This window comes from Gracilinanus agilis, chromosome 3 (genome assembly GCF_016433145.1).
Source record: "Gracilinanus agilis isolate LMUSP501 chromosome 3, AgileGrace, whole genome shotgun sequence".
Taxonomy (NCBI): Eukaryota; Metazoa; Chordata; class Mammalia; order Didelphimorphia; family Didelphidae; genus Gracilinanus; species Gracilinanus agilis.
The window spans coordinates 86,377,056-86,448,927 of NC_058132.1; the positions used below are offsets into that span (position 1 = coordinate 86,377,056).

General features: G+C 41.8%; 3 protein-coding genes across 3 annotated transcripts; 1 reads left to right on the plus strand and 2 right to left on the minus strand.

Moving 5' to 3' along the window:
- Positions 1-4,850: 4,850 nt before the first annotated feature.
- On the plus strand, positions 4,851-7,274 carry CAVIN3 (caveolae associated protein 3). Its single transcript, XM_044665841.1, has 2 exons — positions 4,851-5,617; positions 6,587-7,274. Exons 1-2 carry the CDS (start codon positions 5,246-5,248, stop codon positions 7,004-7,006), a joined length of 792 nt encoding a protein of 263 aa, XP_044521776.1. The 5' UTR covers positions 4,851-5,245; the 3' UTR covers positions 7,007-7,274.
- Positions 7,275-35,607: 28,333 nt separating this feature from the next.
- CCKBR (cholecystokinin B receptor) lies at positions 35,608-50,264 on the minus strand. The gene is made up of 5 exons (XM_044665842.1): positions 50,114-50,264; positions 37,850-38,101; positions 37,396-37,645; positions 36,597-36,784; positions 35,608-36,173 (listed from the first exon to the last, which is right to left on the minus strand). The coding sequence occupies exons 1-5, from the start codon at positions 50,262-50,264 to the stop codon at positions 35,608-35,610; spliced, it is 1,407 nt and encodes a 468-aa protein (XP_044521777.1).
- Positions 50,265-62,256: 11,992 nt separating this feature from the next.
- On the minus strand, positions 62,257-69,297 carry CNGA4 (cyclic nucleotide gated channel subunit alpha 4). The gene is made up of 6 exons (XM_044665843.1): positions 69,236-69,297; positions 68,892-68,993; positions 68,607-68,713; positions 67,343-67,988; positions 63,609-63,958; positions 62,257-62,675 (listed from the first exon to the last, which is right to left on the minus strand). The coding sequence occupies exons 1-6, from the start codon at positions 69,295-69,297 to the stop codon at positions 62,257-62,259; spliced, it is 1,686 nt and encodes a 561-aa protein (XP_044521778.1).
- Positions 69,298-71,872: the final 2,575 nt, after the last annotated feature.

Here is a 71,872-nt window from a genome sequence, read left to right on the forward strand (position 1 = left end):
ATAATCAAAATAATTTTTATTAATAATCAGCAAAACCATGCAGCACCAGAAGTCACATTAATGTACTTTATTCATCATTGGTTAGCACATAATAACGTTATTAAAAATAGTTCAGAGACTTATTGTACTTTAAAAGTGTTGTTCTTACATAAAATGCATATATTTACTTGTATTCAGTGTTAAACATATTGTATGGCTCTCACAAAATTACATTTTAAAAAATGTGGCATTTATGGCTCTCGAGGTTGCAGACCCCTGCTATAAACAATAAGGTTTCTAAACAGTAGAGGGACATAGTTATCTTGTCCCTTTGGCAACTGTGTGGAAGATGGATTTAAGCGCCTTAAGGTTTACAAAAACATATTCCTCACCTTCTAGAGCAATATCATTTTCATTCTGCACATAAGGAAACCAAGTTTCAGAGATGTTAACTATCATGACACTAAGGGTTGACTATTGAAAGGCACTGGAATACAAAGGATGAAGACAACAAGCTCAGACAAACTCTACTGTAGGAAATTGAAAAAAGGGCCCAGTTTCTTCATCTGTAAAAGGAAAGTGTTTATTCATTATATGATCTCTAAACTCCCTGTCAGCTCTAAATCTAGGATACTAAATTTGCTGAATCTTTGTCAGTGATGTTTGAATAACTTATGAAGAATACAAAAGATGCCTCAGGACAAAGGTAGGCAAACTTTATTCAGATTTGTCAAAAAAAGGGAGAATCCTAAACTATAAGCTAGCAACTTCATTTTCTGGCAAATTTCTAGAATCTATTATTAAAGGAATAGTTTATAAACCCTCAGAAAGGGAAGTGGTGACCACCAAAGCCAGCATGGGTTCATCCAGAACAGCTCATGCCAGACTAATCTCATTTCCTTTTTTTTTTTGACAGAGTTACTAGTCTGGTAGATGAGGAGAATATAATTAAGTATAGTATAACCGGATTTTAGAAAGGCATCTGACAAAGCTTCTCATGACATCCTTCTGAAAGGAAACTGAGATGAAGGCTAAATAATAGCACAATTATAAAGTTTTGGAAGCAGCTGAAGAACCAGACCCAAAGAATAATGATTAACGATCGATAGAAATTTCTAGAATTCTTCAGGGTTGTGATTAGTCTTGTCTTGTTCAACATTTTATTGACTTGGAAGAATCTATAGATGGTATACTTTATTAAATTTTTAATTGTCATGGTTAGCATAGCTAAATATATGTGCACATGCATGTACACACGTATAAAGTTGGGGTCAAAGAGGCAATATGTGTGTGTAACCAACACAAAAAGAGGAAATGTAGGTTAGTGAGAAAAATGCTGGATTTGGAGTTAGAATTTAGCTTTAAATCTCAGCTGACACTCCCTGTGTGATCTTTGGTGAGATCCTAAGACTCTATGGGCCTGTTTCCTCATCTATAATATGATGTTCTTCTATTAGATCAGGGGTTCTTAACCTAAGACCTATGAACTTATTAAAAAAACAATATTTGGAGGGGGAAGCTATGTAGCTCAGTGGATTGAGAGCCAGGCCTGGAGACAGGAGGTTCTGGGTTCAAGTCTGACCTTAGAAACTTCCTAGCTTTGTGACCCTGGGCAAGTCACTTAACCGTCATTGTTTAGCCCATTACCTCTCTTCTGCCTTGGAACCAATACACAGTATTGATTCTAAGATGGTTTGAAACATATATTGGGGTTTAATATAATTGTTTTCCTTTGTAATGCTGTGTTTTTAGTTTATGCACTTAAAACCATTGTTTGGAGAAGAGGTCCACAGGCTTTACCAGACAACCAAAGGAGTCTCTCCTCTCTCTCTCTCTCTCTCTCTCTCTCTCTCTCTCTCTCTCTCTCTCTCTCTCTCTCTCACACACACACACACACACACACACACACACACACACAAATAAAATTAAGAACTCCTGAATCATTCTTTTCAGTTCTAAATGGATGACCTTAAGATTCTGACAGGGTAGAATGAAAGACTAAAACCAATAAGATGTAATTTAAAAGATAATTATAAGGTTTCAACATGGGTTATTAAAAACAAATTACCTGCACAAGTATTAGATAGAGGAAGTGTGACTGGACAACAATTCATGTGAAAAACACATATGGGCTTTAGTGGACAGCCAGCTCAATACGAGTCAACAATGTGGTGCAACAGTCAATAAAGTTAATTCAATTCAACTCAACAAACATTTATTCTACAATCTGAGGCTCCAGAAATAGAAGCGGCATTCAGACTGAGGGAAATGATAGACATAGACTCTTTTGTACTCAGCTCTGGTTAGCTCATATTTGGAATATGGTGTTCAGTTCTGAGTGCTGTTTTAGGAAGCAGAAATAAGTTTTTAAAGATTCAGAGGAGGGGTCTTAGACTGGTGATTGGACTCAAAAGCTGCATATCAATTGAGGAAACTGAGGATGCTTAGTGTGGAGAAGATTTTTAGGAATGGGGAGAACATGAACCTAAACTTTAATTATTCAGTTATATAGTTGAAATTAGTGTTTTGCTTTTTTCCAGAGGAAAAAAACAATGGGTTTTTAAAGTTAGAGGTGCATATTTTAGTTAGATATAAGGGAAATCTTCCTAAAAATTGTTTTTTTAAATTTAATTAATTTATTTAGAATATTTTTCCATGGTTACACAATCATGATTTTCCCCACCCCTCTTCCCTCCCTGAGCTGATAAGCAATTCCACTGGGTTATACATGTATCATTGTTCAAAACTTATTTCCATATTATTCATATTGCAATAGAGCCATCTTTTAATGCCAAAATCCCAGTCATTTCCCCATTGAACCACATGATCAATCATATGTTTTTCTTCTGTGCCTAACAATTGTTCTAAAGTGCTGCCTCAGTCGTCCAATACTTAAAATCTCCAAGAGACTGGATGGCGACTTACCAGAGATTTTGGAGAGCAGGGTTATTGCTCAGGTACTGGTTGGACTAAATAACTAATGAGGTAGCTAGGTGCTGTAGTGGATAGAATGCTAGTTTTGGAGTCAGGAAGACATGAGTTCAAATTATGTCTCATTCAATATTTCCTCGCTGTATGATTGGGCAAGTAGTAACCTTTGTCTGCTTCAAGTTCCTCAACTGTTAAATGGGAATAATGCCATCTACCTCCAAGAATTGTTGCGAAGATTAAATGAAATAATTCTTGTAAAGTGTCTAGCACACAGTAGGTGCTTAATAAATATTTTTTCTTTTTCAACTGAGATTTTATGGTTTCACAAAATGAGAGGTTAGAATTCTAGGGAGAAGTCTACTAGAAATAGATTTGATTTGAACCTAAATTCAGTAATAAAAGCCAAGAGAGTTGATAAAACCCCAGAAAAATCATGTAGAAAGAAGAGGGCAAAGGACAGAACACTGAGGGGTGACCAACTTTAGGGAAGATTAGAAGCCTGAAGATTAGAAGCACAAAGATGGTAGCAGGAATACTGAGCACAGGGAGCAGCTAATGAACCAGTAAATTTGGTGAGAAGTGAAGAGGAATAAGTTCCCTGGGCCCCAGCATCCAACTGGGAAGGTGGTCTTTGGAGACCAAACATCACTATAGCTCAAAGGATCTGGTCTTCTGGGCAAAGAGATGTAATGGGACCCAGAAAAATTCAACTCAGTGACACTGTTCCATGTACAAGAGACTTCATCTCTGCTCCAAGGCATTTCCTCTTATTGTCCCTTGAGCCAGAATGACCCTTCCTTCTCTTCTCTGACTACTGACCTTCCTGGCTTCAAGTCTCAACTAAAATCTCACCTTCTAGATAGCCTTCCCAACCCTTCTTAAATTCAGTGCCTTCTGACTTGTTTATCCTGTATATAGTTTGCTTTCTATATATTTGTTGGCATGTCGCCAGTCCTATTAGATTGTAAGCTCCTAGAGAGCAGTGACTATATCTTGTCTCTTTTTGTATCCTCAGAGCTTAGCACAGTATCTGACATATACTTAGCAGATACTTAATATAATATTGATTGATCCACCAATCATCCATTTTCTTCAGTGAGGTGGCCTGGTTACAAGCTTGGAGTTTGTAGCCCATTAAAGCATTTTAAGGTGTGCTAGAGATGAGAAATCTAGGCAACGCAGCTGTGAGGATGTAGCATCGAGACTGGCTTGTTTCCGTGTCATAAATAATTCCTTTGGCTACAACTGTGCTGAAGATAAGCATCTCGGAAAGCCAATTCCAAGCAGAACTGAAGAGACTTCAAAAGAAAGATTTAGCAGGGGCACAAATACATCTCCTGAAAGTAACAAATGACAACGAATAGGATGGGATAAGAAATTAGTCTGTTAACCAGGGAACTCTCAGGAGGTCCAAATGGGAAACATGGACAGGGAGATCTGAGTAACAAATACACAGCAACCCAACATTAGGAGAAATGGGTAAACAGCTCAGCAGCAACACCAATACAGTTTGAGCTAGTCGGAAAATGCCCCAGAATGGGCTGGGCTTCACTCCTTAAACAGTTATGAAGCTCCAGAGTGATCTGCTTCTCCAGGGAGCCAGAGGATTCCACCACCCTGGGCCTGCAGGGTGCCAAGGAATCTAAAAGCGGGACGTGAGGAAGAAGAATCGGAATATCCACGCGGGACACCCCATTGGCTAGTCTCCGGAAAGACTGATTTGCGGGTAGCTAGTACAAAGGCACAGAGATGACAACAAGAGTACTGAGTACTGGGAGCAATTAATAAGCCATTCCATTTGGCCGGAATGTCAAGTATATGAAGAGGAAAAGTGTAAAAACAAGTTCCTTTTCCTCCGAATTCCGACTACGAAGGTGGTCCTTGGGGATGGGCCCCAAACATAGCTATGGTCGGAAAGTCTGGTCTCCCGGGGCTAGTCCCTCGCTCCTTGGGCAGGCAAAATCAGAGGGAGACGTTGATGTCCGGCACCCAAGCACGGAGCGTGGGCGCAAAGTGCTGCCCAGGGCGTGGCCGCTGGAGGAGGGGGCACCTCTGGGAGATACCCGGCCCCCTCTGCGGGAGGAGCCCCGCAGGAAGAGGGAGGGAGGAAAGGAGGGTTAGTCAGGGAGTGGCGGCTAGAGAGGGGGGCAGCCTCTAGAGACCCCAGCCCCGCCCGTCTGAGTCACCGACCCCAGCCCTCCAGCTGCGCTCCCCGCCCCCGGCGGGAGGAGCCCGGGCAAGACGAGACCTCCGAACCCAGACTGAGCACAGGCGGAGGGAGAGACCGAACGGAACTAGATCGGAGCGGGCTCGGGTGCGGATAGCTCGCAGGGCCATGGGGGAGGGTATGCCGGCGGCTGAAGCCGGGGAGCGCGGCCCGGTGCACGCGGTGACGGTAGTGACGCTGCTAGAGAAGCTGTCCACCATGCTAGAGGCGGTGCGGGAGCGCCAGGGAGGCCTGGCCCGGCGGCAAGGCGGCTTGACGGGTACCGTGCGCCGCATCCAGAGCGGCCTGGGTGCCCTCAGCCGCAGCCATGGCGAGACCAGCAACACGCTGTCCCAGCTGCTGGCCAAGGCCGAACGCGTCAGCACGCACGCGCACGCCGCCCGCGAACGCGCCGTTCGCCGAGCACTCCAGGTGCAGCGGCTCGAGGCCAACCACGCACTCCTGGTCTCCCGCGGCCAGCTGCACGTCCAACTCTTCAAGGTTAGTGAGGGACCACACTCGGGCCCCAAAATCTGGTCCCTCGGGACCTCCCTAGGCCCCCTAAGACCCCGCCCTACATTCCTGGCCCAGCCTTGGGGCCCCTATTGGGTAGCCTCAAGCCGCACCCTTGCTTACGTCATCCCCTCGGGGCCACAGCCACCAGCCCGTGACTGTGTAGCTGCTCCCGCCCCCACTGCCCGCCCAGACCCCCTACTGTGCTCCACGTAGTCATAGCTTTTACCGGACGCAGATTGAGATCTGAGTGACTTTAGGGAGTCTCAGAGTCCAATGCCCTTGTTTTACAGATGAGGAAATAGCCCCCCAAAGAGGAAGGAACTTGGACAAAGACATTGGCATTGGGGGGACTGGCTTAGTGCTTTTCCTTCAACACGAAGGATTCTTCCCTTGGGGTCCACAGACTCAGACCGTGGATAGATTTAAGAAGGGCAGTGAACCTGCAGGGGGGAAAATGACGTCTTTATTTGGTTTCCTTTATAATCCGTGGTATTATATGAGTTGAAAGACATTATTCTGAGACTAGGTCCATGGGCTTCCCCAGAATGCAAAGGGATCCATGCTACACAGAGATTAAGGGCCCTGCCGGACTCTGATGGTCACTTTTGCAGCCCATGGCATCCTTGTATGGGACAAAAGCCTCCCATCCCTGGGAGGAGAAAGTGACAGGAAGGATTATTCTTTCCTCTCTCAATCTAATAGAATGACTCGGGTCCATGAACTTAATGTTTTCTAGGCAATAAGTGAATGGAATTCATAAGGCCTAGATTCCTGCTTTTAGCTTCATTCACCTTTTTCTGGGGCTCTCCCACCACAGGCATTCCCTCCATTTCTCAGGGTGTAGAAGCAAGGGGGTAGCTCAGGTTATGCCCAGAGTATTTCCTCTGGACAGTCTTGCTTCTGGAATAGCAAAACATTGTTACTGGAGAGATGTTTATTGTTCTTCATTTTCAGGAGGAGGCAGAAATCCCAGCCAGAGCCTTTCAGAAGGAGCCAGAATCGACAGGACTCGGAGAGAAGGAACTAGGACCAGAGGCGCTAGAGGAGCTAGAAGCCAGGGAGAGCTCAGAGGATGACAATGAGCCGGTGGAATCTCGGGCTAAGCGACTCCAGCGCTCTGGCCTACAGAAGGTGCAGAGCCTTCGTAGGGCATTATCCACCCGAAAGAGCAAAGGCCCTGCCCCACCTCCACCCACTCCCACCAAGCCGCCCCGACTGGGTCCTAGCCATGGCATTGAAAATCAACCTGAGGCAGTTGTAGTGGCTGAAGCAGAGCCAGAGTTGGAGCCAGAGCCAGCAGGGATCCCTGTGGAAGACCCAGAGAGCCTTGAGGCTAGGGAATCTCCAATGCTTCAGGTAGAGGGTGCTGCCTAGTGCTCCATCCTCCCTGCTGCTTCTCTGTGCCTTTGTTTTTAATGGCACTATCAGTTGCCAAGCAATAGCTCCCATTTCCTTTTAGAGCACCAATGCTCAAGGAAAGATCCCTGCCTTTATAGCTCACCTCAGTCTCTCCCCTGCTCCCAAACTCAGGCTTCCACTCCAAAGCACCTGCCTGGTCCCTGGCCACCCCATTCTAAACTCAAAGATCAAACCATTTCCCTCACAAGTGTGCTCAAGATTAATAAACTAATTTCACTAACAAGTTTAATGTAATTGAGAAGTAATACTTCATAGAGCAAGGGACCACGTGGAATAGATCAGAACAGTTCATGATATTCTCTCCTGAAGGTCTCTATAGGTTTTTCTCTCTCCCAGGTCCCTGATCAGGGACTCCAAACCAGCAGGGTAAAATCATGATCCTCTACAATAATGAGAAGAAAGGTGAGTTTAGGGGAAATAACCAAGTAAGATATAGGATAGGACCCTGACTGAAGGAGTAGGGACTGAAAAAGTCATCTGGGACATGCACTCCCCCAATTTGCAGATGAGGAAATGGGCCTAAAGAGATTTTAAGTGACTTCCCAGGGTTTTAGAGACAGAAAGTAGCAGATCTAGGACTTGAATTCAGGTCCTCAGACTCCCAAGTCCAGAAATCTTTCCATTATACTATGCAGGAAAATACCATAAGGAAAATGGAAATATTAGGAAAAATTTTAAGGAAAAAAAAATACTTGCAATTTGTGGTACCAACATACCATCTGGGAAGATACTGGGAAGAAGAGGAAGGCTGTCAAGAAGATTCAGTATATATGAGAATAACCATGAAAAATAAGTTATGGAAAATTTGACAAATTATTTATTTAATAAGTATCTATTAACTGATTAGGCACTAGAGAGGGACAAAAAAAAAATAACCCCTTCCCTTATAGAATTTTTATTCTAGTGAGGAGATAAGACACAAACACATAATTATAGTACAGGATATTACATGGTAAATGGATTAGAGAACATCATGTGAGGTCCAAAGGGGGTAGGTCATTAACAGATGGGGGAATTAGAGATGACTTCATGAAAGAGATGGCATTTGAATTGAGATTGTATAGTAATTCAACAAGTTAAGAAGGGAAGGGTGGGCATTCTAAGCTCAGGAAATTGCAGGAACAAAGACTAGAAATAAGCAGAGACCTTCAACCTGAAAGAGAAGAGAAACATAACCTAAAAGAACCCTGATCTCTGTTCTGATTACCTACTTATCTTGGTGTCCCACATTTATTGCATCCTTAAAAGGGGTTAGTTCATTGCTGTGCAAAAGGAAAGAATAGAAGATGTCCCTGGAGAACAGGGAAGAGAAAAAAAAAAAAAGCTATATGGAACCACAGGGAAAGATGATGGAAATGATTCAAGAGGACAAAGAAGTTTGATGAGACCAGTTATGGCAGGAAAGGAGATGAAAGCCAGTTCCTAGATTTGAAGATATCTCCTTTACTGCTTGCCACTACACCAACCTGTCTTTAGAAAACAAGTTCCAACAAGGCAGGTAGGTGGCTGGTGGATTGAGAGATAGACCTATAGATAGGACGCTCTAGGTTCAAATCGGCCTCAGATACTTCCTAAATGGGCGACTCAAGGCAAGTTACTTAACCCCCATTGTCTCTAGCACTTACCACTCTTCAGCCTTAGAAACCAATGTACAATATTGATTCTAAGATGGAAAGTAAGGGTTTTAAAAGAAAAAGAAAAGTCTCAAACCAGCAACAATGGTGAGATTTCCGGATTTCGATGAGGAAGAGTTTAGGGGGTCCTCAGGTAATTTTAAATGAGAGAAACTAAGGTCAGAATACCTAGGATTTGTGATTCTGACATTGCTCTTCTGGTAGCTTATCCATAAAATTGGGTATGGAGGCGGAGTGTGAGAGTACCAAGCATCATAGTATTTTTCCCCACCTCTAATTATCTCCCATTAGATCTCCAATCCCTAAAGACCTCTCTTCAAATAACATCCCTGAGATTCCTAATCACAACTGGAGGTTTAATATACAGATTTTGTTTCCAAACTATTCTAACTCAACTGAAATCTATTGTCTTCTAGCCCCATCTGAGAAACCCTTACAAACCACAAAATTCCAATGATTAATAGGACACTTAGAAGTCAGCTAGACCAGTGTGTTCAAACCCATACCATGCTGTGGATCAGGAAAAAAAAAAGCTTAAGTTTTCTATCAGAGAACTCATCTGCTATAACTCAATTGCCTTCTCTGGTAATAGAACAAGTAAGAAAAGTAGGATTGCATGGTGGAAACATGTTGGATCTAGGATCAGAAGATGCGAGTTTAAATCCCAGCTCCGCTATTTCCTTGTGGGATGGATAAGGATATTCTGTTGCTGGATTTTACTCTGGGCAGACCATATCTGGAATAGTCTGCTCAGTTCTGGCCACTACATTTTAGGAAAGACTTGACAAGCTGCAGTACCCAGGACAGTGAGGAGATGGGACACCATTCCATCCAATGAGTGGCTGAAAGAAGTCAATAAGGATTATTAGTTGTTTATTAATGCCAGGCATTGTATTGAGCACTAGGAATATAAATACAAGCAAAAAAAAATCTGCCCTCAGAATTTAACATTCTAAAAGTGGAAGATGTGGGGAGGGAGGGAAAGGAGAGGAGAGAGAGGCACTGTAAAGAATGTCCCAGAGAGCTTTACAGCCTGGAGAAAAATGAAGGCACTGCTTGTCTGGGCTTCTTCCTTAAGTAAGTTCTGGGAGGAACCAGCCAATTAGAGAAAGAGGCCACAGGTGTGGACAGTACTTTCAAGATGTGAAGTCCTGGAGTGAAGAAAGCTTCTAGGAGTGAAGAGATAGGGATGATCAGACTGGAGAAAAGATTGGGGATGGAGAGAAGACAAGAAACCTATCTTCATACATTTGAAATAGGATTTAAGCTTTTTTTTGGTTGGCCTCAGAAGGCAGAAATAGGGGGAAGGGGTGAAATTCACAAATAGATTTTTTAGCTCAAAATAAAGAAAACTTCCGGACCCATAGAGCTATAGAGATAGTGGATGGAGGAGGGGTGTACGGGAGAGAACAGCCTTGTTTTGGGGAAAACAGAACTGAGTTCAAATATTGGTTCTGTTTTTTATTATTCTCTGTGACCTTGGGCAAGTCTTTGATCCTCTCTGGGCCTCACTTTTTCCATTTATAAAATGGAACTGGATTAGATGGCTCCTCAGATCCATTCTAGTTCTAAATCTATGACCCTCTAATCTTTTCCATACCCCAAAGAGAAGGAAGCACAGAGAATTTGAACCCAAGGGGTCTCCTTAACTTGAATGTTCCACAAAAGTCAGCCTAAAATTCTTCAATAAGGACTATTACCATCAAGTGTCAGAGTCCTGAGTTGACTGTATCCCAAGATCTTAGAAAGAAAGATCTGTAAATGAAAGGCATAGTTGTCACAGCAAGCACACATTTATTGCCAGCATACATTACCCTAATTCAGCCTACTCAGCAGAACCTTCCTTCCTATATGGGGAAAAAAGGAAATAGCCCTGATTTCAGTTGTTTCCAGTACTTAACCACTTAGTCTCTGTCCTTTAGGTTTTTTGGTAAAGAACTATTCCAATATAATGGAGCTTCTCTTGTGTTGGACTTGCTCTTAGGTTTGGGTTCTATCTTCTTTTTTTCTTTTTAAAATATTTTTTCTATATTTCCATATTTCATTTTCTTTCCCTTCCCTCTTTCTTTCCCCCTCCTGGATCCAATAAGCATTTCCACTGGGTTATACAAATGTTATCGCTTATACCTATTTCCATGTTATTCATTTTTGTAATAGAGCAATCTTTTAAAACCAAACCCCCCAATTCTATATCTATATAAACAAATGATAACTCATTGTTTTTCTTCTGTTACTACTCCCACAGTTCTTTCTTTTGATGTGGATAGCATTCTTTCTCATAAATCCCTTGGGATTGTTTTGTAGTAGCAAAGTCTATTACATTGTATTGTTCCACAATGCTTCACTTTCTGTGGATTCTCTGAGTTCTGCTCATTTCACTCTGCATCAGTTCATTGAGGTTCTTCCAGTTCATATAGAAATCCTCCACTTCATCATTCCTTACAGCACAGTAGTATTTTATCACCATCATATACCAGATTTTATTCAGCTACTCCTCAATAGAGGAACACCCACTCATTTTCCATTTTTTTGCTACCACAAAGAATGTGGCTATGAATATTTGTACAAACATTTTTCATTATTATCTCTTTAGAATACAAACCTAGTAGTGGTATTGCTGGATCAAAGGGTATGCATTTTTTTAAAGCCCTTTGGGCATAGTCCAAATTGCCTTCCAGAATGGTTGGATCAATTTACAGTTCCAACAAAGGTGTATTAGTGTCCCAATTTTTCCACATTCCTTACAACATTTATCACTTTCTTTTGCTGCCATATTGACCAGCCTGATAGGTGTGAAGTGGTACCTCAGCATTGTTTTGATTTACATTTCTCTAATCAGGAGGGATTTAGAACACTTTTTCATGTGATTATTAATAGTTTTGATTTCTTCATCTAAAAACTGCCTATTCATATCCCTTGACCATTTGTCATTTGAGAATGGTTTGATTTCTTATACATTTGACTTAATGTAACATGGAAAATGACAGGGTGGAATTCCTGCAACATACAGGGTCAAGTCTTACCCAGAGTTATTTATAAATATGTGGGCTCTATTTTTCACAGCAGGACTCAACTTTTTTGGTGTTCTGGACCACTTGGGCAGTCTGGTGAAGCTTATGGACTGCTTCTCAGAATAATGCTTTGAGATGCATAAAATAGATATGTGTCTTCTGTCACAGAATGAGCAATATGAAAATATGTATTGCATGAAAGCACTGACATAACCTAATCAGACTATTTGTCATCTGGAAAGGGAGGGTGGCAGGAGAAAAGGAGAAAATCTGAATCCCAAAATATCAGAAAGCAATTATCAAAAATTGTTTCTACATGTAACTGAAAAAATAATTAAAGAATAAATGCATACAATAAAATGTGGAGTGCTAAGAAGGACACTGATTATAATTATAGCTAAAATATTTTTAAAAGCAATGTTTTGTTTTTAAACAGGGTGGAGCTAGGTATAAGACAGGCTCTTAACATAAAATTGTAGGGGCTAGATTTATCCTGAGGGTTGGGTTCTATTTTAGGAAGGGTGTGCATGCAGCTTATGAGCTTGCCCTACCTCAAAACCATCCCAGAAAGCATAACTGGGTAGATAAGAAGATTTTCCTGGTTTACCATTAATTCAAAAGTTTTCTCAAACAGTCTTTTTCCAAGGCTGCCTCTCCTTGTTCCATGAAAAGAGTTTAGGTTTCAAGTTCTAGACAAATCATTAAGACTCTTGAGTTTGTGAATTACTACTAATCAATAGCTTCAGTCAAAAGTGTAATTCACAGAGTATCTCTAGACTTCTGAACACAGAGCATCTCCTGCATTTTAGGGACATCTATCCACCTAATAAACACGTTGAATTCTAGGCTCGAGATTTTCTCTTCCTTTTTACACTGTTAGTTGTTTTTTCAGTTCTCTATGACTTTGTAACCCTACTTGGGATTTTCTTGGCACAGAAACTAGAGTGGTTTGCCATTTCCTTCTCCCTATCATTTTATAGATGAGGAACTGAAGCAAACAAAATTTAAGTGGCTTACCCAGTGTCACACAGCTAGTAAATATCTAAGGCCAGATTTGAATTCAGGGAGATGTCTTTCTGATTCCAAGTCTAGTGCTCCCCCCATTGTACCACTCAGCTGCCTCTTGGACTGTTAATTCCACATCAGAAGTTTCAGATCCTCTCAGCTTGCTTTTTGCTGAGAAGCATCTAGGTAGTGAGATGGTTGGACATAGGGTCAGAAAGACCTGAGTTCAAATATGACTTCAAATGCTCACTAGCTCTGTGACCTTGGGTAGGTCATTTAACTTCTAGAGGAGATGAATGAGGATAATAATAGTATCTATCTTCCTGGGTATGGTGAGGATCAAATCAAATAATATTTATAAGGGCTTAGCACAGTGCCTGGCACATAATAGTCACTATAGAAATGCTAGCTATTATAATTAAGTAATAATAATAATTTATCCTTATTTCTGAACATTCTTTCCCAAAGCTTATTTCTTCCATTCTCATTCAGAGCTTTTCTCAGATTCTTCTTTCTGGAGTCTACCCAGAGTGGGACTGGGGGAAGATCACACCACCCCCAAACACCTGCTTCAAACAACTGCCTCTCCCCAAAACAAGTCTCCCAAAAAAGAAATAGAAAAGAAGGGAAGGGCAGAAGAATCCAACACTCTCTATACCATATTATATGCGTAGGCATGGTGATGAGCACTTCTGCGATATTTGTAGGCTTGCTCTAACGCACATATGATATCTGTGCTACCTTACATGAGTCATGGATGTCCCCACATGGCTAATACCAAATGGAGATCAAACTTTTCTGTGTAAGAATCTGGGAACTGTGAGGAAACTCTGAGGATATTGGCTCCCATTAGAATTTTAATTAAAAATCTTAACTCATTAAGTTAACTCATTAAATTAAATAACTCAGTAAGGCAATTGAACTCTTAACATTCGGGACTTCATTCAGTCTTTACAACAAACTTGTAAAGTAGGTACTGTAGGTACAATTATTCCTATTTTACAGATGGGGAAACTGAGGCTTATAGCAGTTAAGTCAATTACGATCACACAGAGCTAGTCAAAGAAGGAAGGAAACAAACATTTAAGCCTCTGTTATACACTCTACAAATATTTTCTCATTTGATCCTGTGAGGTAGGTACTATTATCATCCCCATTTTATAATTGAAGAAGCCATCAACAGAAAAAGATGAAATTCCTTGCCCAGAGTTCTGCAACTAGAAAGTATCTGAGGCTAGATTTGAAACCAGGTCTTCGTGCCAAGCCTAGTACCATTCAGCTACCCAAGGCAGGAGTCAAAACTTCTGTCTCTCTGGACTGTGAGTTATATACTGTATAAATTCCCATATATTGGGGAAAATTCCCATAGCTGGGATACAGGTCAGAAATACCATCTAGTTTGCTGCTTTTTGCGTTTTTTTTTTTGTCCTTGGGAATCCCAAGGAATGTCTTCTATTTTGATGGAATTTGGCTAGCTGCTGGCCCATGTGGCTTCATATGCTTTGAGATGTCCATATTGGAGCTCAGGGATGCATCTGCTACCTGCCACTCTAAGCCACACTTCCTCTGTTGATTACAGGAGAACCAAAGGAGAGACGGAGTGAAAATTTTCATGTATTTTTTGTGGACCCATTGCAGGTAATAAGTAGTTGTCATTTTTTATTTCTAAGGACATGGTAAATGACCCTATAATGCAGTGCTTCTTCACCCTATTTTGTATTATACACCCCTTAGGCTGGCTTCAAAAGCCTAGGGACCTTGTCTCATAATAACATTTTTAAATGCATAAAATAAAAGGCATAGAAAAACCCACTATTTGACAAAAACTGCTGGGAAAATTTGAAAACAATATGGGAGAAATTGGGTCTAGATCAGTGGATCCCAAACTTTTTTGGCCTACTGCCCCCTTTCCAGGAAAAATATTACTTAGCGCCCCTGGAAATTAATTTAAAAAAATTTTAATAGCAATTAATAGGAAAGATAAATGCACCTGTGGCCATCACTGCTCCTCTGGATTGCTGCAGCACCCACAAGGAGGCGGTGGTGCCCATTTTGGGAATCACTAGTCTAGATCAACATCTCATACCCTACACCAAGATAAACTTAGAATGAGTGAATGACTTGAATATAAAGAAGGAAACTATAAGTAAATTAGGTGAGCACAGAATAGTATACTTGTCAGATCTCTGGGAAAGGAAAGATTTTAAAACTAAGCAAGAGTTAGAAAAAATAAAAAAAAAACATAAAAATAAATAATTTTGACTACATTAAACCAAAAAGGTTTTGTACAGACAAAACCAATGTTACCAAAATTAGAAGGGAAGCAACAAATTGGGAAAAATCTTTATAATAAAAAACTCAGACAAAGGTCTAACTACTCAAATATACAAGGAGCTAAATCAATTGTACAAAAAATCAAGACAATAGATAAATGGGCAAGGGACACGAATAGGAAATTTTCAGATAAAGAAATCAAAACTATCAATAAGTACATGACAAAGTGTTCTAAATCTCTAATAATTGGAGAAATGCAAATCAAAACAACTCTGAGGTATCACCTCACACCTAGAAGTTTGGCTAAAATAAAAGAAGGGGAGAGTAATGAATGCTGGAGGGGGTGTGGCAAAATTGGGACATTAATGCATTGCTAGTGGAGTTGTGAATTGATCCAACCATTCTAGAGGGCAATTTGGAAATATGGCCAAAGGGTGTTAAAAGACTGCCTGCCCTTTGATCCAGACATAGCACTGCTTGGTTTATACCTCAAAGAGATAATAAGGAAAAAAGACTTGTACAAAAATATTTATAGCTGCACTCTTTGTGGTGGCAAAAAATTGGAAAATGAGAGAATGTCCTTCAATTGGGGAATGGCTGAACAAATTGTGGTATCTGTTGGTGATGAGATACTATTGTACTCAAAGGAATAAAGAACTGGAGGAATTCCATGTGAACTGGAAAGACCTCCAGGAATTGATGCAGAGTGAAAGGAGCAGAGCCAGGAGAACATTGTACATAGAGGCTGATACACTGTGGTGCAATCAAACATAACAGACTTCTCTACTAGCAGCAATGCAAGAATCCAGAGCAAGGCCGAGGGATTTATGAGAAAGAAAACTAGCCACATTCAGAGGAAGAACTGTGGGAGGAGAAACACAGAAGAAAAACAATTGCTTGAACACATGGGCTGATGGGGATATTATTGGGGATGTAGACACTAAACAATAACTCTAGTCCAACTATCAATAATATGGAATTAGATCTTGATCAATGATACATGTAAAACCCAGTGGAATTGTGTGTCAGCTAAGCGGGGTTAGTAGGGTTTGGGGGAGAGGGAAAAAACATGAAACATGTAACTATGGGAAAATATGCAAAATAAAAATAAAAAAAAGGCATAGAGCTACAAAGAAACTCAGTTATATTGAGATATAGTTATCCAAAATGCTAAAAAAAAGTTTGTGGATGCCAAATGAAGAACCCCTGCCTTTGTGGATCATGGGGGGGTGTGAAGTACACTAAGAAACCTCTTCTTCAGGAAAAGGAATGGTCTTGGGAGAAAGGAGAAGGTTGTTATCATTCTTCCAGTTTGGGCAGGTGCTCAGAGGGCTTACATGCCCAGCTTCTTAGTGGTAGAGTTGAAATTCAAACTCGGATCCTGCGACTCAAAATTCACTCTGCACTGAGTTACTGTGCCTTCCTGTTAATATTATTCTGTTTTGCTTCATGCAGTCTTAGGAGGAAAGTCCAGGGCTTAAGCTCTTCATTCACTCAGACCTTTGGTACCCAAGGTCCTGGGTACCAGTCTGAGTGGAAACTAAGGTCACGTTCCATGGTTGGCATACTTTCTGAGAGGATGCAATTCCCCTCTCCATCCTGGAATGAGTCAGGAGAAACCTTGCTCTGAGTATGGGTTTAATCATGCCTGAAGCTGCCTCAGCCTCAAATATTTATCAGCTCCAACACCCATTCTGACCTCATAGTTCCTTCTAGATTCTTAGAAACTGATCTATGGAGATGGAAAGGGTGAATACAACTGTTGTTACAATTAAAATGATCTCAGGAGACTGATTTTACAGTAAAAATACAAGTTTACTGTTTATATCGGGTTTATTGGTTTGGCCAGCATCATAACTGATAAAGTGATACAGGTCTCAATGGCTCCCTCTAGGACCAGAGATGACCTGAGCTTCATTAGGTGGTCTAATCAATAGATTTTTAGGAGTTTATTATTCAGCTCTTTCCTTGACCATCTCAAGCATCTTTAATTGGTGATGGCTAATTAAGAGGTGGCCCATCAATCTATCCTATCCACCCCTCCCAATCCTCAAAGGTGGTCAGGTTATGTCCGGAGAAAAAGGACCCTTGTCACCTTCATTTATTAACCAAATTCTGTCAAAAAGGAAGGCATTCTTTGGGATTCCCAAGGACAAAGAAATTGCAAAAAGCCACAGGCTAGATGGTATTTCTGACCCATATCGCAGACATGGGAATTCCCCCCAATATATAGGAGTTAATACAGTGTATAAAAATAAATTCTTACATCATCTAACATTATAAGACCAGCGATGTCTCAACTAGACTGATGGTTAGCCAACAGAATCTCTTGTCAGTTGACATGAAAATTCCCTTCCCTTAGTATCACCCAGGCATAGCTCAGTCCCATTTTATTCAGTCTTACTCTTGTCCAGTTTATATCTGTTTAGACTCTGCCTTTCTGTTGTATTCTCCTGATCTCCTTTATATCATTAGCAAGTTTCCCCTTCATCTTACAAACTCTTCCCTTCACTTTTTTACTCAGAGAAACCTGGTTCCTTCCTTTATCACCCCCTCTGATACTCAATGATCCTTCCACTGGGTTCTCCAACCCACTGAATATAGAGAAAGAGAAGATACCTTCTTTTCCTCTCATTATCACTTTCCAGATATTCCTTTTACAACCACTACTAAGCAATCCCTCCCTTGAAATTCATTCTGTCACTTCTAGCAGCCATTTGGATCCTTGTAGCTTTAAATTACCAACTTGTTCCTTTCCCAGTGAGTTCATAGCTGATTCATAGAGCTTCCTTCCACCAAAATTCCTGACCTTCTCCTTGGGGCCTTCAAATACACACTGATGCCTCCTTGAACGCTCTAGACTCAACCTCCTTAACTCCCAGGCCCATCTTAGCTACTCCTATGGATGGTGATACCTTATATCTCCTCACCATACCTAAATTGACTACTTTTAAAATTCTGAACTCTAAAATTACTCTCTGGGGATGAGGGGAGGGTGGGATGGAGATAATGTGGATCTTAAAATGTTAGAAAACGAATACCAAAAATAGTTTTTACATCTAAGTAGGAAAAAATAAAACATTACCAAAACCTTTAAAAAAGTTTTAAATCTATATACAAAATGAAAATAAAATTACTGTCTCTGCTGTCCTTTCATTTATCTCTCTGCTGAATTCTTCTTAAACCTAATCATTGTCACTGCAACTTCCATTCTCTCCATTCTTGCCTTTTTTTCCCCAGTTCATCATCAGGATTTGGCTTTACTTTTTTCCCTCCACAGTCTTAGGATTATAGAATTTAAAACTGTCAGGAACTTCAGAATTTATTTTGTTAAACTGATTCATTTTATTATTGAGTTAGCTCAGTCTCACAGAGATGGTCGCTTGCTTAAGGTCACACAGGTAGTAAATAGCAGAGTCAGCCAAAACTCAGATCCACAGATAACAGATTAGATACTAGATTTTTTTCAACTTTTGAATCCTTTCCCTCCTTATCTTATCACTGCCTAACCAGAATTCCAGGTTACTCATAATAATAAAATTAAAAATAATGTAATATAACATGAAAATAATAAAAAGAAGGCAGATGCTTTCTCTATTCCTACTTTTGTGTTGTCAGATACACCTAAAGAATTTCACAGAATTGTGCTTACAGGAGGCAGCTAGGTGGCACAATGGATTGAGCACCAGGCCTGGGTTTAAATCTAGACTCAGACACTTCCTTGCTATGTGACCCTGGGCAAGTCACTTAATAATGTTTGCCTAGCCCGGGCTCTTCTGTCTTGCTACCAAGACAGAAAGTAAGGGTTAATGAAATAAAAAAACATTGTGCAGACAGCATCAGCTGCACATACACAGTATTTATTCTTAATTTGTTCTTCCCTATGGTACTGAAGTCTTTGCATGCTTTCCTGATTGATTTTTTATTATGTTCCCAGAAATAGATATTTCAAACTTTGTCTTTTCTGCCAAGTTTGATCAATTCTGCCTCCACAACATCCCTTGCATCCATCCCCTTCTCTCTACTCCTATAGTTGCCTTTCTGGCTCAGGCTCTCATCACCTCTCCCCTGGACTACAGTGAGAGTCAGTCAGTTAGACCCTTTGTAGTCTCCCTAGGGAGATGCACAGAAGGCAATGGAAGGTGCACACTGGGAGTGGATATGTGGATAGCGAAGCCTGAGTCAGCCACTAACCAGTTATTAAGAGTCTGTTATGTTCTCAACTCTGTGCTAAACTGGGGATACTAAGAGACCTGTTCATGATCCACTGGGGGAGACAACGAGCTAACAATTATACAAACAAGCTATGTACTGATAAATAGGAAATAATGCAGGGAAGGCACTAGAATTAAGAGGGGTTCCTTGTAGAAGATGGGATCTTCATTGGATATTGGAGTCAGAGAAGTCAAGAGGCAGAGATGAGGAGGTGGGGACAGCCAGAGAAAATAACTGGAGGGGGAGATGGGGTATCTTGTTTATGAAATGCAAGGAGATTAGATGGAAGAATATATATGGGACTTGGGGACATAATGGGTGAGAAGATTGGAAAGGGGGTTTGTGTGTGTGCTAGGTTATAAAGAACTTTATTTTCTTTTTTCTTAAAAAAAAAAAGAGACAACTCTTACCTTCTGTCTTAGAAATATAAGATTAAAATTAATATTCAAATACTCCGAGTATTATTTTTTATAAAATGTATTAATAATAACTTGAAGTAAAGGAAAGTGATAGCCTTAGCAAAGAGAGAGATGCCCAGCCCTGCATGAGAAGAAGAGAGCAAGCAAGCCGAAATTCCCCAGAATTTACACCCTGCCTACGTCAGCATGTAATGACAGGAGGAGAGTGGGGTGCTGGGAAATCGAGTCCCGGGGTACAAAATTCTATTTACACAGAATCAATACTAAGTATGAATTCTAAGGCAGAAGAGAGATAAGGACTAGGCATTTGGAGTTAAGTGACTCACTCAGGGTCACACACTTTAAGTAGTAACTAAGACCACATTTGAACCAAGACCTCCTTTCTCTAGGTCTGGCTCTTTTTCCACTGAGTCCCTTCAATGCTCCTTGTGATGGGGATAATTTGAGGAAAGGTGTGTGGTACAAGGGAATTTTGAAAGGAGGTTGTCAGGGACTTGCTAGGTGGGTAATCTAGGTTAGGGCTGAAGTCAGGAGTATAACACTGAAAGGAACAAGATCTTCAGGGAGAAGGAGAATTAATCTAAACAGGCAAAGACAGCAGGCCTTATAGACTAGGACTTAGACTTAAACACAAACTGAGGGAAATAGACTGAACTGAAATTAACTACAGGCTTTAGTTAATTTCACAGGAAGGGACTTGTTTTGAAGTTACACCTTCCTTCAAGATGGATACCCGGCTTCCCTTCAAGCCCAGGGTATGTTTAGTTCTTTCCCTCTTCTTCCCTCTCTTAATAACTAACTGACAAATTAACTAATAGGTCTGTTGAAACACAAAAGGGTTTATTATCTTTAAGGATGATTTGTCAGGAAAGTGGATTGAAGAAGCTCTAACAGTTGTTCACAGGAACCTCAGGTGGGGGAAGGGAGGCAGAGATGGAGTCTGAGCAAGGTCCTGCCTTAGCTCAACTTTCAAGGAGCTCTTGATGTCTAAAGGGAATAAATGATGACTAACCAATTTATTTAGATAAGATACTGTCAAATTATAGTTAAACCCCTCACAGATTTGAACTACTCTCTAACTTACTCTCCTTATTCACTCCACAGACATATAAGGTAAGGGAAGGAAGGTAGGAAATAATATAGGGAATGAAGATACAAAGGGTTTATCTAAACTAACAATTCTTAAATAAATATTTCAAAGCTAGACTAAATTTCAATTCTACAGATAGGCAAGGAAGCAGCTCAGTTGGCCAGAAACTCTCTCGATGAGATTCCCCAAAACCAACTGACTCCTCTCCCTCAAGATTCCAAACCCCTAACTGATTTCAGAACTCAGCCAAAGCTTGAAAAAACTATCATGACCCGGAAAAAGAAGATTTTTTTAAAATTTTGCATTTGATCCTGCAGGTGATAAAGAACCAGTGGAGTAGGTGTATGGAGGTGAAATGATTGGACATACATGTTAAGAAAATCTCTTTGATGGCTGAATCTGGAGGATGGTTTATAATGGGGAGAGAATTGTGTCAGGGAAACCCATCAGCAGGCTAGATGTGAAGTAAAGAGGGCCTGTGCCAGGGAAGGGGTGGTATCCAGGGAGAGAAGGTGGTAAGTTCAAAAAATGTTGCAAAGGCCTTAGCCACAGATTGGATACAGTAGGTGAGAGATGGAGAAGAATAGAGGCTGTGAGCCTTGGGGACTGGGAGGATAGAGGTATTTTTTGGCAGTAATAGGAAAGTTTGGAAAGAAGGAGGCTTTAAGGGTAAATATAATGAGTTCAGTTTCTTAATTGATATTATCGTCACGGTTTCTCCTCTCTAAATCATCCTCCACACGGTTGCCAAAATAAATGTCCTAATGAGCAGGATCTGCCCATGTTAAATCTTTGCTAAAAAAAAAAATCAATTGACATCTTGGGATTTAAAGCCCTCCACAGTCTGACTCTAATCTCTCTTTCCAGACTTATTTCATATTTCTTCCCTTCACACATTCTGAATTCCAACATGCTAGTCTATTAACTGTTTGCTGAACTGGCAATGTTTCCAATTTCTGTGCTTTGCCACAAATGAGATAACATGTGAAATGCTTTGCAAACTGTATGTTGTTTTTGTTTGTCCTTCATTTTCTAAGAGGACCAATGGCATCACGAGGTGATTTCTTGACTTGTAAATGAACTAGATCTAAGTAGGGCAGATTTGAACAAAATTGTCAGCCTCACCCTCCCTTCCAGAGTCATCAAAGAACTATGGGAAAACAAAAGTCAGAATGACTGGTGATGGCCCAGGATGCAGTGGGTGATCTTGGAATCTTCAATGTCTAAGCAAACTTGAAGCACTCCATAACACCTGTATTTGCTGCTTTTGTGGCTGTTGGAACAAATTGTTCTCAACTATTACTATTAATTATTATTATTAAAGAGCTAACCTCAAAGTTAGGAAGATCTGGGTTCACCTCCTTCTTTGACACAAACTGGCTGCATGAGCCTAGACAATTCATTTAATTTCTCAGTTAACTCTCTATGACTGTAAGTTGGAGAGAAGATCTGACCTACCTTGAGAGGAGAAGTTTCTTAATTCTGGGAGTTCCATCGCAGGTCTAGTCTCTGTTCCTATCCCTAGCAGTTAGCCCATAATCAAATTTCCCCGTAATCAAATCCACAAATGGTATGAGGACTTACTTAACATGCATATTCTGTCTAACACTGTACTTAGGACCCATCCATGTATAGTCATCCTGTCCAAGTTCTCCATATATTAGCTATAAAATAGAGTTATGGAGACTTTTCTCAATTTCTTTTGAAAGGATCCTAGTGGAGCGCCTTAGCAGCTGACTAGTTCCCCCTTCTACGTAACCATCCATCTTTTTTGTTCATGATTTTTCCTAATGAAACCATTTTCCCAGTCCTTCAAAGTTCCTCATTTTTTGGGTATTTTTCAGCCAACTCACACCTACCATATGCTCCTTTATTGCCCTCCATGTGAGTCATTTAAAATTTTTCATGATTGATAGCCATTTGACAATACCAAGAGAATATTGTTTATTAAAAAGACAAGGCTCTCATTGCCTACCCTTTGATCCAGCCATACCATTGTTGGGTTTGTACCCCAAAGAGATCATAGATAAACAGACTTGTACGAAAATATTTATAGCTGTGCTTTTTGTGGTGGCAAAAAGCTGGAAAAGGAGGGTATGTCCTTCAATTGGGGAATGGCTGAACAAATTGTGGTATATGCTGGTGATGGAATACTATTGTGATAAAAGGAATAATAAACTGGAGGAGTTCCAGGTGAACTGGAAAGACCTCCAAGAACTGATGCAGAGCGAAAGGAGCAGAGCCAGAAGAACATTGTACACAGAGACTGATATACTATGGTAAAATCGAATGTAATGGACTTATGTACCAGCAACAATGCAATGACACAAGACAGCTCTGAGGGATTTATGGTAAAGAACGCTACCCACATTCAGAGGAAGGACTTCAGGAGAGGAAACATAGAAGATAAACAATTGCTTGAACGCATGGGTTGGGGTGGACATGATTGGGGATGTGGACTCGAAACTACCACACCAATCCAACTATCAACAATTTGGAAATAGGTCTTGATTGATGACACATGTTAACAACCAGTGGAAATTCGCGTTGGCCATGGGTGGGGGGAGAGTGGGGGTGAAGGGGAAAGTAGGGGCATGAAGCATGTAAACATGTTAAAAATGAATATTAAAAATGTTTAAAAAAAGAGAAAGAAAAAAAAAGACAAGGCTCTGTTCTGGGCCTGCCTAATTCATTTTCTATTCATTTATCTGTCCAAATATATAAAATGAATAAATTGCAAAGATTTTCATAACAACTGACCTTCCTACACACACACATACAGCCTTAGTGACAGGAGAGTCGCTGTGTTTAGACTAGTCACAAATGTAGTAGTGTCTATCAGTTGTCCTTTTAATTGCTTATTATAATATGGATAATAGTAATTTTTTATCCATTTGGTTTTTAGATTAGGATAGTTTTGAGTGTTGCATATCTCTTCTGGCTGGCTCTGTAATGTTCCAGGACAACATCTATGAATAGGAAGATCTGGAGGACATTAACATTCATAGGTAATCCTTCTTCAATTTAGACTCTACTATGCTAAATCTCCTCCAGGAAAAAAGTCTTCAGGGTGGCATTTTGTGTACCAAATCAAGTGCCTGAAAAATCAATAAATAATAAAGCACAGTGGGATCTTTTCCTCCCTATCACTCAATCATATAATGGTAAAGTTGTGGTTTACTGTAAAATTTCCTTGGTGAAAGCCTTACCATTCCCTACTAATATATTTATTGAGAATTCCCTTGATGTAGATGATCATTAAAATTTTGTGCAAAGGAATATACAAGCCAGTATTTGCTGGTGTTCTTTCAGTCACTTTTTTTTGGTATAAATAAAACATAAGATCTTTCTTTACCTCTTTAGTATCATCCCCTTTTTCTGACATCTTGTGAATTAATCCCTCAATACTGTCACAATTATATTGCCTTTCTTACACAAAGAATAGGCCCTTGGTCTAATCTAGTTGCTTATACTCTCTTGGTTAATTTTAGTGTCATTTCTACATCCTTTATAAGCATATCTATGACTATGATGTCAGAGTTCAAGTGTTTGAAGTCTACTGTTCTTAGTAACAAAAAAAGGAGCTTGTTATAAAAATCTGTGCAGATCTTTTCCATTTTTCTTCTGTGGCTCTCCTTCCATTTTCATATTTTATCTGCCCTCAGGATAATTTTGTTTATTGGGGTCTTTTGTCAAGCTTTCTTTAACCTGATTTTATCCTCTACTGTTTCTGTTTTATGAGATAATGCTACTCATAATTTTTCATTATCTTTCACCATAAAGTTCTGTGAACAAGTTTGTTTTCCAACCAAAATTGCTCTTGGCTACCATATCTCTTGACTTGGCAAGTGAGTCAACCATTATCTAAGGCCTTGTTATGGCAAGTAATTGACTCTGGATAAATTACAATATGAAATTATTGTAGTACACACCTATTTCTATATTTAATCAGCTCTTCACAGTTGACACTTTAGAAACATTTATTGATTTGAATTAAATAATTGAATTGACTTGAGCTTCAGCCTTGCTTTGGAAAGGGAAAAAAGGTTAATACCATTTCTTCTGGCCAAAGATTGAAGCCTAGTAATTACCAATCAGGGATTGAGACCACTTCTAGATAAGGAAGAAGTCTATTATTGACCAGCAAACTATTGAACAGAGGACTTTGAATTTTTAGACCATTTGTACTCTTCCTTTGTTAAATTTCTACCCTTTATCTGTTGTTCTTTCTACCTCTAGTCATGGTCTGATCTCATCGCTTCATTTTAACTGAAACTACTGATTTTCTCCCTGACCCAACCTTCCTGTTTAACTCAGAAATTATATTATTTATAGAAAGCCCATTTGGCTTTTCTGACTAAAATTTGTGGAAAAGTTGTTGTACTAAACCAAATTGTAGGGTAGAACATCAAACCCCTCTTAGAATTTACATATAAAATGTCATCAGCTGTGTTTGGCTGAATTTTCTCCTGGCTAGAGCAGTGAAAACAGAAAGAATGGAATAAATGTGAGCAGTATTATATGGCTTGAATTACAGGGAAGAACCAACAGTCAAATGCTGCAAGATGATCCTACTGATTAGTCCATGATTGCTGTCCTTTTTTCTAAAGGATGAAACCACGGAGAGAATTAGCATCTGTGGAAAAAGTCTGAAAGAGCTCCCTCCTGGGAACCTATGGGCTCCTCTCCCACTGTTTCTTTTCTAGGCAAAATAATCCTTTTATTTTTCCTAATAATGGAGATTCTATTTTGGAGGGCGGGGATGGGGGAAGTCAATGGGTCATAATAGTTACTAGAGTATTAGTCTAAGAGACAGAAGACCTGGGTTGGAGTCCCAGTTCTATTACTAGCTGTAAGACTCTGGACAAATCATCTGATCTCCCTAAATCTCAGATTCTTCATTTGTAAAATGGAGTGTGGTGGTGATAATAATATCTATCTACCTCACAAGATCATTTTGAGGAAAGCACTTCTTAAACCTAAAGTTCTGTATTGAAATGAGTAATTCTTTTATTCCAAACCTTAAAAACAAACAAAAAAACTAGGGCTGATTGAGCATGATGTTCATGAACCTGCCACCATAAACTAGTCTCAAATGAGATAATTAGCTTTGAATCATCCTATGGTGATAGACTAGAACCATAACCCTGACCTCTCACAAGTGTCACTGGTCCCAAGTGGAATAATCATAGTAACATTATTCTCAGTCTTATGTAAAAGTGAACATATAAAAATTTTGAAATGTTTAACTGAGGGTGAGTTACAATGATCATATTGGAATATAACAACAGCGATTCATTCCTAAAAATGAATTAATTTTTTTCAATGAATAATAATCCATTTTCTTCCTCCTAGCTACCACCTCTATTGAAGAAACAGATATAATAGAAATAAATTATATAACAAATAAATATATATAATATATATAAATATAAATATATAAAAATTATATAATAAATATACTGTAAGAAGGGAATTTGTAGTTTTTATTTGATCAATCAATTTGATCAATCAAACAATTCCATTTGTTTTGAATTTGGGTCAATCAGCAACTAGAGAATTGATCCCATAGGCACTGCCTTCCCTGGGTGGTGCCAGGCTAATTGAGGAATTGTGATTGGTTCCTAGGGAGTGATGGAAGAGAGGTAGTGTGTGTAGTGAGGATTTATAAGATGAGACCCAGCAAGAAGCTGGGATGGGGGTTGTAATTTTCTGAGGCTGAGATTCAGAGATAGACACTGAATGGTAAGATTCTGGATTATTAGACTAGGAAATTCTTCACCTCCTTTCTATATTTTGCTCTTATTTTCTTTTTTATTAATAGTCTTGTGACTTAAGGGTTAATTACATTTTTTTTGGCAACCACTTATTCTAACCATTACAATATACCTAGTCCAACAAAACAAATTCTCACATTGATTAAATTTAAAAATTATGGGTCTCATTCTCAAACTGACTCCATCAACTTTTATCATCCATTTTCTGGAATCCTGGTTGCTCATTGTGTTGATTAAAATTCTCATATTATTCAGAATTGTGTCTTGACATTGTTTTATTATTTAAATTATTTCCCTGGTTCTTCTCCCTTCATTCTGCCTCAGTTCATATAAGCTTATCCAAATGTTTCTAAAATATCCCTTTCCTTCTTTCTTTTTTTAATTAAAGAATTTAATAATAAATAAAAATGAGAGAAAAGGGGATTCCTTCAGCCAAGTGAGCAGAGCACAGAACTAGAGACCCACACCTGCCACACTTTAACCAAAGCAAAGCCTAAAAAGAGCTCCCAAAAAAGAGGCTCGCAGCCTAGGTCTCAGCCAAATTTATCTCCCAAGCCCCTATACATCAAATGAGGATGTACTGAAAAGGATACTTGGAATGTAGCTCAGGTGTGGCACATTTCCCACCTGCACATGATGAATCTTGTTGTAATACTCAAATATCTCTGAGTTATCATGATGGGCTGCAAATATGCCTTTCATTCTTTCTTATAACATATTATTTCATTACATTTCTCTAACATCAGTTGTTCAGCTATTTCCTTGATAGGTGAGTACCTCCTTACTTTTGAGTTCTCTGCCACTACAAAAATAGTTGCTATAAGTCTTTTCCTAAATATAGATTTTTTGCTCTTTCTTTGATCTCTGGGGGTAGGTCTAGTAATGAGTGGTATCACTGGGTCAAAGAATAAGCATAGGTGAGTGACTTCTTAGGTATAGTTCCAAATTGCTTTCCTGATGAAAGGAATATAATTGGTTTTTGATTCAATATGAGAGTTATAAAATGGTGTTGTGGTCACCAGTTATAAATATTATCCCTTAAGTCAAAATGACTGTGAGCAGTTTTTATTTACAGCAAGGTAGAAAAAGTGAAAGTGGGAAATGTAGGAATGAGACAGAGCCTTGACAAGCCTTCCAGTCCTAAGTGCTGCTCCGATGAAGTCTGGCTCAACCCCTGGCAGGGGCTTCCTCTAAGTGAAAGTCCAGTAGTTTCCAGCAAACCATGGCAGAGTCCAAGGAAAGAATCTCTCCAAAGCAGAGGCAGGAAAATATGGAACCAGTCTCTCTAAATGCCAGGAAAGGAATGTTGTCCCAGACCATATTGGTCTCTTTTTATACCCCCTTTTCCACTTCGTTTCCTGTCTCTCCCCCTCTTCAAGAAACTAATTGCAGTCTTTCAATTTGCCTAGCACTACCCAAGGGGAGAGCAGTATTTGTGGCTTTTGGGATGTGAACTGGTAAGTGACTTGTGAGCTCTCTTACCTAATGGTTAAATGGGGTACTAAGTAGGAGTACTTTAAGTTTTTGATCTGATTAGCTAAAATAGACAAAGGGAGAGTTAATTCTATCTTCATACTGAAGAGTAACATTTCATTAAGTGTGTTGGTGGCTGGTACACATCAAGAAAGAAGAGGGTTCAAATAAGTTGAAAACTTATAAACTAATAAATGATCCTTGAACAAGAGCAAAATCAGAAGCTTAAATAAAGTAACTGGATCAAAGACGAACAGAGTCCACCTAGAGAATCTGGTCTGGAATGAGGAATAGCATGAGAAATCCTGAGAACAAGGAACATAGTTGAGGTTTACCATAATAAATTGCTCTTGATTAAAGAGTTAGAAGTCTTGGGTTAATCTACTATGTCCCATACTTACTAGCTTTGTGATCAAAGGCAAATCACCTAAATTTTCTGTGTAAGAGGTTATTTCCTCAGATTTATCTATTAAGTCATAAAGAAGATGTGGCTTTTCATTGTTGGAAGGGGCTTCTGGCATGTGTGAATTTTTTTGAACTCTATTCCAATATAATTTTTGGAAAGTATATATTTTATTTTTCACACTTTAAAACATTATTATGAAAATGTGATCCATAGGAACAGGAGGTCCCTTCTCACAAATACTTATTAGACATTCTTGGGGATATTCCCATATACACATTGATAAGTACAAGTGATAATAAAAGCAGAGTTGGCAAGTAATTGAGTTGTTCTCTCAGATGTTCCCAACTTTGGTTCTTTAATTCCTTCTCTGCCTCTTTTTTTGTATTTTATCCTAAGAGACAATGGTAGTTGAGCACTGGCCATGGTAAGTTGAACCTATTAAGAGTCCAACTGTCAATGAATCTATAAATCATATTATATACACTCCTCACTGAAGGATGCTGATTATACAAGCGTCTGAAAGGAGAAAGGAAAACTGGGTTTCCTCCAAATAGCTTTCGTCTTCTCTTACATGGTTCAACTGGTCTCATACAATTATGGAGGCTCCACCTCCAAAATCAGAAGATTATAGCTCTAGAATTGGCAGGGACCTTAGAGATCATCTAGTACAACCTCCTCATTTTACAGAGAAGGAGATTGTACTCCAAAGAGGTAAAGTGACCTAAGGTCACCTGGAGGCGATGATTAAGGTTCAATATGGTGAGAACCAAGACTAGGATAAAGTCTACTTTAGCTCTCACTATGAATGAGTACAAAGAGAGAGAAATACTATTTTAGTACCTTCTTTCACTCTCCAAACCGCCTAACATTCTGCCCAACCTAAAGTAAAGTAGGGAGGAGACTGGAGAAGTGGAGGCTATTGCCATTACCATTCAGTCCTCTCCTTCTGCCATTGCTACTCCTATGGCAAATGTAACTGGGGGAAGACGTGACAACAGCTGTCTTTACATTTCAGTAAGATAATTGTAACTTGTGTGTTGGGGAGTGTGAATGCCAGTTTAGAATGGTTTTGGGCATTCTTAACCTTTTGCATGTCATGAATCACTTTGGAAAGTTGGTGAAGCCTCTAGATCTCCTTTTCATAATAATGTTTTAAAATGCATAAAAAGTGTATAGAATTACCAAAAATTATATCATCATCATCATCATCATCATCATCATCATCATCATCATCATCATCATCATAATGTTAGTATATCCCAAGTAAAAAAAAAACCCAGGAAGTAGAGCCCTTCCCTAAGGTAAAACTTGATTTAACTGTCAAGTCCTAATCTTACATAGGGATCTTAAGTGTCTCCACTGGCAGTTGCAAATGTGTCAGACTGAAAAATTTAACACTGGAAAATGTCCACAGGAGGGAAGGGATGCTCAGACATCAACAGAAAGGCAGAACAAAGTAAGAATTCTTTAATTTGGGGGCAGTAAGGTGAGCCAGTGAATTGAGGGCCAGGTTAGAGACAGGAGGTCCTGGATTCAAATATGGCCTCAAACACTTGTTAGTTGTTTGACCCTGGACAAGTCACTTTACCTCCATTGCCTAGTTCTTGCCACTTTTCTACCTGGGAATGAATACACAGCATTGATTCCAATATGGAAGGAAAGGTTTTTTTTGGGGGGAGGGGGAAAGAAATGTTTAATTAACTGGGATTTTGGTTGCATTTCTAAAGTTGTCATTTGCTTAAAGTAAGATATTATTCCTTAGAATGAAGGAATCAATGTTTACTGCCAGCATGCTGGATGGCTCCCTTTGAGGTACTTCATAATAGGTCATAGTCCAAAGTTGCATAAGATTCTCAGGCTTGTGAGCCTGTGCATTAAAGAGTGTGCATTAAAAAAGGGAGCTTCTAAATTGGAAGAAATCACCCATCCACTTGAGTATCTGAGCTAGATATCCTTTGTTAATTAAACCATTGTGCATAGTTAAGGAAAATGTTTGTTGCTCATGGATGGAATGAAAAGATATTAATTCCCATCTGAGGCAGCTAGGCGGCATCACAGATGGAGCACTGGTCCTGGAGCCAAGAAGGTTTGAGTTCAAATCTGGTCTCACAAAATTACTCGTTCCATGACCCTGGGAAAGTCACATAACCTCTGTGTCCTTTACTGTAAGATGGAGATAAGATGGAGATAACAGCATCTGCCTCTCAGGGTTGTTGTGAGGATCAAATGCAGGCATATTTGTAAAGCACTTTGAGCACTTGCCTGGCAGATAGTAGGCCCTTAATAAATGGTTGTTGCTTTCTTCCTGTCACTCCCCCACTCCCAATTTCTCATACCAAAGAAGGCTCAGCCAACACTTCTGCATACTGATAATTTAAGACAACAAATATTTTATTGAATGTTTACTACATGCAAGGCACCGAAGGATCTCATGATTACAAACTTTAATATAACGAAAACTTATCTATCTTTAAGGGGAATTATATAACCTAAACTCTGATTCATCTGATGCAGTTGTAAAATGCATTTTTGTAATGATCAGGTTATGAGCTGCTTAGAAATATGACACCAAAGGGGAAAATATCACGTAGAAAATCAAGATAAATATCTAAAAATTCAATCAAAATAGGATGAGAATGTTGATTATGATCAAAGTGAAGAGATAGTATCTGAAAGAATTTGAACCTGGGGACAGGAGGATAGTTGGGAAGGGAAGGGAGGTAGGAAGCAGAAGATCATGAATCTAAAGCTGGAAAAAACCTTACAGTCTGCCAGCCAGGCAGTCAACAAAAAATTAAGTGCTTACTGGGTGTGAGGCACTGGGCTTACAAAGAAAGGCAAAAACATAATTGTCGCCCATAAAGAATTCATATTCAACAGGGAGGGATTGTCTCATCTAACCCCATCTTTTTATAGATAAGGCAGAACTGAAGCTGACAAGTCAAGTGATTTGCCTAAGGCGACAGTGGTATGAAATGTCAGAGGCAGGATTTGAATTCAGGTCCGGTGACATGAAATAGAATGCTCTTTTCACTTGACCATGAAGTGTTGAAGGCAGAGAAGAAATTCAATCCAACTGGCATTTATTGAGTACCTAATATGTGAAAGGCACTGTGTTTGGCTCTGGAAAGAATGATAGAAACACAAGCCCCCAGCTTGAAGAACTTACATGTTATATTGGGGCAGGGGTGGAGGGGAGTGGGAAGGGATACAACACACACAAATAAGTAAAGACAAGATATGTACAAAGCAAATACAGAGGAAGAATAAAGCACTGCTACAGAGGAAAACATAATGTTCTGCAGGGGTGACTTGTCTATCCATGTGATGGATGTGATGTCATCAGTCCTTTCTAGTGCCCTTACAGTGTTCTCCCGTTGTCACTGCCAGTGCCTAGTTGGCAGGGCTGAGAGGGGAGAAGGGAGAATCAGACTCTTGCCCTTCTGTCAGAGCCAGAAAAATTCTCTAAGTGCTTTCAATAGCTGCTGCCATTTGTCTTCTTGGTAGAAGTATTAATGACAATGTGAGTTGTGTTCCAGCTAAAGGGAGTCAACAAGCATTGATTATTTGCTTGCTATGTGCCAGACACTATGCTAATCTGGAGTAAGTCCATGCAAGTGGTTTCTCCACAAATAGTTGGACAAATAGGTGACCCTGACCCGGACACATGATGCTTAAAGCTAGATAGAGTGGTGCCAACATGCATGGTAGGTGATGATGCTATGGACACACACCATTTGGTCTCATCAAAATATTTCTGCTTGGGCGGCTATCTTCCATTAAAGTAATGTCCTTGGCCTGGAGAAAAGACAGACAAAATGACAGAATCAAGAACAGGAGTTCCTTGTCAGTGGGCACGAAGCCAGACTTGAGAATAAAAGTTTTAATGCTACCAGCCAGGGATTAGGGTAGGCTCTCAGCTCTAGAAGACTTCTGAGGTCCCTTTCAGTTCTAACTCTGACTCTATGATCCCATTTCATTCTGCTCACTGTCTGAAACATAAAATGCTTAGACCCACCATGAATTCTTTGCCCATCTTTTTTTCTCCCTGTCCTCTCCCATCCCTATCATTCACCTCTTTCCTTCTATAACATCTATCCATACCTCATTTTCTGCCTCTGATACTTACTAGCTGTGTGATTCTGGGCAAATTTCTTCATCTGTAAAATGAGCAGTGTTGATCTAGATGACATCTATGCCGATCCTTTCCAGTACTAAATAGAGGATGCTAAGTTTTTCCAAACTAGGGCTATAGGAATTTGTCCAAGTCTGATCCAAAGTAAGTCTTTAACAAATTCTCTCTCTCTCTCTCTCTCTCTCTCTCTCTCTCTCTCTCTCTCAATCTCTCTGAATCTCTCAAGGAAGTTGGTGGTACAGTGGATAGAGCTTTGGGGCTTGGAGCCTAGAAGACCTGAGTACAAACTTGGCCTCAGACTTTTACTGTGTGATCCTGGGCAAGTCATTTAACATGTTTGTCTCAGTTTCCTCAATTGTATAATAGGGATGATAGCACTAACCTCTCAGTGTTGCAAAGGTCAAATGATATATCTGTAAAGTACTTAGGACAGTGCCTGACACAAAGTAGGTGCTTAATAAATGCTGTTTCCTTCTTTCCTATCTATCTACCTACTTATCCCAATATTGATACAGACTCTATTAATAATTTAAGTAACAAACTCTTCTGATGGTAACCTAATGCCTGAGCAGTCCACAGGCAACCCAGTAGCCATATCAATCAACCAGTCAGGAGGATGATTGTGGAAACACCTCATCACAGATGCTATAAAACAGTTGCACTTGTGTACCTAGCATAAAATTCTTCATGGAGAATACTTGGTAGATGCTGTTGCCTGACATTGTATACAACCAGGATGAGCTGGACCACTGGATAAAGTGCACTCTGCCTATCGGATATCTATACATCCTTTCCCTCATTATTTCCTCTTATCCTTCCCCCCCTCTCTCTATTCTGCCTCCCCTTGATCATTCTTCCTCTTCCTGCTTGCCTCCCAAGAGAATGCCACCCATGGGCATGATTCATAATACAACAATAGGTTGTTAAAACTATAAAGTCTTATCTGGCGAGCATCTAATACAACCCCCTCATTTCAGAGACAAAGAAGCTGAGGTACAGAGAGGAAGATGTCTGCTCAAGGTTATACAAGGAGTTGGTGGCTAAGCCAGGACCTAAATCAGATCCCAGTCTCCCAAGTTCAAGGCCCTTTCCCTGCACTGTTACCTCCCTGAGTCTGAGCACAGGACAGATCTGGCTCCCAAACCAGCATTCTCTTCCTTCTCCCTGCTAATGTAGATCACGTTAGTAAAGCTTTCCTCATTCCAACAGTTAGAACACTGATTAGCCTTGGAATTTGTGCTGTGCTTCCTCTCTCCCTCACTCTAAGCCCTACCTATCCCCTCTCCCAAGACCAAAAAGCCTAGATTTGGAGTCAGTTAGATTTTAGTTTCCAACAGCAATGAACTGTGTGGTCTCAGGCAAGTCAGTTTGTCTCTAAGAGTAGGAAATTGGTACATAGTAAACACAGCTTTTAAATTCATTCTGAGTCCAAGACCGGCACCACATACCTACTAAGTGTATTGTAAACTCTTAATTGTGATATAGTCAGCCCCCTCTGACTGGTATTCAAGATCCTTCAGTCTGATTAAAGTATATCTTTCCAATCTGATTTACTTCTGCTTCAGTATATAGTGGACCTGCTACTGCTCACTCTCTACTTTTGGTTCCTAGGATGCAGAGCGAAAGATACCTTCTTACAGACATCAGGGGGAGAATGGCTTTGGGTCCCAGGTGAGCCTGTCCTGGCATACCATGAACTCCATTAGGAAGATACAAGCTTGGCCCCTAGGTTAAATTTTATCCTGGCTGCCTAGTCTCCTGGCTGCTTAAATTGCTGCTACCAGCTCCCTTTCCTTAAGCCATGGAAGGTTTTAAGCAATAACAATGATTTACTTGGAAAAGAGAAATGCTGGTCATGTTTGTGAGAGGCAGCCAAAAAAGCTAACATCTTCTTAATGGCGAGAGTCCAAAGCCAGGGAGATTACAGTCCCACTGTTGGACTCTGCTTCTCTCTGACCGAATCTGGGGTATGAGCTCTAGGCACATTATTAAGGGCACTGGCCAATTGGGTAATATCCAGAAGAGGGCAATCAGGGAGAAGAGAGGACTGGAGACCACACCATTCAAGGACTAGTTGAAGGAACAAATAAAGATAGCAGATGCATTTTGTCAACCTTAAAGTGCCACAAAAATGATGGCTCATTATTAGTATTGAAGGACTGCGGATGTTTAGCCTATAAAGGGTTTTGAGGAAAGGAGGGTGGACATAGGCTTACTGTCTTCAAATGCTTGAAGAGTTTCCATGTGGATGAGAGATATGTATAGTGACTGGGCTGTATAGAGGAAGACATAACAGGGATGCTAGAGTGCATAAGGAGAAGAGATGTTTGGAATTATAGTGATGGGGGCAGGAAAAGGGGTCTTGAGTGGATCCTATCCTCCTTAGTCCCTATCCACTAGGGGCCTGAGTCTTCCTCACCATCTAGGTATGAGCCTTTCTGTAGTTTATAACCCTACAAAGGACACTGGGATCGGGGTCAGAGGCTAATTTTTTCCCTGTAGCTTCCTTGACATTAATGTGTCTTATGCATTTTCCTGGGCTCTGCAGTAAATGTAAGCTGGTGTTAGGGACTTGTGGCCTAACAGATAGAGGGCCTTAATTCAGGGCCAGGATGATCAGTGCGGACTGGGGACACATTCCCAGGCTGGGTACTGGGTCTACCCTGTGCACCCAGGGTCAGTGCTGCCTATGGGCTTCAGTGCAGAGGCAAGCGAAGTCCAGAAGAGTTTCTGGTGGGTCCGGGGGTCACTTATGCTACCTTAGAACCTTCCCAGGTAGGACTATGTCCCAGTGGGTGCAGCTACCTCTTGTCCAGGGAGGCCTTTCTTGTCTTGGGGTATATGATTTCTAGGAGTGTTATCCACGTCAAGACTGTTAGTCCTGCGGGACTTTACAGTTTGGGTTCAATGCCAGATTAGGACTTCCTATAGTCCCTAGGGGAGTGGTACCCATGCCATCCTGGGGTGGGAGTAGGGAGGCTCAGGCTCCCTATAATGGATACTCATCTTCCCCAAGGCAGAAGGTACCCTTTTCCCCAAGGCAGGAGAGTCAGTGTTTTTCTGGGTTGGTCTCATGTCTTTCTGAATATGACACAGACTGCACATCTTAGGATGCCCTCAGCCAGGACCCAGAGTGCTGACGGTTGTATAACTCAGACGAGACAGAGAGGTAGTAGGATGATCAAGTTCATGGTCATCCACTAGCCGAGGTCCTGCTCGAGTAACTCGGGCACGAGGTGGATGGGGTCGGCATCTAGCACAAGTGGCCATGCAGGCCTGACGGAAACGACGATGCATGAAGCAGTAGACAAGCGGATTGACACAGGCGGAAGCGTAGCTGAGTAGGTGGATGAAAGAGATAGGGGCTCCTGAGAGGGCACGATGGGCACCTTCCATGTCAAAGGCACGCCACGTGTTGGCACTGTACAAGGGCAGCCAGCACAAGAAGAACAGTCCCACGATCACCAGCAGCATCCGTACCACTCGCTTCTTGGCCTGCAGCTGAGCCTGGGCCTGAGCCGGCCGAGAGCTCACACTGGGTCCAGGGCCTCGGGTTTCCTTTCTAGAGGTAGTGGGTGTCAGTGCCGAGAGTTCCATTCCAGATTGTTCTGAGAGCAGATTCACATAGCAGCCATCCCCCTCCTGACCTGCAGATGCCTGGGCTCGGGGCCCATTGGAAAGTGCTATGCAGGGAAGGAAGGAATGAAATTAGGGTTGATATATGGATCCCAAACCCCACCTAGCCACCTGGTGTCCGGCTCTGAGAACCCTGGAGCTCCTGATATTTAACTGCCCTCTGACTCTGCTCTTCCTCTGACGCCTAATATAAGTAGGATCCTCGAGTCATTCTGTGTAGTGTTGGGAAGCAGAGGACCCAGACCTGGAGTGAAGCCAGCTCTGAAACTTACTCCCCTGAGTGTCTGTGGGGACTTGCCCTTCTGGGCTTCGCCTTCCTCCGTAAAACGACGTTGGATGACCTCTACAGTCCCTTCTAGCTCTACATCCAGTGACTGTTCTAGAACCGTGGCTCTGCCGAGGTGGCCTCTGCACCAAATCTACCTTTGATAGTTTATCCCCCGCTCCCCTCCCGCCCGACTCCTGCTAACCTGGGCTTGGCCCACCAGGTAATCCGCTATGTTTGTGGTCGCCATTGTGGCCTTGCTGCCCATGCCCGTGGCTCTGGCTCTGACTCTCGAAGCGGATCCCCAGGTAGAGCTCGCGGGAGATGAGACCATAAGCCACCGCCATGACAATGCCAGGTACAAAGAAGAGGAATAGTAGGAGCAACACCGACCTGTGGAGAGGGGCGGGGCCGGGTCAGCCCAACCATCCTATCACAGAGCGCCGACCTTGTCTGAGCCCCTCCCGCTTAGCGTCCCCAATCCAAGGCGTGCAGGGACACCTGTCTACTGTCGCATCCTCTGCCCGCTCCCCCAACCTCAACCAATTACGTAGCAGCTCGGGGACCTGCGCCTCTGCACTTGGGACCCACTCGCAGGGAGTCAGGGACGACTTAGGAAAGCGCCTGGGGAGCTGAGCATCTCTGACAAACCTGCGGCGAGGCCCACCCTCTGAGGTCTGAAACTTGCCACTTACATACCCAAGGCAATCCCGACTCAGTCATTGCGGGGGAGGGATCGCGGTGTGAAATCTGGAAGGGCATCAAGGACTGCCTCTGTGGTAGGGAGCTCAGTTCTACCCGGGCAGCTAATGAGGCCAACGTTGGAGTCTCAGTGAACTAGAGGACTAGGGAGCAGGGTCTGCCGGGATATGGAGCAGGGACCTGGGAGGGGCATTTTCTGGGCCGTAGGTGTACACTGGGAAGCCCGGGGAGGAAGGGCACTATGGGAACCGGTGGAGGCGTATCCCTGTGGGGAAGGCCGTTTTCAGAGGTTTGAGGCTTACCAAGCCTGGCGCGCCCGCACGCTGGGCCAGCTGTGTGTACATTGCAGTGCACGGGGGCTCACGGGCCGTACAACGGAGTACACGGGATAGGGAAGCATGAGCAACCCAGACAGAAGCCACGTGGCGACAATGACACGCGCTGCGTGGGAGCGTGTTTGCCACACGCGTGCCTGCAGAGGCCGGCAGATGGCGCTGTAGCGTTCTAAGGCGATGGCCACCAGGCTGAGGGTGGACACACTCACAGACACTCCTGGAGGAAAAGGGGGTGGGAGAGAAATGACCCCCATGACAACTAACCCTAAGGAGAACTTCAAATGACTCCAAACACTTCCTGCACCCCCAACCCTAGATCCTGGGGCATCCTGCAGCCTACCCAGTCCTGAGAACCTCCAAGTTCCCACATCCCTCTCTCCCCTCCCCAGGACACGTGATGCGGGCCAGGCTCCACGCTTACCCATGAGGTAGGCAACAGCCTTGCAGACCACAGTGCCAAAGATGAAGGTGCCCATGAGGTTGGGCAGGAGGGTGAAGGGCATACAGGCCACAGCCAGGAGCAGGTCACTGACAGCCAGGGAGAGCAGGAAGGCATTGGTGACTGTGCGGAGCCGCCGGCTTAGTCCCAGCACTGTGATGATCAGCACGTTTCCTCCCACGCTCAGCAGGAAAATAATGGCATACAGGGTCACCCTCACTGCCAGCTCCAGCTCTGGGACCCAGGAGAGACGGCAAGGGAGGGTGGTCAGAATCTGGTGGCTTGAGATCCCTTTATAAAATAACTCCAGCCCAGGACCCTTTCCTGACCCTCTTCATTTTGAAGGAATCCCCATGTACCTCTACTGAAATCCTATTCTGTTCAATTGAGAATTAAAACAACCAGGAAAAAAAAAGTGAGGGGTGGAAGGGTGGCACGATGAGAGAACAACTGTGGCTATTAAAAGCTGGTAATTAGACACTAATAATAATAAGCCTTCAAAGTTTATAAAGGACTTTACATAAGCAAGTTCAATTAATCTTTACAACTGCTCTGAGGGGTAGATGCTATAATTATCCCCATTTTACAGCCGAGGAAATAGAAAAACAAGTTAGATGAATTGCTTAAAAATTACACAGCTAGGTAAGTGAAGCAGGATTTGAATTCAGGTCTCTCCAGGTTCCAACTCTACCACTCTATTCAGTGCACTCCTTTGATGTTTCAGAGGTGAGGTCTTATTTGAGAGAATCAGAAGGCTAATCATGAAAGAAACTTTTCTCACCAGCAAGGAGTAGTGACCCTGAGGCAGCTTTTTCTCCCTTAAATTTGCCATTTGTAGAACTTCAAGCTAGAAAATAATGTTCAGAAACCATGTCTTCCAGGAGAGGGAGACAGAGATAAAAAAGCATTCTCCTTTTGGGAAGAAATGTTCTGGGAGTTATGGCCCTCCCTTTCAGAGCTAAAGAGCATAGGTGAGAAACCAAATTATCACCCTTATGGGTTGCAAATAGGTAGTTAGTTAATAGCTGGAGGAAAGCCTGTTGGGGCTTAGGGTGTGAAGAACTAACTAGAACTAAGAATATAGCTATTTCTCAGAGGCAATAAAGATGACATTTAAACTGTCACCTTACCACACAGAACTTTATAGTCTCTTAACTACACAGATTCTGCACACAGAAAACAGGACTGAAAGTTTGAAAGGGGCCTTCGAGATAACATAGTTGAAGAAACTGAAGTGCGGGGATATGAAACAACTTGCCCAGGATTGCACAGGTAGAGAGTATCAGCAAAAGGATTCCCACCCAGGTCCTCTATTTCCAAAGACCACGTTCTTTCCACTCAATAATTTGTGTTATAATTATTCATTTTTGTTATGTTTCCTCTACTAATGACCTCTGAAGATGGTGACCACCTCTACTTAACCATATCTCCTTAATATCTAGAAGATACCCCTGCACAAAAGCAGACCCAACTTTAAAAAATGTTTGTTGAACCAATGAAGGGAAGCCAATCATATGTTTATATTTAAACTTTGGGATGAAAATGGTACTTAAAATGATAGCCCAGTGTTGGAATTTTATTGGTCCTGCTTTAAATTTTAGATCTTGGCAATCCTGTCAGTTTAAGTAAAGAATTTTTAAAAGAAAAAATAAATAATGAGTATGCATCCAACCTTTTCAGGTTATCTTTAATGGGATACAAGGTAAGAAGCCAAGATGAATGGCCTAATGCAAGGAAGTATAGGAAACCCACTTAAAATTAGTAGCAGCTCCCTGGGTGGACTGCAGACATAGGCTTAAAGAACTCGTCCAAAGGAATAACCATTCAATTGTTATTCTTTTTTTTTGGAGCCCTTGCCTGTTTTCTCCTCTTCTACAGTCTATGGCAGGGGTCGGCAACCTTTTTGGCCGTGAGAGCCATAAATGCCACATTTTTTAAAATGTAATTTCATGAGAGCCGTTCAGTGCTCACAGTGCCGCTCCTGTAACAGCGCCTGAAAAAAATTTGACTTTATGGCTCCTGCAGAAAGAGCCACATCTGGCCCTCAAAAGAGCCAGATATGGCTCGAGAGCCATACGTTGCTGGCCCCTGGTCTATGGGTTAGAGTGTGCGGTTTGGATCTGCCCACAAGCTTGGACAATCTTTCTGTCAAGATACTTCTCTTAAGCCACATATCCATCCCAGTCAAACACTTTTAACTGTTTAAGCAGGTGTCTTTGGGAACTCTTTCTGCTCCACAGACTATGGACTATCCAAGGGTAAGCCCATGTTTCACTTCTCAGACAGCCAGGTTGCTGAGCTGTGTGCTTTGTGAAGGGAGTTATTGTGCATGTTATGAGTATGTATGCCGATGTTCCTCCACATTGCAAGGGCTGAGAGGAGCAAAGAAGTCAGCATATGTTGAGGTAACTAAGGAAAGCTTATCCACTGAATGAAGGAAGGGATATATGTGTGGATGAATTTGTGGCTAGGTCTGTAGATGGATGGATAGATGAGTAGATGTTGAGCATCATTGTGGGCCTGGGAAAAGCTATGAGGAATTCTTTAGAAATGAGTGAAGGTCTTGTAAAACTCAATACAGGGGCAGACAGGTGGCTCTGTGGGTAGAGATCCAGGTCTAGAAATGAGAGGTCCTGTGTTCAAATCTGATCTCAGACACTTCCTAGCTGTGTGACATTAGGCAAGCTATTTAAACCCAATTGCCTAGCTCTTACTGCCCTTCTGCCTTGGAACAGATACTTGGTAGGTATTGACTTTAAGATAGAAAGTAAGGGCTTAAAAAAAAACCTCTACAAATTATAATGTTACTCAGCCAGGATTTTAGTGAGACTGGTTTGTGATGGCTTAAAGGGAGCTAAGAATGCAGAGAAGTAGTGACTCAGGGGTAATATTACATTACTACATGAAGAGTTTTGGGGCAACATCTACCCCTTACCTCCTCTATTCATCTTATGTCCACACCATACTCCTCTACTCATACTTTCCCATTCTTCCTCTTCCTCCTTCTTATAATTAATACTAGGTGGGGGGCAGCTGGGTGGCTCAGTGGATTGAGAGCCAGACCTAGAGACGGGAGGTCCTAGGTTCAAATCTGGTCTCAGACACTTCCCAGCTGTGTGACCCTGGGCAAATCACTTGACCCCCATCGCCTAGCCTTTATCACTCTTCTGCCTTGGAGCCAATACTCTAAGATGGAAGGTAAGGGTTAAAAAAAAAGAGAGAATTAATGCTAAGTATTGGTTCCAAGGCAGAAAAGCAGTAAGGGCTAGGAATTTGGGGTTTTGTGACTTGTTCAGGGTCACACAGCTAGGAAGAGTCAAGGTCATATTTGAACCCAAGGCCTCTCAACTCCAGGCCTGACAGTCTATCTATGAGCCACCTAGCTCCACCCCTTAATTCTTTCTCAGGGTGGGAAAAGGGATGCAAATTCAGGGCATCTCAGTTCTATGTAGCATTCTGCAGTGTGGTCAGCATTGCTCCAGCACTTAGTATAGTGCTTGGCACATAGTAGGTACTTGATAAATGCTAGTTGACTGTTTCTATCCAAAGGTAGGGCAAGGGAGAGAAGAAAGCCTGAGTAGTGAAGAAACGTCGGGAAAATTGGTGTGAAGGTAGGAGGGGCAGGAAGAATAAGGAGGGAGACAAGGATGGGAGGAAAGTGAAAAGAGATGGGGGAATAATGAGCTTGTGAGAACAAGGTTGAGAGTGAGGGTGAGAATAGTAAGGAGAGTAGGAGGAGAAAGGAAGGTAGCAAAGAAGAAAAATGTGAAGGGAAGAGAACATTCAATAAATAGTGATGACAAGAGAGGAGACCTAAGAAGATATTGGAAAGATACTTGCATTGATGAGATTCTGGAGAAGGGAAGAGAAAAGGCTGAATATAGAACCTCGAGGATCAATTACATTTAATGGCATGCAGAGGAAGAGGAACCAAGAGAGACGAAGGAAAGTTTATTGCGGTGGGGAGAGACCCAGGAAAGCTTAGAGTTAGGAAGCTCAAACATGACAGGAAACCCAATTAGGGATGATCTCCTGTGACATGCTGTAGAGAGCGGTTTAGGAGCATCAAGAAGTGGAGACAATGAAGCCAAGCCCATATGCTGGAAATAAGGTATGGATAGGGATAGGACCCTTTCCCTCATTCCCTGCCTCCTACATTCAAACCCACAAAGATGCTCTGGAGATTAAGAAACTTGTGAGGATGAGAAAAGCATGAGAGAGGTGATGCAGACAGATCCTTACCTGGACTAAGCCAAGAAAGGACTCAGGAGAACAGTTCAGCAGATCCTGAAGCAGCAGCAGTTATATATACTCTAGGAGTGGTAACATAACACTTTTTTTCAAGTTGGTTTTTATCAGAAAAGCTAAAGAGCAAACAGGGTAGCCAGATTGCCACTGTGGAGAGTGTTGAGTCTATGGTAAGGTCAGAGTGAGAGAGGGGTTGGTGTGATGACAAGATTTTCTAGAGTCAGAGATGGGGTGGGATGGGGAGGGAGATTTGATTTTAAGTTCCTTGAGAGCAGAAGCTGTAGAGTCTCTCTTTTTTGCATCCAAAGCAATAAGCACATAGTAGGTATTTAATAAATGTTTATTGAAGTAAAATGTCAGACCTGGCAGAGGGCTTAGAGGAGATTCTTGAACTTTTTGTGTCATGTTCCCCTCTGGCATTCTACTGAAGCCTCCTTTTTCAGAATTATGTTTTTGACTACATAAAACAAAATGCATACAATAACAAAGGAAATCAATTATATCAAAATACTAAAAGTTCCAAGTTCTCAGACCCTCCTGAAATCTATCTGTAGGTCTTTTGGGGGGTCCTTGGATACCAGGTTGAGAATCCCTGCCTTGGAGAATATCTTATCCAATATTTCCAAAATCGTTCCTTAGGAAGTGAATGGGGTACAATAAGAAAATGTAAACATTCATGGTATTTTCCCTCCAAAATAGGAATATTAAATGATATGTCAAAATAATAATAGGTCCCATTTCTTTAACATTTTAAGGTTTACAAACCATTTTCTTCAAAACATTCTGGTAGATTTGGATTTATGGACTATGGCTGAAAATATAGGAATGATGGGCTCTTGGCCGAGGATAAAGTACACCTAATGAGGACTGCTTGAAATATATTTGCCTGGAGTCTTGTAAATCTAATCAAGATGGCTTTAAATTGAAAAGAAGACAGGGAGAAAACTGCATGTACACACATACACACACACATCTACCAAACAACACACCACAGAGAGGAAAAGTAATTCATAGAACACAATATCCAAGGAAAGGGTCACCAATAAAACTCATGACCTCAGATGTCTCTACACAAATTCACAAAGTATTGGAAATAAACTGAGGGTGAATGAGAGATGCTAATACAAGGAGGCAAATCTGACCTGATCGCTGTCATTAAGAGCTGATTAGGATAGGGCTGTTGGCTGGAGTATGGCTATGGCAAGGTTCCATGTGATTCTAAATGAATAGAATTAATCAGAGGCGGTAAAACGGGATTATTTATTAAGAGCATGCACTTATATGACTAAATCCAGGACTTGGAAAGAACATGGAAAGAAGAGCATTTGGATGCGAATTAATGAAAGCACAAAACCACATTGCTATGAACATCTATAGACAACCAGGGCAGAAGGAGGAAATAGAGAAAATGTTTGGAAAATAAGGCACAAACCTGGGATGGCAGCATATATTTGTAATGATAGGAAGACTTTGATTACTGTAATGTTTGTTGGAGCCCTTTCTCTACCATGGCAGAATGGTTGATAAATGCTTGATTTGCCTTAATGGGAAAAATCATTCTATAACTGGTTGAGGAAGTGACTAGGAAAACCATTATTTTGAGCCAAATTCTGACTGACAAGGAGGAAATAATTGCTTGAAGCAGGAATGATAGGACTCTTTGGAGCAAGTAGCTATTCCATCTTTTTTTTTTTTTTTTTTGGATAAGGTCAGTAGGGAGACTTCTAGGCACAATATATCTAGATTTAAACAAAGCATTTGACAAAGTTTCTCAAGTTATGTTTCTGAACAAAATGGAGAAGTGGGTTAAATGTCAGTACTATTAGGGTAGATTCAGGAATTTGTTGAACAATGAACGAAACTTGAAAAGTGATTATTTTTATTTTCTTATTTAAAAAATATCTGACTGTCTGCCTTAGAATCAATACTAAGTATTAGTTCCAAAGCAGAAGAGTGGTGAGGACTAGGCAATTAAGGTTAAGTGACTTGCCCAGGGTCACACAGCTAGGAAGTGTCTGATGCCAGAATTAAACCCAGGACTTCCCATCTCAAGGTCTGATGCTCTAGCCACTGAGCCACTTAGCTACTGCCCCCCAAAAGTAATTATTTATGGATTTGTGTCAAGTTAGGGTAAGGTGATTAGGATAAAGATAAATATTTTTTAAGTGACTATGTGCCAGGGAGTATGCTAAGTACTTTATAAATATTATCTCATTTGATTCTCACATAAACTTTGGAAGGCAGGTACTATTATTATTCCCATTTTACAGTTGAGGAAAGTGAGGCAGAGGTTTAGTGACCTACCCAGGGTCTTACAACTCATAAATATATAAGGCTGGATTTGAACTCAGGTTTCTTGATTAGTCTTTGTGCCATTCAACATTTTTATCAATAAAACATGGACGAAGTTACAAATGATTATCAGATTCACAAATAACACAGATCTTGGAGGAATAACAAACATATTGGATGACACATGAGGATCTAAAAAGATCTGAGTAGATTAGAATGATGAACCAAATCTATTGAGAGGAAGTCTGATAGGAACAGATATAATATCCTATTTTTGGATTTGAAAAGTCAACTTAATAGGTACATAACATCACTAAATACTGGTTTGTCTGAAAGTGATGCTGGGAGTTTTAATGTATTTTAAGGTCAATATCAGTCAACAGAAGGACATGGCAGTCAAAAAAAAATCTCATGTGAATCCACAGAAGTATAATGCCCAATACAGGGGACATAATAATTGGGTTATAGTTCTGCATGGACAGATCATGTCTAGAGTATTGCACTTGTTTTTTTGTGCCAGATTTTAGGAAGAATATTTATATGTCAGAACAGAAGTACCAAACATGTGGTCTGCAGGCCTAGGAGTCTCCCTGGAATGGTCTGAATTGGATGAAAATGTAATTGGGAAATATTTAATGAAATGCATAAAAATACAATAAATCATAGATAACGTTTATTTGTGGTTTTCTAAGTCAATATGTGCCCACAAGGATTCTTAGGTATAGTTTTGTGGCCCTCTGTCATTTCTGAGTTTGACACCACTGAATTAGTGTGTCCACAGTGGCTGGGTGATTGGAGACCAGGGGATTAAACAATTGGTTGAAAGAACTGGGGATGTTTAGTTTGGAGAAGAGAACAGGAGATATGATTGCTAAGAGCTTGAAGAGCTGTCACATGGAAGAGAAATTAAACTTGTTATGCTTAGCTCTAGAGATTAGCATTATGATCAGTGGGTGGAATCTGCTGAGAAGCAAAATTTAATTTGATGTAAGGAAAAATTTTCTGTTAAGAGGTTTTCAAAAGTAGAATGGGATGCTTTGGGAGGTAATGAGTTCTCTTTCACCAGAGGTCTTCAAGTGGAAAGGTTGTTTTATTTTTTATCTTTCATTAGGGATATAATAGAAGAATTACTTTCTTGTAGGTTGGACTAGATGGCCTTTGAGATCCCTTCCAACTCTGAGATTATGTGATTATCATCATATCAAAGATGAGAAAACTGAGGTTGTCCATAGTCACAAAACCAGTAAGTATCAGGGCTGAAAGCCTCAATAGGTCATAGATGAAGAGCTAGAAAAGATCTCAAATGTCATCTAGACCAACTATTTCATTTCACAGAGGAAAAAACAGGCTTGTCAAAATTAACTGACTTATTCATTCATATAGAATCTGAGCAGAAGAGGCAGGATCTGAATCCAGGCCCTGGGATTCTAGAGCCTTAGTTCTTTCTTGCTAAGCAACCTGAAGTCTAGAGTTTCTTCCTTTGCACTTCAGTGCCATTCTAAAAGCACTGTATGAGATAAATTTTCATTGTGAAAATAGGTTTTGTTTTCTGTATTTTCCTCTAAAACTACTCCTGTTCCTTCGACAAGCATACTTGGGTTCTACCAATATGCTAACAGCCAGTGTATCATAGAGGACAAACCACCGGACTTGGGGGGAGGGGGGAAGGATCTTGATTTGAAGCTTTTCTCGGAATCTTTCTGGTTCTTCAATCCTTGTCAAAATGCTTGTTTCCTCATCAATCAATCCATTAATTAGATTTTTTTAAACCCTTAATTTCTGTCCTAAAATCAATACTATGTATTGGTTCTAGGACAGAAGACCAATAAAGACTAGGCAATGGGTGTTAAGTGACTTGCTCAGGGTCACACAGCTAGGAAGTGTCTGAGGTCATATTTGAACCTGGGCCCTTCTGTCTCTAGGCCTGGCTCTCAATCCACTGAGCCACCCAGCTGCCCCCTATTAATAAGAATTTTTTAAATACTTATTACTACAGGATAGGTACCAGGCTAAGAATTAACAACACACATATGAAGTGAAACAATTCCTGCTTTCAAGGAGTTCATACTCATTTTTTTTAAATGGTGGTAATAATATTTGCCTTATTTGCATTCTAGTTATGAGAAAATACTTTGTAAAACTTGGAAACTATATAAATGTGAATTATAATTTTTGGAATGATGTTTCAAGCCCCAAATGTCCAACTCCTTTTCTCTTTGGAACTTCCCTCATTGTACAGATGGGGAAACAAAAGTTCAGAAGGCATGGTGACTTACCCAAGGTCATGTAACAAGTTAGTGACAATGCAGTAGTAAAGGATTTTTAATCATGCCTCTAAATGCTTATTTCTTGTGTGACCTTGAGCATGTCATTTATCCCAGATAGAACTCCATCTCCCTATTCACAAAATGGGGCTAGGGATGGACTAAGTGATGCCTGAGGTCCCTCCTGGATTTGGATCTGTGATGCTAAGATCTTTGCAGCAAAATGAAGCAGCTGCAATGTCAGAGCAGTTTTCTCCAGCAGCTGAAGAAGTGACTAAGGGGACCAAGTTGGAAAGGACTTTCCTCTGGAAAGGAGAAGGGGATTAGGGAAAGCAGAATGACAAAGTGGAAGGGTAGAAGGGAGGGAGAAAACAGGCAGATCAAGGGAGGGAGACCACCAGCTCCAGTGGTCAAATGCAGTTTAATTTCCCACTAGGACATCTTAGAACACATAGGAAGAAGCAGGGACTCCAAGGCAGGGCTTGGCCTGGGAAGAGAGAAGCTATGTTTCTTCCTCTGACCCTCCCTAGCCCCAGCTCTGTTCATCAGGGCTGATGGCCAAAGCAAGTTTGAATTCCAGCTTAAACTGAGTATAGGTACGGGGGGGGGGATCTCCCCTTTTTCCATTAGCTGAATGAAGCTACTGGCTTACACTTGGGCCTTATTTCTAAGTCATCCTGCCTTCCTGTCACCTATGTCACCCTCTCTTCCAGTTCTTTCTATTCTCTCTTGCCCTAACCCCACTCCATCTCCCAGGGTCCCTCTACCCCTCACACTCACACACACCCTCACATAAATGCCCACTCCTCTATCCCTTTGACCACCCCCTTCCTCTGCACGTGCTCTCCTATATAAACACTCACATCCCCCTAGCTTAGTCATCTTCCTTTCCTCTCTTTCTCATACACATACTCCTCCATTTCAGAACCCCCATTACGATAATGATCCCCAGTTTAGTCTTACCTCTCTCCCCCATTCTCTTTCTCTCTCCCCTTCTCTCTCCCTCTCCCTCCCATTCTCTCTCTCCCATTCTCTCTATGCCCCTCCCTTTCTCTCTCTTTCTCTCTCCCCTCTCCTTCCTTACCTCCCTCTCCCCCTCTCTCTCCATCTCTCTCTCCCATTCTCTCTCCCTCCCCTCCCCTCCCCTCCTTCCCTGTCCATATCCCTCCCTTCTTCCCTCCCTCTCTCTGACACACACACACACACACACACACACACACACACACACACACACATACATAGTCCTCCACCTCGAAAACCCTCCCAAACACTCTCATACACACATTCTCCCAGCTTAGTTCCCTCTCTTTCTTTCTCATACACACTCCTCAGTTCTCTCTTATGCCCCCATAAGCACACTCTTCTCCCTCCTGCACACACAGCCTCTTCTGTTTTTCTCTTTCTCACACACATATTGTCTTTATTATTTCACAGGTGGTCCTATCAGTACTCAAGAGGAAATGCTTAAATGACTTCTGATATTGCTTAAAAATCAGACATCCTCTCATGAGGTCTTCTAAGCACTGTTTCTCTTCTCCAGGGGTATTTTTTTTTATCTGAGAAATTTTAAATGTGGAAACCCCCTGGTCTCTAAGTCACAGTGGTGAGAATTGCCTGGGCTACTAAGAAGTCATATGACTTACTTGACCCTGGTCACACAGCTAGTCTTTGTCAGAAGCAATATTTGAACCGAGGTTTTTCTAACTCTAAGACTGGCCTTCTATCCTCTAGTCCAGGGTACTATCTATTATTGGCATCACCTTTAAGGTTGGCAAACAAAGTGCCATGTAATCTGCATGACAGTCCTGTGAAGTGGGAACTTCAGATACTGTTTTCCTCATTTGGGGCTACCCACTGATTCAGCGCTTTAAAGGATTTTCCAGTTCCTCTAGTTCAATTCACTTATTATATAGATGAGAAAATTGAGGCCTAGAGTGGCTGAATCATTTGACAAAGGACACTTATTGGATAGTGTCATAGGCAGGATTCCTATCAAGCCTCTTCTAATTCCAAGTCCACCATATTGTGCTGGTTGGGCGTTAGCAGAGGCATGTCATGGAAGCAAGGGCGATCCTGTGAGGATCTCTGGCCAAAGTGGTTCTTGGACCAAAAAAAAAAAAAAAAAAAAAAAAAAAAAAAAAATTGAAAGCTCCCAGTCTGACTCTCCATCTCGGTATTTTTCCTCTATCTTCGTCTCTCTGAGTAACTGATTTATTATTTCTGTTTGTATCACAGGGCATATGTAACACTTTTATGATTTTCAAAGTTTTTACCATTCATTCATTCATGCAAACATCCATTCAGTAAGGGAGATATTTGTCCTGGGAAAGTATATACATTCTAGACATGGAGATAAGAAATCAAGAATCAAGTACAAATTAATGACTCAATTTATGTATGCCCCTAAGGATTCCCAAATGAAGGGCAGGAACAGAGTGGAGTCAAACAGGGAAGAAGGCACCTTGGAAAAGGTGACTCAGGTCTTCCAGGCAGTGAAGGCCATTGATTGAAGATGAAAGGCTCTAGGGGTAGCCAAGAGGCCAGGGGGTCTGTGGAAGGTAGAAGGGGGCACCAGGGTGGGGGTAAGGATCAGCTGGTGACAGAAAGTCCAGTATCCTGAGGTGGATAAAGGGGTGTGGCAGGGATGCCACAGTGGTCTGTGGGGAGATGGACACATAGTGAGAAGGAAGACCAAGAAGCCAGGGGAGATGAGGAGGAGGAAGAGATTTTGAATGAGGAATTTGAGGGAACAGAGCTAGGAGTAACAGGAGTGTATGTGAGAAGAATCAGCAGTCTTGGAATGGGGATGGGGTGGGCAACAGACCTGCTTTTTGTGGAGACAGACTGCTGGGGGAAGGGAGAGAACAGGACATGGTCAGGGAGTGGGGTCAGTTTAGGGAGACTCCAGTAGGAGAAATGTTTTGAGGAAAGACCTGGAGAGAAGGGTCCCAGGTCTCGGAGGGAGAGAGTAGGAACCATTTGGAGTTCAATGAACAGAAGTGTTCCATCCTCCTGGCCTCCAGCGCCTCCACAGCTCTGGCAGCTTCTTAGGCTCAATACTAGATTTAACATGTACTCCATTTGGGCCCTAAACACAGAAGGTTTCTAAGTCCTTGCAGATCAAGAGTTTTCTTTATGGGGTTAGTCCTCTTATCATGGACTAACCCCATCTTACCCCTTTTGCGCACAAATAGTCCCCGAATTCTCTTTGCCAGGCTTGCCACCCTACCCCTGCTCTCCCCTCACCCACCCTCAGGGTCTTAGGCTCTCTATTCTGCCCCTTGTTCTCGGGGCACCAGGTGGAAGGGACAGGTAGAGGAAGTTGGGGAAGGGAGAGACAGGCAATGGGGTTTGGACTGCAAAGGGACAGGGTCCTAGGTGGAGGAGACAGAGGAATGGGAGAGAAGCGGAGCAAGGAACACTGAAGAAGGGGAATACTTACCTCGGGGTGTCCTGCTGGCTCCAGAGCCTCCTCGGGGAGATTCGCAGCTACTATTGGCACTGCCGTTAGCACTGCTGTTAGGGGCCAGGGGACCCGGGCTGCACTGGGACGCTAGCTCCAGCGAGCTCCGATTCTGCCCCAGCAGCTCCATGGCCCCGAGGTGAAGGCGAGCCTGGGACAAGACCCCCCGCTGCCTCGGATCTTCGGGGTCCGCTTCTCACCGGTTCCACCTGCTCCCGCGCCCGCTGTTTCTGTGCCCCCGAACCGGCCCCTCTAGTGTGTCCGCTCCGCCCTCTGCCTCCGGCCAGCACCTTGCGCTCCCACGCGGACCTCTCTCCCTCCCTCCCTCTGTCCCTCAGTCCCTCAGTCCCTCCCTTTCTTGTCTCTCACCCAGGCTCTGCGCGTGCCTCTTTCCCCGTTTCTCTAATCCTGGGTCTCTCCTTGACTCCCTGCAAATCTTTATCCTCGGGCTTCTCCCCGTATCCTCCTGTACCCTGTGCCTTTCCGCCTCCGCTCCCCCAAACCCCTAAAATCTCCCTCCCCCTTTTCAGGGGACTCCCAGCCTCGTTCTCTCCGCCGCGGGATCTGCTGCTGCTTGGGCTGGGGTGGCCTGGGGAGCCCCGCCCCTCTCCTCCAGAGCTAAGCTGAGCTGGGGTCCCGCCCCCCTCTCTGCAGCACGGCCGCTTGGCCTGGGGGTGGGAGTAAGGGGATGGGGGTGGGAGGGTGCTTTTTACTGTTTCTTCGGCCGGATCTCCGGAGGGAGCCAGGCGCCCGGCTGCGGCGGCTGCTGCGGATGGGAGGGAGGGGGGCGGCAACGAAGAGGTGGTAGGAGACGAGATCCGACGTTTTAATTGTACTGTAATATAGCAATGTTACAGTATTGTCCCACGGGGCACCACAATGTAGAGCGGGACATCAGTGAGTCTCTTCCATTTGGGGCAGGTGTGAGGTGCGGACTTTGGGCGGGGCGGGTGGGGGGGGGGCTCACAGCCTTTCACTCAGAATTCCCTGTCTGAACACAGCCCTCCTATAACTCCTGGCGGTCCCCAGGAGTACCAGGGACACAGTGGCATCCCAAGTCCCCACAATAGCTTGTCTCTAAAGCCACTCTGACTCAATAACAACCCTTCAATGACAACTTCTACTCAGTGGTACCTTGACCTCAGTGTCATGGCCAGTCATATTTCTGGCCCCAGTGTAGCGTCTAGTCTCAGAGACCATAGCCACAGACAAGGCCCCAGTGACAGACCAGGTCACAATGACATTCCAACTCCAATAGTCCTTGACAATTACTCTCAAATATCCTTTGTCAGGGGACAGATTTCAAGGAGCTGAGATGTGGTCGGGACACTGACCTTAGCAAGGACTCTGACTGGTAGGGGTTTCCCAGGGACTGAGGACCTGTAAAAGAGGAGTCCCCATCTCCCTCTGGCACCTGGTAGTGCCAGCACTGCCACTACCACCACTCCACTCCCTCTGTTTGCTCTTGGGAGCAGGTGGAGATGTAGATAACCAGCTCAGGCTTCCCACAGGGAGGAGGGTAGAGCAGAGGATGGGAGGATAAAGATGAGGCCAAAGTGGGTTGGCAGAGGTGACAGATGAAATGGAGAGGGGTAGGTTACCCCCAGCACCCATCTCACCTCCTCTAGCATCACAGGACCCTAGGCTGGTTTAGACTCTTTAGGGTAAGAATGGATTAGCTGTCTTGAAAAAGAGTCATTGGATCCTAGGGACTGTGAGAAGAACTGCACTGATGAAAATAGGAGGGGGTGCCAAAGGGGTGGGGATGCTTGCCAGGTCCTTGGCCTCCAGCCCTACCTGTGAAGGCATCTCAACCCTCAACCCCCCCCCCCCAACCCAGCCTCATCTATCATCTTCTTGGCTCCGGGGATATGGTGTCCTTTTCTTCCTCACCCCACCCCCACCTCCCAGGGAAAAAAGCCCATTAGTGTCCCTTCCTCCATGATTAATAGCTTCCAAAGGCTGAAGATTGATAGGACTGCAGGAATAGGCAGGATAGGAGGAAGGGAAGGGATGGGAGAATGGGACAGTTTAGGGCATCCCAATCAGGAGAAGGAAATTTGTGACCCAGGTATACTGCAGCAGGGGAAAGCAGGAAATGAAGAGAGAGATATAGAAAGAGCTAGGATAAGACTGGGACAGCATGTGCTGTGCAGGAAGGGTGCCTTCCTCCCCCCTTGTCCTAGACAGTCTCCTGACACTGCTACCTCACTCAGCCCTGCTGACTCTCAGATCCTAGGGCCTACAGCCCTATTTACTCTAGCTAAGGAGTCCCAGGTGGTAATACTGATAACCAGCCTGTATTTTCTCATTGAGAAGGGGGAGGGAAAATGAAATTGGAGGAAGACAGATCAAGGGACCTGGGAATATGGGACAGAGCTCAAGGGACTAGGAAGGAATAGAGATGAAAAGATGGGGTATGGGAGAGATTGGAAAAGACTGAAAAGGGGAAGGATGAGGGAAGACATAAAGACAGAGGGGAGAGACAGAAATAGAGAAAAGGAGTTCAAAATTTAAAGTTTAGGGACAAGAAATGATAGAGCTCCTAAATCAATAGGCATAGCATGAGAGGCAATCCAATTCAGCCCAACATTTGTTGTGAATCTGTGTAAAGCAGAGGGCCCTGGGCACTAGAGGCTTCAATACAATATAGTATTCTCTCTTGATGAGCTTACATTCTAAGAGGGAGATCCGGCTTGTGTAGAGATAGATACTGAATAATGTGATATGAGGAATGATGGACCCAGATCAAGGAATACTTCACTAAGAAAGAGGCACCTGAACTTCAAAAGATACCCCAAAGACAGAGCTGAAATAAGGGGGCATTCTAGGTATCAGGTACAACCTGTAATAATGTATAGATATTACATTATATATATGTAAATTTACATATATACAATGATGTACATTAATATATACATTAATCTGTACACAGATATGATTGAACCTATGGGCAAACTTTGCTTGCGTGTGAGTTGTTTATTCCAGAAAGGGATTCTGTCTAAATTCACACAAAAACCATAGCTGATGAGTCCCCTAACAATGTATTTACTTTTACTAGTCAGCCAGAGAAAACACAATTCAAAGCAAAGGAATTTAATGAAGTAGAATAAGAAGATAAATAGTAATAGAACATTTCCCCCATAAACCTAGAACATAACTCTCACAAATACATACTACTGATGTAAGAATGGACACATATACGGACAGGAAACACTTGTGGAAAGGCAACTTTTCTGATGTTTTAGTATTGACAGTGTCTTCTGGTGATGTCCTCAAACTGATTCCATGGAGCCTCCTTTCCAAAGTGGTCTTGTATGTCTCTGCTTAGTGGTACTCCATTGGACATGTGGTTACTGCTAGGTATGACTGTACTACTTCCTTCCCTTCAGAGAGAAAGTAGACTCTACCATATCTCTTTTTGCTTACAGCCCAGATGATTAAACTTCTGTTTAAATGAGAGACTCAAGATTTTTCAAGGCCCCTCATATATGTAATATAGATGAGAGGAAAAAAAAAAACTTGGAGGCCTCTTCCACAAGAAGGAACCATCAACTTTTAGAGTCTGAACTTGCATAACTTTTATCTGTAGAAGGAAAGACTTTATAGAGCCCAAGCTCATTTGGAGCACAGAACAGCCAGATAGCTAAGTTATATCTATAGGTTCTCAAAGATTCTCTATTGCAATCCATTGTCCCAGAAAATTATCTGATTTATTCCCGAGTTAGAAATTATATCTCCTGCATGACTCTTTTTGAAGATATCATGTCTTCAAATGCCATTTTTATGTGGTAGGACCTTGCCAAGAGATTTCACAAGAGATAGGTACGTCTTAGGCACTATAATTTTCCCCAACCACGCAATATACTTTATGTTTCCCATGTAAATGAAAGGGGAGAGGAGGGAGAAAAGACAAGAACAAAAACCTTAGGTAAAGTTGTGTCGTGATGAGGTATTGCCTTTCACTTCAACCGTGTGTGTATGTGTATGTGTGTGTGTGTGTGTGTGTGTGTGTGTGTGTGTGTGTGTGTACAGAAATAAACCTCCTATTCTTTGAACCTTCCTATAAAATGCTGAGTTTGGGGAAGAGCTAGCAGTCTTGTTTGAGGAGGCAAAAAAACATTAGGTGCCTACTATGTAGCAGGCACTATACTAAGCACTTTACAAATATTTCATTTGGATGAAACATAGAGTTATGAAGGAGGGTAGCATGAAAAATGGTCAGAAAGGAGGCAAGTAATATGAAATGTAGCTGGAAAGGTAAGTTGGAACCAGATTTGGCCTCCTTGATTCCCAACATCCAACATTAGTTAGAATCATGACATAACCTACTGTATGACTTTAAAAAGGTCATAAAATCACTCACCTGCTTCTAAGGCTTCTCTCATTCCTTGTGATCTCTAAGACAGATAGATATTACTAAATGACCCTTTTAGGCTTTGGCTGAAGTCATTAGTATATCTTAGTTTTGTAGTATATCTTAGGTTTGAAAGTACCTATGATAACAAAAATATTCATAGCCGTACTCTTTGTGGTGGTAAAAAATTGGAAAATGGTGGTGGTGGTGGGGTCCCTCGATTGGGGAATGGCTGAACAAATTGGAGTATATGATGGTGATGGAATACTGTTATGCTTTACGGAATGATGAACTGCTTGATTTCTATATGAACTGGAAGAACCTCCATGAACTGATGCAGAGTAAAATGAGCAGAACCAGGAGAACATTATACACAGAAAGTGAAACATTGTGGAAAGATCAAATGTAATGAACTTTGCTACTAATAGCAATGCAATGATCCAGGACAATCCTGAGGGACTTACAAGAATGCTATCCACATCAAGAAAATGAACTGTGGGAACAGAAATACAGAAGAAAAATATATGACATCACTTGTTTATATGGGCACATGATTTGGGGTTTTGGCTTCAAAAGATTGCTCTATTGCAAAAATGAATAATATGGAAATAGGTATCAAGTGATAACATTTGTATAACTCAGTGCTTATCAGCTTATCGGCTCCAGGAGCTGAAGAGGGGAGGGAGAGAAAATGAATCATTTACCATGGAAAAATATTTAAAAAAAATAAAAAAGAAAGTACATATGAAACCCTGATATTGCAAACCACAAGATAGGGAGAAAATAAGCCTACTATATGCTAAGCACTGTGTTAAATACCTTACAAATACCTCATTTGATTATCACAACAATCCTAGGAGGTAGGCACTATTAATATCCCAATTTTCTGGAATACTATTTGCCATAAGAAATGATGAACAGGTTGAATTCAGAAAAACCTAGAAAAGACTTACACGAACTGATACAAAACGAAGTGAGAAGAACCAGGAGGACAATATGTACAGTAATAGAAATATTACACAATGATCAATTGTGAAGGACTAAACCATTATCAGCAAAGCAAGTCTTCAAGATAACCACAAGAGACTCATGATGAAAATGCCATCCACAGCCAAAGAAGGCAGTGTTTGAGTTGGAGTACAGATCAAAGAACGCCATTTTCCACTATGTTTCCTTTATGAGATTTCTATTGTTATGTGTGATATATATTGTCTACAAGGACATGAGTAATATGGAAATGTGTATTACACAAAAGTACGAGTATAACCTATATCAGACTATTCATTGCCTTGGGGAGAGGGAGAAAGGGAAGGAGAAAATATGAATTCCAAAATGTCAAAAATTGTTTCTACATGTGACTGAAAAAATTTAAAAGCTTAAAAAAAAACATTTTGCAGTTGAGGAAATTGAGTTTAAGTGATTTCCCCAGTTATACAGCTAGTAACTATCTGAAGAAAGATTTGAACTCAGGTCTTCCTGACTCCAGACCTAATGCTCTATCCACACTGCCCCATCTAGCAGCCTCTCAGCTATCCCTCAGACAGGAACTGGACCTATGCTGGTACAGGCTACTCCTGGGGGAAGGAGGAGGAGGAACTCCCTCTATAAATTCAGATTGGCATTTTCTCTGCAATTTATTGTCTTAGATTCTAAACTTTTGGCCCTAGAATACAAAGATGTTAAATGACTTGCCCAGGACCATAATCAGGACATAATGTTGGAGGCAATATTTGAACGTAGTTCTTTTTGACTTAGAGGATGTCTTTTTATCTACTATGCCTTGTTGCCTCTCAGAGCTGAGGCTACAAAGACAAAAATGGAACTAAAAATCTCTCTGCCACAACTATTAAGCAATGTTAAGTTCTCCTGGGGACCCTAGGGCTGATAACAAGTAGCAAGGACTATAAACCAGAGCCTATACAGTACAGAGTGACTTTGTCATTTTTCTCCCTTGGTCTCATCCTAAAAGTTGATCTGAGGGTATTTTATTGTAATACCCTGGGCATATTTTGTGAGGCCATAATTAGATGTTACAACTCTTGATTAGAAGCAATGGATGGAAGTTAAAAGATGGTAAGTTTTGAATTAAAATAAAAACTTCTGAACAATTACAGCTGTACAAGAATGGAATCAATTGCCTTGAAAGGTCCCCTGTTTCCAGGGGTGCTCAGGGAGAGGCTATATTTATTTGAGAGTTTCACACCCCACTTTAGGGTCCAGAACTTGGAAATTCTAGTCTCTGACCTCTCCTCTCTTCCCTCTCCTGTGCGTTCATTTACACTAAACCAATCGTTCTCCATTGTTGTGACCTTTGTCTGCTATGTCACCTCTATTCTTTTGGTCTATCTTTCCTCTTCAGGAAACCACTATGTGGTTTTGCTTGCCTTTATCCCCAACTTTGATGCCACGGTTTGCCACTTCAACTTCTCCAGAATCTTTTGAATACTCTGCCCTCTGATCTTCCATCCCTCCATCTGCTTTAGTTTCTTCAGTTGTAAAATGGGGATAATGAAGGCACCTGTATCATGGGGTTGTTGTGAAGATCAAATGATATATTTATAAAATATATAGTACAGTAATTGACATATAGTCAATAAATGCCTGGCATATACCATCCCTTCCCATTCCATCTCTTCCTTCTCCCTCTTGACCTGTAAATCCTTATTTTTTGGTGGTTCCCACCATTTGATTTATCCAATTGTGTTTTAAGGTTGCTAAGAATTGGCTGAAAAAAATGTTGAAATCAAGATGATCTTATTACCTATAGATTCAAGGCACATAATTGCAACTGGGCCCTTATTGCTGTTTGAATAACTTTCGATTCAAACTGTGACTCCTTATATCATTCCTCAGAGCAACATTTCTAAACACTTTCCACACCTTGGTCATTTCTACACCATCCTACCTCCAACCTGGCCATCATTCTCATTTTTCTCTCACTGATAATTTTGAATTCTAACCAAGCAGTGGTATGCTGGTAAATATTTAACAAACAGCTTTCAGAAAAAAAAGTATGCAGGACATACTTTTAAGTTTAGTCTGTATTATTAACATTTTCTCCATCACTTTCTGAAATCTAGACAATCAACATAACACTAAATCAAGCCCTGATTTGGAGTGTTTGCGGATTTCCACCTCACACTGAAAACTTAACTGGAAAGGCTAGAGCCTGCTCCAGCACATCCCTTGATGCAGGACTCTGATAAGTGAGCTATTGGCCTATTTTGTCAGGAACCAAGCCAACTTCCAGCCAATTCCACACAATGTCAAGGCTGGTACACCCCTCCCCGGTGTCAGTTCTCCTTGCTGTGTTATCTTCCTTATTCTAAGTAAGCTTCTTGAAGGCAGGTACTGACCTGCTTGCTTATTATATTTGTCTTCCTAATGCTTAGCACTGTGCCTGGCACAATTTAAGCACTTTATCTTCTTACCACCAACCCTATCAGATCACCCTTCCAATTAAGTGAGACCTAGCCCCCTATACACCTAGAGATTGCTTAAGTCTTTTCTCCTCTGTTCTTCAATATGTCCAGTTATAGGAAGGGCACTGACTGATAGTCAGGCTGATCCAAGTTTGAGTCTTGCCTTTGACACTCATTACTTGAGTCACATAACTTCTTTGAAGGTCAGTTTCTTGATAAAATGATGATAATCTATGTGGCTCTTATCTCAGAGTTAGTGAGAATATGTAGAGTACTTTGTAAATCCAGAAGTGTACTACATATAATTTGCCAGTTGTTCTTGTTATAATAAAATAATAGTAATGACAAGAATAGTAGTAGTAATCAATAGTAAGTGTGTACCGTGTTAGACATTGTGCTGTTTGAGCCCTAAGTCTCTTACCTTTCTATGTCTTCTAGGACCTTGTTTTACAAGTCATTCTCATTTTCTCATGCTTCATTTTTTCTCCTATAGCTCCTGGCTTCTTCTCCTCTGCTGACAAAGAACTACTCAGGCATAACTAATGCTAATATTTTTTTGGAGAGCATTTTGTTGATCTTTCCAGTCCATCCAGCTCCCCTGTCATCTCTCTCCTCCCCTTCACTGTTAAACTTGAAAGTTGCCTATACCTGACATGCTTCTACTTTCTGGCTTTCTCCAACGTCACCAACAACATCCAGTTTGCCAAATCCAGTGGCTTTTTCTTTCCTGTTTTTAATGCTCTAACTTTTTCTCTGGATTTTGGCACTATTGGCTATCTTCTCCAGAGGTGTACTATTACCTTAGCTTTAGAGATATACTTCACTTTCTTAAAGTTCCTACTTCTCTAAATAATCCTTCTGTCTCATTTTTTCTACCTGTCAATGTAAGCATTTTCCAAAGACCTGTCTTTAGCATTCAGTTCTCTCTCTGACAATTTCATTTATCTCTATGCCCTTTACTACCATTCCTCTGCAAATAGTTTCTTCAATCTACCTTCATTTTTGGTCCTGATCTCTTTTATGAACTACTTATATCTCCACCTCACTAGATATCTCACTACCACTTGAAAACGGGTCCTAAATTGAACTCATCTTTCTAAATCTGTTCTTCTTCTGACTTAACCAGATCTAAGTTCAGAATTTTACAGTTATCTTTGACTTTTCCCACTCCTTCACTATTCATATTCAATCAATTACCAGGTCCCGCCTAATCCACCTTAAAAAGACCTCTCTTTTTCTATTGCAAACAGATAAGTTCAGGACTTCATTATCACCCATCTGAATTACTGCAGCAGATACAAATCTTCCAGTCTCCATTCTCTACTCCAATCCATTCTTAATACTATTGCCAAAATAATGATCTAGTCATGTCACACCTCTGCTCAAAAATCTTCTGTGGGTCCCTATTGCCTCCTGAATAAAGTTTATGCTCTCACAATATCCCCGAGTTCAGGTGTGAAATTTGCCATGTAAAGTATAAAAGTTTTCTTTTGCCCCATTGGAACTAATGAAGTCTCCTTAATAAGGTTTTTAATTTCCTTGATAAAGAAATTTCTTTGGTAAGTATGAATTTCTTACCCTGACTTTAGCTGGTTGATTCATAGCCAATTCAATTACCTAGTCTACACTTGTAGAGCTGGCATTTTAAAAGGCAGGTTGGAAAGCTAACAGAAGAAAATCATAATTGGGAGGTTAGACAGACAGAAGCAGAATGTAAGTGGTCTTATTTTGGAAGGAAATTTGCACAGCTAGTGGTTCTACCAGGGAGCCAAGAGATGCTGGGAACTATGGGGCCCCAGGTAGTGTTGTTTGACAGAAGACTCTCTGGAACCAGAGGAAGGAGTTCCTGGAATAAGTTTCCTGGATTTGGGGGAGGAGTTCCTGGTATAAACAGGGTCTGGAGCCAAGAAGCAACAAGGGAGAGAATTTCAACATGGAAGAGCAAACTCAGGCCTGGTTTTTTGTTATGCTTTCTATAGACTTTGAAGCTCCATAGAAAGGGATCAACTCGCTAATGACGGTCAATAGTTTCCTTCATTTTTTTTTTTTTGAAGGAAGTACCGCATCCGGGGTAGTACTATAAACTGGTAGTCTGTATACGTCCCTGAGGAGAAGCATGGAATTACTAGAGACAGAAAAAGAATTGTTTTGATTGTAGGCTCAAGAATTAGCATTTTAAAAATCAAGTTAAATAAAACTTATTCTATATTACATGTTTTGTTAGATCAAGTACTTGAATGGTAGCTGAGATAGTTTTCTTTTTCATAGAGATCTAGAAATGAGGCAAATCCTGTTATTCCCATGGGAATCTCTAAGTGGGGATTAAAGCAAAAAAGTAGGATTATGAAAAGTCTGCTGGATTTATCCTGGCCCCTGTGAACCCAGGGCTCTAGTCCTGGGCCACTGCTTGCATCTGGAGCCTCTATAGCAGGGGTCGGCAACCTTTTTGGCCGTGAGAGCCATAAATGCCACATTTTTTAAAATGTAATTTCGTGAGAGTTGTACAGTGCTCACAGTGCCGCTCCTGTAACAGCGCCTGAAAAAAAAATTGACTTTATGGCTTCTGCAGAAAGAGCCATATCTGGCCCTCAAAAGAGCCAGATATGGCTTGAGAGCCATACATTTCCAACCCCTGCTCTATAATGCTCTGGTGCCCCACTGCATTTCTAGCCTCATCCCCTTGATACTATAGTCAAACCAGAGAATTCTCTTCTACCCAAATATACACTATCCTCTCATACCTCCGTTTTCTATACCTGGAATATTCTCTCTCTTTCTCTTTGCCTATTAAACCCATCATTTAAAGACCAATATAAAAGATAGCACTTCCACAAAGCCTTCCCCCTTTTCCCTCAGTTGATAATGACATTCAACAAATTCAACGTTATCCTTAAAGAATTTTTATCTACAATTGGCTTCCCATCACTATTTTATTTTGTAAATCTCTAATGGACATAACCAATACTCTCAATCACTGGACTTAAGAGAATGAGAGCTGGCCTGGGAGTCAGGAAGATGTAGATTATGCCAAGTTTCTGATTAATGCTGGCTGTGAGACCCTGGACAAAATCTCTTATCCTCAGTGCCTCAGACAACTCTAAGACTATCAACTGATTGTTCTGTATTGGTAGTAGGAGTTTCCTCTATCAAATAATACCATAAGTCTGGTAAAAACAAAAACAAAAACAAAAAAAACCACACACACACTTCTCATATAATACTCCATTGCTCTTTTTTGGTTTCTGTTCTCCTTGCTGGACAATGAGGTAAGCTTTTTGAGATGGAGGCTTTATTTCTCTCCCAGTTCCTTAGTACAGTACTCTATTTGCACTAACTAAATGCATGTTGATAATTAAATTTGATTTACATGTTGTAGGTCAGGTATGGGTTGGACAAGTTGTATTCCCTTCCAAACCCGAGATCCTGTGAGTTAATATGGTGATAGATCACTGAATTTGGAGTTAAAAGACTTTGTTTGGAGTCATGGTTCTACTCCTAAGTTGTATTTATGATCTTGAATGGCTTCACTTCTTTGGGCTTCAGTCTCCTTAGGAAGGGACTGGATTAAAAGATTTCTAAGATTCCTAATATTTTATTGGAGTGCAACACATGAGTTATACATTCAATGCCATTTCTGTTATCTTTGTGGGAGTGTGGGGTTTCCTAGAAGTCTAGTGATGAAGGTCTCATATTGAGCAATGCTGAGTTGTGTGATAGAGAAATATATGTGAGACTTAGAAGGGTGTACATGGCCTTTTCATGGAAGTGTTTTCTCCTGCATGGTAGAAGCCACCTATCTATAGGGGAGGCCAAGAATGTTCACTATTTTCCTTTCCTTTGTTATTTATTTTACTATTTTGCTCTAAATACTTGCCATTTGGGGGAATATATAAATTATATATAAACATATAATGTGACTATGCACATGTTTTCAGAGGAAATGTGACTGTGACTCTTTCTGCAAGAGACTGAGAAGACAGGTATGAATGTGTGTGAGAACTTCAATGTGTATTCATGAGTTAGCCCCACACTGGTGCTTCTATCTGAATTGTTAGTGGCTTACTATGTACTAATGACTATGTCCTGGAAACTAAGTTTGTGGCAGTGCATAGGGTGGTTAAGTACGAGTTTTTTCATCTCTTTCCACTTTTGGACAAAGGGGAGTAACTCTCACTGCCAATGTTGTCTGGTTGTTGAGATGCTGAGGGTGTTTATAGATAGAGTTTCCTATATCTGGGGCTCCTCTGAGGTTTGTGTCATCTACAGGTGAGGGTCACAAATTATCCTAAAGTTTAAGTCAAGGGGGAATGTGTGTGTGTTTGTGTATGTGTGAGATCTTGAGCCTAGGAGGCCTCCCCCACCTTCCCATCCCCATCATCTTCAACCCCTACTTCAGTCTCCTCAGGGGCAGGCCACTCACGAGTCTGCCACTCTAGTCGCTCAATGCGATATGCTAACTTGAGGGCACTGGACTCTAGTTCAGCCAGAAGGCGGGCAAACTTGGTCTGCAGCTCATCCAGCTGCTGATCAAGACCACGCAGGCGGTTGTCCACAGCCTCCTGCAGTGCTATCTCAGCTGCCTCCGCATTCACATCCAGCTTGTTCATCTTAAGCAGGATCTCTCGGCCCTTCTCCTCCATGACAGCCTGTGCTTGTGGGTACTCACTCAGCACCTCTCGTAGGTCCTCCTTACTTAGGCAGAACAGGTCTGAATAGCCCAGACTCTTGATGTTTGCAGTCCGACGATTACCAGACATATTCCCTGTGGTGGAATGGTAAGTAGGACACAGTTGTACAGAGTGACCCAAGGGATGAACTGTGAGTGGGTATATGGGAGGTCAAGTCCTTTCCCCACAACTAAGGCTCCTCCATTCCTATGGTTGCTCCCTCAAGGTTCAGCCTCCCCCTCACCAGTTAAAGCCTTTTATCTGGCCCTCTTTCCCAGGAAAGACTCTTCCACACATTGTTTTATTGGCTACAATACCTGGAGAACAGACTCTTCTCTTGGGCCTTCTCTCCAAAGGCCGCCTCTAGGTAACCCCTCTTTTCAGGTAACCCCTCTTTTCAGGTAACCCCTCTTTTCAGGTACTGAATCAGGAGTCCCTTCCTTAGGACTCGTCACCAATCCCTGCACTCCCACCCAACACAGCCTAGGTCAGTGTTGATGAACCTTTTAGAGATCATGTGCCCAAACTGCAGCTTCATGTTGCCTGTGAGCCCCTTGCATTATTCCAGACAGTGGAGGAAGGAAGTGCTCGCATTGGGCTGCTAGACAGAGGGCCAGAGCATGTGAATATTGTCCTAGGTGTGGTGGAGAGGGAGAATGGAGAGCCCCCTCTGCACGCATGCCATGGCTTCACCAACATGGCCCTAGGTCTTTGAGTCATGAGTCCCTCTAATCTCAGGACCTAGAGAAGTGTTCGTGAAGCCAAGGGGAGCTGCTCCATTCCCCTTCTTCCCAGCACCAGAGGACATTTTTTGCATGCCCCACCCCTTTGGCCAGCCACTCAAAGCAAGCACTTCCTCCCTCTGTTCTCTTGGGTAATGCAGGGGGCTCACACACAGCTTGAAGTTTCCCTCTGGGCATGTGAACTCAAAAATCTTTGCCAATGCTGACCTAGAGCAGTCTTACCCTTACATGGAACCAGGTGTTGCTTTCCTAGGTTATCATTTGAGCCAACCCCCACTCACTTACCTTTGATATTTATGATGCTGATCTCCCCGAAGTAAAGCCCAGCACCCAGCACTGCATATTGGGTAACACCATCATCAGCCACCACAGCCAACTGGCCTTCTCGGATGATGTACATCTCACGGCCAATATCCCCCTTACGGCACACATATTCTCCTGGTGAATAGGTCTGGGGTTGTAGCTTTAGCACGAGCTCCTCCAGGAGGCTGGCCTCACAGTTCTGGAAAATCTGCACACGGCTGAGGGTGGGTAGGTGCACTGACACAGCAACTTCAGCCCGCAGACGCTCAGGCAGGTGCTGCAGAATTGCCACCTCATTTGTCATTTTCTTGTTAATCTGTAGGTGTTGGTACCTAAAGTAGTAGCAAAAGGTGGTGGTGGGCCAGGGGCAAATGCCGCATGACCCACACCTGCTGTCTGCTCAAACTCAGGTGCTCTGCCTGACCCAACAATACTTGTTCCTTTATGGGGACCAGATAAGATCCTGCCTCCTTTAAGAATCACAGAATTGGGGCAGCTTGGTGGCACAGGAGACAGAGTGCCAGGCCTGTTATCAGGAGGTTCTGGGTTCAAATCTGGCATCAGATACTTCCTAGCTATGTATGACCCTGGGCAAACTACATAACCCCATTTGCCTAACTCGTACCCTTTTATATTAGAAAGTAAGTTACTAGACCAGAAAAGTAAGGGTTTAAAAAATAAGAGTCACAGAATCTCAGACCTTGGAAGCTAATAGTCTAACGGTATCTAAGTCTAATTGATACCTCTATCAGAATCCCTTTTACAGCAGCACAGATGGAGTAGTGTGACCTAACCTTACCTCGAAGTCCTCCAACAATAGGAACTGTCTCTCAAAGAATCAATTCCCCTTTGGGGTGACTAACTTATAGAAAGTATTTTTTTTTAAATCTGGAACTGAAATCTGCTTCTCTGCAGCTTCTGTTCATTGGTTCTAACTCTGCCAAGCAGAATAAAGTTGATTCTTCTTCTATCTTACAGCTGCTCTTCAGATTCTTGAAAATATTGGTCACATGTTCCCTAAGTTTTCTCTTTTTCAGTTAAATATGTCCCAATCGACATTAATGCATTGCTGGTAGAATTGTGAATTGATCCAACAATTCTGGAAGGCAATTTGGAATTATGCTCAAAGGGTTTTAAATGACTGCCTGCCTTTTGATCCAGCCATAGCACTGCTGGGTTTGTACCCCAAAGAGATAATAAGGGAAAATACGTGTACAAAAACATTTATATCTGTGCTCTTTGTGATGGCAAAAAATTGGAAAATGAGGGGATGCCCTTCAATGGGGAATGGCTGAACAAATTGTGGTATCTGTTGGTGATGGAATACTATTATACTAAAAGGAATAATGAACTGGAGGAATTCCATGTGAACTGGAAAGACCTCCAGGAATTGATGCAGAGTAAAAGGAGCAGAATCAGGAGAACATTACAGAGATGGATACACTGTGGTACAATTGAATGTAATGGACTTCTCTACTAGCAGCAAAGCAATGGTATGGGAAAATTCTAAGGTACTAATGAGAAAGAACGCTATCCACATCCAGAGAAAGAATTGTGGGAGTAGAAACACAGAAGAAAAACATTTTCTTGATCACATAGGTCGATGGGGATATGATTGGGGAAGTAGACTCTAAATGATCACTCTATTGCAAATATTAATAATATGGAAATAGTTCTTGATCAATGATACATGTAAAACCCAGTGGAATGGCTCACTGGCTACAGGAGAGGGGTAGGAGGAGAGGAGGGAAAGAATATGAATCATGTAACCATGGAAAACTATTCTAAATTAATCAATTAAATAAGCAAACAAATGAACAAATAAGTAAATATGTCCCAATCCTTCTCTTCCTGTGTCTTTACTGTTTTGTGCATGCTAACATTTTTCTCAGCTCTGAGATAATTTATGCAGACCACTTTGAAGATTTTAAAGAACTATATCAACACTAGCTATTATTATTATTAATCTATATACAGCTTCTTCTAGTGTCTACTAGGACCTAAGCTGAGCCTGGCCTTCAATCAGGAAGTTCTCAGGTAAGGTGTGAAGTAGAGCTTCTTCACACACCATGCCAAAGTCTGGGAATTTAACAGTCCCAGGACTATGTGCAGGGCAAGTTCAGTGTGGTAGGAGGGGTTATGGATTTGGAGTTAAAAACACTCTGTTCCAATTCTGACTTTATTAACTTTACTAAAAAAAAAAAAAAAAAAAAAAAAAGGGTTATGGATTTGGAGTTAAAAACTCTCTGTTCCAATTCTGACTACTAATTTATCTGTAGGAACTTTGGCAGATCACTTCTGTTTTGGGGCTACAGTTTTCATCTATAAAATGCAACAAGCACTAATTAGGCTTTTACTCTGTGCTAAGCACTGTGCTATGGACTGAGAATATAAGGAAAAAGTGAAAACTGTTCTACCCTCAAAGAACTTAAGTGCTAATGGAATGTATAGAATTTCTATATACCCTTCCAGCTCTAGCTTGTAGATACTATTTGTAGAATCTATCCTAGAGATAAAAGAGAGCCAAGAGAGCTACCTGAGTAGGGGAGTGGGAGCAGGGGGAAAAGTTAAATAAATGCTTTAGAAAAAAATCACCTCCGGTTAACCTCTTTATAAAGAGCATTTAAAGCTCTTTATAACTTAATTCCTTTCTACATTTCTATCCTTTTAACACCTTCCTTCCTCCTACGAATTCAATCATCCTGCTACACTGGCTTATCTGTAGCTCCCTGAAAAAGAAATTTCATTTTCCATCTCCATGCCTATGCAAGGGCTATCCCCTAAGCCTGGAAGGCTGCCTCCTCTTAGTTTTCCCTAACTTCCTTCAAGACTCAGCTCAAATACCACCCTTTGCAAGAGATCATTCCTAGACCTCCAAGCCACTAATGTCTCCTCCTTTTATTCTGTTTATATCTCATATGTATCTGATTATTTACACGTTGTTTCCCCTATCAGAATGTGAGTTCTTAAAGGATGAGGATTAGTATTTTTTGTTTTTCTTTATATCTCTAGTGTTTAGCATATTGCCTAAAACATAATACATGTTGAAAAAATGTTTGTTGATAGACTGATTGACTCACAGAATCCCCAAAATTCAAAGTTAAAAGACCATTCCTAAATAAGAATCTCTTTGACATCATAGAATTATAGGATTTAGGGTTAGAAGGGACTTAAGAGTCCAACTTCCTTTTGCAGATGGGAAATTGAGACACAGAATGGTTCAGTTGCTTACTCAAGGTTATCATTATTTCTGAGGTCTCAGAAGTATTAGCAGAACTCAGATTCAAAACCAGCACCTCTAACTCTAAATCCAGCGATTTTTCTACCACATGACAATACCTCTTTTTCTGTGAGCAGTGGTTTTCAAGGTTGATATCTCCTCTCCCAGTTTCTTGGGAAATTCCTCCACTATCTTCCTTGCCCTGCATTTGCCTTTCTTTCCTGTCCTTTCCCATTTTCTCCCTTGTACCTCCATACTCCTGTTGCAATGACTCCAAAAGTCAATGACATATCCTTTGCTTCCGAACCCTTTCTTGCCCCCGATGGACCCTCTAGTGCTTTTCTTCCTGTGACTGACTTCTCACCAGTAAAGGATACATTATATTTTGCAAACTCATCTTCTTCTCCAATTAATATTAGACATTTATTGAGTTCTTATGGTCAAGTGCTTCCTCTTGCCCCAACACCTCCCACTTTCTCAGTAGTTGGAATCTCACCAGTCAATGACACGACGCTCTAGTCTGCGATTGACATGCTGTAGCTTCATGTATTTCTTGACAAGTGCATGGTCAGGGTAGAAGGCTGCATCAGCTGTGTTCATGTTATAGATGACTGAGCTCATGCTACCCATTATAGTGGCAAAGCCCATGACAGCCAGCAAGAAATCACCCACCATAAAAAGATACTCCTCCTCTCGGGCTGGCAGTGGAGTATCACCTACAGTGGTGAGGATGAGTGTAGAGAAGTAGAAACTGTAAAGGTACTGGCGACGAAGTCGGTCGAAGCCTGGCTGTGCTGGGTCAGGATATACCCAGGCATCTCGCCCAAAGCCTAGGTACCTTGACAATGCAAAATACAGACAGCTATTCCAGTGGATGACAACAAAGATATAGAGCATAAGTTTGGCAATTCGGAAGGCATTTGGATATGCTGTACGTGTCTCTGTTCGGTCAAAGGCTTCAAAAAGGCGTGGGACTCGGAGGAAACGATTGAGCCTCAGTGTAGGTGTATGTGGGCCCAGGCGCAAGTATGCCAAGTCTGTGGGCACCAGGGACAGTATATCCAACAAGAAGCTTGATGTGCGCACATAGCGCCGTGAGATCTGGCCCTTGTCCAGTACCAAGATGCCCTGTTCCAGGAACCCTGAGGTTAGAAAGGGAGTGCAGGGTTAGCCCCAGGATTGGAGATGGGACAAAGTGGGTCCTGTATAAGTTTTCAAGGCTGATATAGAGGTTAGCAGGCATCATTGGGGGCTAATGGGGGAATTCATCTGTGCATTTTTAGCTTTTCACAGTATTTAACATTTGATCTCATCTCCATGCTTTTGCAGGGGTGTTATCACTCATGCGTAGAATGTATTACTCCCTCTATAGTTCTGCCTCTTAGCATATAACCTTCCCATATAAATCAGCTGAGGTACTACCTTATACTAGAAGCCTTCCCCAACCCACCTGATTGTTAGCCCTCTCTCCCTGTATAAATTGTCTTATATTTACTTTAATTGTGTACAAGGTTTATTAACAGTTTCAACACCCATTTCCCTCCAATAGAATGTATATTCTTTGAGGTTCAGCCTGGCTTTGTATCCCTAGTATCTTGCACAGTGCCTTACACATTGTAGGTACTTGATGAATATTTTTTGAGTTGAATCATAGGTAAAGAGGGTTTGATGAGAGAGATCAACAGGAATCAAAAAGTTGGAGTGAAAACAGCAGGGACTTTCTAAGGCATCTGGGGAATCTAGGCTGAGATATCACTGACCAGTGTGGAAGCGCACGAAGATGTCCACTAAGTAGAGCAGGTCACTTATATAGTCCAAGACCAGCCAGGCCACCAAGTAACTATGTTGGAGGTCTGGGAAGCAGGCTCTGGGGATAAAGGAGAGAATATTTGGAGAGGGACCTGGCTGTAGCTGGTTTTGACCTAGAGCCCTAGTAGTGAGAACCCCTCTATTCTTCCCAGTCTCCCCAAAGCAGCACAATAAAACCCCCTTTTTACATCCTCAGACCTTTCCAAGTACCGTTCTGTACCTTTTTCCCCTCTCACCTGCAGACAAGGATTATGAGGTTGTACATGACTGGGAATACCATGGTGTTGAGCCACCAATAATACTGGTCCCCTGATGGATCCAGGACAGGCACTTTCCTCCTAGAGGTGGTAGAGAGAATTTTAGAGTATGAACACTGAGGAAGGCCCCCAAGAAGAGAGGTTTAGGGGATCAAGGGCTCAGTGTTCATAGTGGAAACAAATCCCCTCCCCTCCTCTCATCTCCCAAGTATTTGGGCTCTGAGACTCCTCCTTACCATTACTTTCCTAATCTCTTTTTAATCATTATCATTTCTCATTTACCTCCCCCAAAACATATCTCTTAGGGTCCCCTCCCCTCTCACCTGGGTTTGGAAGATGCCTGAGGAGAGGACTCTTTGGTATTCACTTTGGAGTCTTGACTCATGGTGCTAGAGTCTAGGCCTATGGGTAGAGGATGATTCTGGGATGAGAAAGATTCTACCAGGTCTATTAGAAGAAAATTATTTTATAGGATAGCAGATAAGGATAATTCTCTGGGGGTCAGAGGAAATAGATATTTTGATGGGGATAATTAAGCTAAAGATTTTAGGAGGCCATGAGATGGAGGATATTGAGGGGAAAGTAAATTTTATGGGGGAGGATTCAGCAGAATTAGTGGAGGAGCATTCTAAGGAGGATCTGCAGGGTTAAAGAAGATGCGGGTGAAATCAAAGAGGGAGAAGATATGAAAACAGCTGGTGAAGAGGGATTCTTGAAGGGTTGATGAGGTAGGAACATTTTGGGGTAGGATATGTAGGGGAAGAATTAATGGGGAAGATTTTGGGGAACCTTTGAGAAGGAAATGGTGAGGCTTGAGGATTTATGAAGGAAGGCGGAGTGCATCTCAGAGAGGAGCAAGAAAATACTAGGGGACAGAAAAATAGAATGGGGTAGGAAGAAAAAGGGTAGGGAATCAGAGAGAGTAGAGATTCTAGGGAAACAATGTAAGAGGAAAGATTTTGAGGTATATCTGAGAGAAAATAATTCTTAGAGGTGGAGGTCCTGTAGGAAAAAGAAGATTCTGGGTAGTTTATGATGGTGGTATAAGGGGTGAGGAGGAAATAGATTGTGGGGCTTGTGAGGAGAAAAGGAACTCTCAGATTCTAGGGAAGGTGGGAGGAGAAACAGTATCTTGTAGGCTATTCTGGTGAGGCATGAAGATTTGAAGGTGGAAGGATTATAGAGGACCTGGGAGGATGATTTTGGGGGTTTCTACATAAGGAAGAATTCTAGGCAGTCTATGTGGGGGAGGGGAAATAAAGTTGATCCTGGAGGAAGATTTGTGAGGGTGAGAGAATTCTGAGTAGGTTCTAAAGGAAAAAAAAATTCTTGAGAGAGGCAACAGAAGGGGGAAAGGAAGGTATATCAAGGGAAGAAAGATTCAGGTGATGTTATGCATTAGAATTCTGGGATGGATGAGGAAGAAAAGGAAGATTCTGAGGTTTGGGAGTTCTGAGAGAAGATGTGTCAGGGTGGCACAGCAGAGAGAACATGGATTTGGATTAAGGAGGTCTAGATTAAACAGCAACTCTGTTACTACCTGTGTAATCTTGGACAAACCTCTTAGTCTCTCTGGTCCTTAGTTTCCTCAATGAAGGAGCAAGACTAGATCAGAAGTGTCAGTCATAGTCTGCAAAACTCCTGAATGCAGTCTGAACCAGATTAAAAAAAAATACATATTGGGAATATATATAATTGGGAAATGTCTAACAAAATAAGTAAAAATACAACACAGATGATGTTAATTTGTGATTTTCTAAGTCAATATACAACTAGTGGGGATCTGTTTCTACTTGAGTTTGACACCACTGAGTTAATGATAAAAGTACCTTCCAATTAATTCTAAATTCTGTGATCTTGTAATTTTAGGAGGGTTGCATGGAGGAAGGATACAGGTTGGAGGGGGAATCTAAGGGTTTTGGTGGGGCAGGAGGGAAAGAAAATCTGGACAGGTTTGTGAGAAAGAAGAGAGGAAGGACAAAGAGAAAAGAAGGATTTTTGGAGGGGAAGGTATGGAGAAGTTTCCCTGCACCAGGAAGCATAGAAGTATAGCAGATAGCATGTTGAAGCTAAGTCCCTTATCATCAGTTACTAGGGTATAAATGGTGGAGCACCTGTCTCACACCTTACTTATTGTAAAGCTCAAAAAGATAATGGATGTAAAAAAAAAATTTTACTCCCAACAGAATGTTAGCTCTTTGAGGGCAAGGCCAGAAGACCTGAGCTCAAATTCAGCCTCAAGTCTCATCCTAGTAGTATACCTCCAGGCAAATTGCTTAATCTGTCCTGCCTCAGTTTTCTCAACTGTAAAATGGGGATAATAATAGTACCTATCTCCCAGGATTGTTGTGAGGATCAAATGAGATAGTGCTTAGCACACTGCCTAGCACATAATTTAAAAAATGCTTGCTCCCTTCTCATTTTCGATTCTACATTTCTAATCCTTGGCACATACTAAGTACTTAATAAATGCTTGTTGAATTGATTCTGGGGAGGGGGAATGATGTGGGGGAAAAATTCCGTACTCGAAAAGATGGAGTCTTTGAGTAAGGAATTGAGTGGATGTGGTTCCTGGGGAAGAAGACTGGGGGATTCTGTGGGGAAGAGGAAGATTCTAGGGGGTTATTGGGAGAATAGGTTTCTGGGAGTAGGAAGAAGGAAGACTAGCTAGATGGACAATATAAGATGGGGATGCGAATGGTTTGTGGAGAAGAGAATTTTTTCCGTCTGTGGAGGGAGGAACATGATGGGACATAGAGCTGGGGAGAAATTTTGTGGGTCAAGGAGGTGGGAGAAAGAAAAAGATAGGGGGATCAAGAAGAACCTGGGATAAAGATTCTTTTAATTTCTGGAGAATATTTTGGGGGGGGGGGGGGGGGGGGGGGGGGAGGAGAAGATGCTTGGGGATTGTGAAGGATGGGAGACTCTGGGATTTCTGCAGGCCCAGAGATGATGGGGGG

Bases quoted from the DNA above. Each gene is read 5' to 3' on its own strand.
- CAVIN3 (XM_044665841.1), top strand. From the start codon at position 5,246: ATGGGGGAGGGTATGCCGGCGGCTGAAGCCGGGGAGCGCGGCCCGGTG. The intron at 5,618-6,586 runs GTTAGTGAGGGA...CTTCATTTTCAG, and splicing joins TGCACGTCCAACTCTTCAAG to GAGGAGGCAGAAATCCCAGC.
- CCKBR (XM_044665842.1), bottom strand. From the start codon at position 50,264: ATGGAGCTGCTGGGGCAGAATCGGAGCTCGCTGGAGCTAGCGTCCCAG. The intron at 38,102-50,113 runs GTAAGTATTCCC...CCTGGGTCCCAG, and splicing joins AGCCAGCAGGACACCCCGAG to AGCTGGAGCTGGCAGTGAGG. The intron at 36,785-37,395 runs GTAAGCCTCAAA...CCCTCTCCACAG, and splicing joins GTGCGGGCGCGCCAGGCTTG to GTCGGTGTTGCTCCTACTAT.
- CNGA4 (XM_044665843.1), bottom strand. From the start codon at position 69,297: ATGAGTCAAGACTCCAAAGTGAATACCAAAGAGTCCTCTCCTCAGGCA. The intron at 68,714-68,891 runs GTGAGAGGGGAA...CTTTATCCCCAG, and splicing joins CTCATAATCCTTGTCTGCAG to AGCCTGCTTCCCAGACCTCC. The intron at 63,959-67,342 runs GTGAGATTCCAA...CTACTACTTTAG, and splicing joins GAGCGTCGTGTCATTGACTG to GTACCAACACCTACAGATTA.